At 41.3% G+C, this 71,784-nt stretch overlaps 3 protein-coding genes across 6 annotated transcripts in view; 1 reads left to right on the plus strand and 2 right to left on the minus strand.

Annotated features, from left to right (window-relative positions):
• The first annotated feature begins 9,591 nt into the window (after positions 1–9,591).
• On the plus strand, positions 9,592–46,439 carry LOC125741785 (MAGUK p55 subfamily member 3-like). Of its 4 annotated transcripts, none has more exons than XM_049013126.1 (19): positions 9,592–9,722; positions 25,789–25,841; positions 26,379–26,528; positions 27,066–27,143; positions 28,701–28,781; positions 29,142–29,279; positions 29,618–29,699; positions 31,409–31,494; positions 31,759–31,833; positions 31,991–32,187; positions 32,441–32,505; positions 35,548–35,568; positions 36,737–36,778; positions 38,317–38,469; positions 40,202–40,282; positions 41,086–41,179; positions 41,314–41,422; positions 42,710–42,838; positions 45,032–46,439. In XM_049013126.1, the coding sequence occupies exons 2-19, from the start codon at positions 25,812–25,814 to the stop codon at positions 45,206–45,208; spliced, it is 1,788 nt and encodes a 595-aa protein (XP_048869083.1). In that variant the 5' UTR covers positions 9,592–9,722; positions 25,789–25,811; the 3' UTR covers positions 45,209–46,439. The 4 variants fall into 4 exon arrangements, with proteins under 4 accessions (XP_048869083.1, XP_048869085.1, XP_048869084.1 ...); XM_049013128.1 differs by having other exon boundaries at positions 26,410–26,528; XM_049013127.1 differs by lacking the exon at positions 9,592–9,722 and adding an exon at positions 9,733–9,987.
• A 6,250-nt stretch (positions 46,440–52,689) lies between these two features.
• On the minus strand, positions 52,690–59,155 carry psmc5 (proteasome 26S subunit, ATPase 5). The gene is made up of 12 exons (XM_049013143.1): positions 59,015–59,155; positions 58,427–58,498; positions 58,284–58,353; positions 58,057–58,154; positions 57,906–57,962; positions 57,137–57,367; positions 56,266–56,392; positions 55,084–55,274; positions 54,622–54,720; positions 54,287–54,397; positions 52,959–53,045; positions 52,690–52,839 (listed from the first exon to the last, which is right to left on the minus strand). The coding sequence occupies exons 1-12, from the start codon at positions 59,036–59,038 to the stop codon at positions 52,786–52,788; spliced, it is 1,221 nt and encodes a 406-aa protein (XP_048869100.1). The 5' UTR covers positions 59,039–59,155; the 3' UTR covers positions 52,690–52,785.
• Positions 59,156–61,704: 2,549 nt separating this feature from the next.
• Positions 61,705–71,784, minus strand: part of smarcd2 (SWI/SNF related, matrix associated, actin dependent regulator of chromatin, subfamily d, member 2) — a 12,097-nt gene continuing 2,017 nt past the window's right edge. The window contains exons 3-13 of the mRNA XM_049013133.1: positions 71,049–71,091; positions 70,780–70,902; positions 69,792–69,911; positions 67,772–67,867; positions 66,565–66,666; positions 65,318–65,479; positions 65,123–65,220; positions 64,883–65,018; positions 64,361–64,483; positions 63,986–64,087; positions 61,705–63,534 (exon numbers count right to left, since the gene is read on the minus strand). Coding sequence (XP_048869090.1) covers positions 63,481–63,534; positions 63,986–64,087; positions 64,361–64,483; positions 64,883–65,018; positions 65,123–65,220; positions 65,318–65,479; positions 66,565–66,666; positions 67,772–67,867; positions 69,792–69,911; positions 70,780–70,902; positions 71,049–71,091 — 1,159 coding nt within the window. The 3' untranslated portion in view covers positions 61,705–63,480. The remainder of the gene's footprint in view (positions 63,535–63,985; positions 64,088–64,360; positions 64,484–64,882; positions 65,019–65,122; positions 65,221–65,317; positions 65,480–66,564; positions 66,667–67,771; positions 67,868–69,791; positions 69,912–70,779; positions 70,903–71,048; positions 71,092–71,784) is intronic.

Genomic DNA, 71,784 nt, shown 5'->3' on the forward strand with positions numbered 1-71,784 from the left:
CCAGGTAACGCTGGCCACATACATACTGTCCTTCTCTAGAGTAATGTGTAAAGGGGAAGTCACAGATGATTAAGGGAAGCCAGACAGGATGCTAAAGCCTAAGCAAGAACCTAAAATGTGATATTTGTGAATCCTAATCCTGACAGCCTAATTTTCAGGACAGTTATGAGGAATGTGACTGCTTTTTTTTTGATCTTCCGTCTTTGTTTCCTCTGTCTAGGCTAGGGCAGGCAATATTGGTGCGTTCGATTATCTCTCGGAACTCGGAAATTACAAGGTGAGTGACATCACGTTCGACATTCTCCCGTTCCAGCTACCACATCTCGGAACAAACATGGCTGCCTCCATGAACACGCTGCTGTGTGTTGTTGCTTTATATTTTAGCAGATCTGGAGAGAGATTATTTTTTCCGAGAGACAAACAAACAAGAAACACAAACTAATCAAACTACATTAAAAGCTTTATAAAATATTTTAAACATTCAAAGCGATATTATTTTTTCGAGAGGCAAACAAACTACAAACAAACAAAAGACACTAACAAAAAATCTGGTAAAAATCTGATTTTTTACATGATTACATGCTAGGATACTGTTTACGGTCATGATATGCTATTCTCTAAATCGAAAACGTGCAATTGCATTTATACCTATTAATACATTTAACAAAATAAACATTTTTAAAGATTTATAAAACAGAATTACTGTTGAGTGTGTAAGCCACCATGTTGAAATTACATCACAGAGGAAATTTGGACAAGAAAATTCTGTCCGACATCATCATAAAAGAGGCGTGTTTCTGATGGGAAGTGATGTTTTTTGTGATGCTTCGTGACTTTTTTTTTTACAATTTCCGACTCGGAGAGAGGTGGTCGTGCTGGGAAATTGTTACAGGAAGCACCTAGTTAAAACTGACATCAGTCAGGGCTCCGCCATTACTGTCGACCCACAGCTTGGGTGAATCTTCCAGAGACGGGAGAGATAAGCCATTTTCCATTAACTCAAGTATCATTTTCTCCCAGTCTGAAAAGGACAGTTTTGTATTATTCATTAATAATAAAAGCATTTGTGAATTAAAGCCTCCAGCACATGTCTATGTCCACTGAGGACTCTTTACTGTACTGAGCGCAGTGATGTGGCCAGAATCGAGTGCTCATCAGGCTGACATAGTTAGGAGGTCCATTAAGTAGGGCATTCAGGTTATTTTTTAGAGCCTAAAGACAAATGAGAGGGAATTAAAAATGATGGAACATCAATAATATGCTAATCAAAGTGGTAAAGTTTACTGATCGGGGAGAGGGGTATCATGCTGGCAGGTAGGTTGGTCAAATTTAGGAAGTTTAACCATTTCCTCTTCGGCCATGGCCCTAGGCCTAGGATAGCCTATGCCTTACTCTGTCCCTGAGGCTAAGGTTACTGTGGAATTTTTGCATACTTTACCTATGGTTTGGTTCCACAAAAGTATTGCATGATTCCACAGAATCTATTTCCACATCCATGAAATGAATATGTATCACTCATAACATACATTTCATCCACAAAATGACTTTCTTTCGTGAAATGCATTTTATATGCAAAATTTATTTGCTTTGTTGACAAAATGCATTTTGTGTATGGCACAGAATGTATTTTGTGTATGAGAATGGGCAGTTAACACTTAGGGCCCCATACTGGCATTTGCCTTTGAGGGAGGGGATCTCAGGAAAAGCCTGTGAGATAATGTGACTATATATAAGAGAATGAGTTTGTTTTCTTTTTTTGAATGAGCAAATGAAAGTTTGTTATGAGTACACTTACTTGGCACTGATTGATGTACTTCTTTGAGGACCATATCTACTGCAGCACGCAGAAGAAAGGCTAGGTGACATCTATACCCTGGCTCACATAGGCCAGTATCTACCAGCAGCAGAGAAACCCCTCTGTAGCTAAGGGGGGAGTGCACTTTTCATTACAGGGCTGCATGCATAGTGGACACTTTCCCCCAAACTGACTCAGCCCTTAACACAGCTGGAGAGTATAGCCTACAGCCTATAGAAAAGCGCCTACCTCCTGCTTACAGGACCAGTTTTTGCTGAAGTCTCATGATGTTTGCTCAGGTTGCAGTACAGTGAGGTGCAAGCTAAGAAAAACAAGACAAGGATAAAATAACAAATGCTGCAATACATATTTCTCTTTTTTTATTATGGAATAGGTCAGCTTTGTGTGGTGGACTTACATGGTTTACTGTGATTCCTTCAGAATGTTCTTTATGACATTAATGCAGTTATTCTTCAGTCGGTGCTGAGCTGTTCATGGCATTTTAATCCTGTGTCTCTCACAGTGAAGAGCCCCTGCAAAGGGACCTGCTGCGGCCAGCTGCATACACCAGTGCCTGCCCTGAGCAAAGCAGCACAACTGCGATGCCGGTACAGTCACCAGACTCTCTGCAGCAGCGTGTTATGCAGATTGGCTGCCACTCCCTGTCGGACGTTGACCTCATCCTATTAAACATCCGGATGACAAAATGCCAGCACATGTTACTTTGAAATGAATCAGGCCTTCTGTAAGTATACAGAATATCACATTTCCTTAATAAATAACATTCTAATAAATTTGTTCTGGCATAATATTTATCATTTGTCAAATAACAGAAAACATATTCTCCGATCTTGAAGTAAGATGTTTTGGTTCAGCTAGACTATTGAAGTGATAGACCCTGAGAACATTTTATGAATTTGGGCTGTCATGCAGATGTCCTCCAGTAGAGAGACAACTGTCCTGCAGTAACTGTATGTGGTACATGTATATTCTCACAGAGTCCTATGCCCAGTAATACATATTGTATCACCTCATTACTTGTACTGACCTCTACTACAGACAGTGCCCATGTTAAGAACATCTGACTTATCGACAACTGGTACAGTGGTTTGTAATAATGAATGCATGCAGTACTTTGTGACGCTCATGAAAACAATATGCAGCTTCAGTGGTTCGTTGGCTTGGGGTACAGTAGAGTACCGCATATAATTTCATTTATGATTATTATTATGTACTGCGGGGTGGCATGGTGGTGCAGTGGTTAGCACTGTTGCCTCAGACCTCTGGGACCCAAGTTTGAGTCTCTGCCTGGGTTACATGTGTGTGGAGTTTGCATGTTCTCCCCATGTTGTTGTGGGGTTTCCTCTGGGTACTCCGGTTTCCCCCCACAGTCCAAAAACATGCTGAGGCTAATTGGATTTGCTAAATGGCCCGTAGGTGTGCATGTGTGTGTGAATGGTGTGTGAATGTGCCCTGCGATGGGCTGGCCCCCCATCCTGGGTTGTTCCCTGCCTCGTGCCCATTGCTTCCGGGATAGGCTCCAGACCCCCTGCGACTCAGTAGGATAAGCGGTTTGGAAAATGGATGGATGGATGGATTATTTTTCCAACTTACCAACAAATTCCACTTAAAGTCAGACTTAGGGAATGGATCTCGTTTGTAGTCTGGGGCCTACCTGTGCTGCACTTTTTATACATCTGTCAACTGCATTATGAACTGGATTGTATTTGATCAGGGTGGCATGGTGGCACAGTGGTTATTGCTGCTGCCTCACAGCATTGGGATTACCTGCTTATGGTGATGGATGGATGTATTTGACCATTGTCTTGCCTTGTCTTAGTTGACTATTTATTTGCTGTATGTATGAGAGCCACTAACAACCAGAGACAAATTCCCCATGTGAATATTGTTGGCTGATAAACTTAATTCTGATATGAGACACCAAGGATCAGCTACTGGCTGCCCTGGTCTGTGTGGCACAATGGAGACTCAACATCATGGAAGTCTTCCGATGCACTAACACAGGCGCTGGCTAAAGGCTGGGAGGAGGCCGTTGGACTCCCCTTGTGTTTTTAGTCAGTAACTTTCAGTTAAATGGGGAACCACAGCCATGTAGCACGAATAGGCACAAGATAACAGGCTATAAGGGCAATGGCTTTAAAACAGCAAGCAGACACAAGCTCCAGTTGGCTTTAATAGTGTTGCTGACATGCAGAATTTTTGGCTCTCTTCTTAATTTATTAACTTAATTAGTAGTTGCTTGTGAGATTATTCCATAGAGATTGTGTTTAGTTGATGCTGTTCCCATGGCTGCTGCACTTTAGCCGCCATGTGAGGCTCTGCCAGGACATGGGGGTTCAGGTCTTTTCGCTGTCCCTTTTTAGGAGGGAGGCCGCTGTGTTCCCCCTCCCCTGGCGCCCAGATGCCCTCAGCGCTCAGTCTCTCAGCTAATCTTCCTCTCGGCTAATCCGATCACTCCTTATCACTTTGGTGCAGTAGTTTTCTTAATCTTAATAACGCTGTTTTTCATCCTGCTTTTTTTGAGATTGTGGGCAGTTTTCTTGCCTTAAATTAAAGTGCACTGATTTGCATCATAAAGGCCCATAAGGCAGCCTTTGTGGTGGATTATTATGGGGCAGATGACAGAACTCCAGAAAGGCATGTTATGCAGTACTAACCTTCCGAGATAATTCACGATGCACTGCAGCATTCAGCCCTTATTACAATAGCTGTCGCATAGGGCTCTGTGTCCTTTGTTATAAATGAATAAAATTTCTTAAAACTGCTTTCAGAAATGCTTTTATTCCTTTTCCTTTGGCTGTTGAATGCCTTGCTCCCTACTTTATGAAAGGATCGATTTTGAGCCATATTTAGGCTTAGACCATCCACTACATTATGAAATGATTGTGCTGAAAGAAGTACAGAGTAAATCAGCTTAAATGACAGGGAGGAATGTCACTCCTTGGCCCTCCGGTCGTCGGCTGTGTTCTATAGAGTGTCTCTGCCTTCACCCCCAGACCCAGGTCTCCCCTGGAGTTGTCAGGATCTGTGAGAGACTCATTCATTGTCATTTCTCTCAGAGCACCCTGTTTGCAGGAGTTAGAGGCAGCTGTAGAGGTGGACGTGACAGTGGAACATTTCAAGAACTCTATAAGGCAGAGCCCAGTGGCGACGTCAACCACAATAGGTCAGGGGTAATCACCAGCATCCCCTACTGGCCAAACAAGATAAGTATTGTGTGCTAGTATTGTGTATTGTGTAGAACGTAATAATGGTAGCTTTAGGGGCAGAATACCTACTGTTTATACTGTTACTTATGCAGTGGAGTGCAGTGCCATAGTGAACCCCAGATGCCCCCCCCAGCCAGTAGGAGTATAGGAACATAAGAAATTTACAAACGAGATGAGGTCATTTGGCCCATCAAGCTCGTTTGGGGAGAACTTAACTAATAGCTCAGAATTGTTAAAATCTTATCTAGCTCAGGAATCATTCTCGTAGCCCTACGTTGCACCTTTTCCAAGGCAGCAATGTCCTTCTTAAGGTATGGTGACCAGACCTGCAAACAATATTCTAGGTGTGGTCTTTTCAGTTAATTATATAATCGTAGCATCACTTCCCTTGACTTAAACTCCACACAGCTAGAGATGTAACCCAATATCCTATTGACCTTTTTTATTGCTACCTTTATTTCAGTGGAACCCATAAAATATCAGTACTTTATATTTATTCATCCTGCATGAATTACTTTACATTTATCTATGTTAAATTTCATCTGCCAGATATCAGCCCATTCGCTAATTAAATCCATTGTAGTTGCTAGATCAGAATCTGCTGCACCACCCACCTTGGTGTCGTTTGCAAATTTAACCAGTTTACTGTATGTATTGGTGTCAATATCCATCCATCCATCCATTTTCCAAATCGCTTATCCTACTGGTTCGCGGAGGGTACAGAGCCTATCCCGGAAGCAATGGGCACGAGGCAGGGAACAACCCAGGATGGGGGGCCAGCCCATCGCAGGGCACACTCACACACTATACACTCACACATGCACACCTACGGGCAATTTAGTAACTCCAATTAGCCTCAGCATGTTTTTGGACTGTGGGGGGAAACCGGAGTACCCAGAGGAAACCCCACGACAACATGGGGAGAACATGCAAACTCCACACACATGTAACCCAGGCGGAGACGCGAACCTGGGTCCCAGAGGTCTGAGGCAACAGTGCTAACCACTGCACCACCATGCCGCCCCTGGTGTCAGCATCATTAGCCGTTTGTGGGGGACAACATCAAAGGCCTTCTGGAAATCTAAGTAGATCACATCGTAGGCCTTTTTGTGATCAATTTCTCTTGTAGATTCGTCAAAGAACTCAAGTAAGTTAGTTAAACAGGATATACCTCTACTAAATCCATTTTATTTGCATCCAGGTAATCTACCATTTTCACTTGGATTATAGCTTCCATTATTTTTCCAGTACTGGTAGTTAAACTGATTGGCCTGTAATTTGCTGCTTTACTTATATTATATATTAGCATGCTTCCAATCAGAAGGTACCACACCGATCCAGATAACGATTTCTGGAATATTAAAGTTAAAGGTTGGCTAATAATATCCCTCATCTTTTTTAAAACTATAGGTAAAATGCCATCAAGGCCCTGCGATTTATTTATTTTGAGCTTAGCTAGGCTTAGTACCACATCAGCCTCAGTTATACATGTATTGGTCATAGACGACGCTGTATTGGTACTAAAAGGAGGTAAATTACTCATGCTCTTTACTGTGAACACCCATGTAAAATAACCATTAAACTCATTTACTAAGTCAACTTCATCTTCAATTATAAGGCCCTTACTGTGATGCCCGGCCCATCCGCTCCTCGTGTGTGCCACGCCCCCTGATTACCTACATGTGCTTCCCTGATCGTCTCCAGCTTTGTCCATTTACTTTGATTGGTCCTGTCTTATTTAAATCCACGTCTTGCCTAATGCCTTTGTCTGTCATTGATGTTTGTTCGCGTCAGATGTTACCTGCTATCTGTTCCCCCGATTCTCTTATTAAAACCCCCGTTTGCCCCGTAATTCGCCTGTCTGCCTGCTTCCTGTCTGCTCGCCTGCCTGTTCGCCTTACCGGCTTCCAGCGTCCCGTGACACTTACTATCCTGCAAATGAGTGATTTCAGCTTTTAGAGCTCTTTCGGAGTTAAAATATTGGAAGAAACTTTTAATGTCATCCTTAGCCTCCAATGCTATTTTTCTTTCTACATTCCTCTTAGAGAGTCTAATGTTGCTTTTTAACTCAACCTGTAGACTTAGTTACTCCTGCTTAGTCTTTAAATAATTAGTTAATTTCCATTTGTGGAAGAGAGCCCTTTTCCTCCTGACTTTATTCTTAATCTCTTTAGTAAACCACCTTGGACATAGTTTCCTAGATTAAGTTTTGCTGGAAACAGGTATGAAGTCCTCTTGCACTTGCAACAATGTGCTTTAAAAAAAATCCCATGCCTCTTCAACCATTTTGCTATTTAACTCCATCCAGTTTATAGTTTATAGTATACTTTTGTTTTGGACTTTGCTTTCGGATACTAAAATTAACCTCTAATTTAACCATGCTATGATCACTACCATTCAATGGTTCTAAAACCTCTAATTTTCCAAACCTATCCTGGTTATTAGAGAAAACAAGATCAATAAGGGCTTCTCCCCTGATAGGGGTATTAACAAACTGAGTAAAAAAACAATCCCGCATTAATTCCACCATCTCAAGTTCATTTACAGAAGAGCCAGAGACTGTGTCCCACTGCATCCCAGGTAAATTAAATTCACCCATAACCACCACATCATTTTTATTACTCATAATCCTGATATTGTCATATAACATTCTGCTTTCTTCTGCAGCTACATTAGCTGTAGGTATGTACCCTCCTACCGTCCCCAATGCTCTCCTACCCTCCCCTACACATTCTTACCCCCTGCCACACTACTTTTATCCCCACCTATACTTTCCTACATTCCCCTATACACTTGAAAATCTGATGAAATAATATTCACTGCCAAGCTTACTCTCACCTACATGTGTGTCATGGAGTGCAAGATAGGGCTGGCAAAAAGAGAATTTCCCTGCAGGCATCAATAAAGTATTATTTCATTTATGTAGTAGAGAGTTTTATCCAAAGCGACATTCAGTTGAGAAGGCAGGGTCAGCCAGTCCCTGGGGTTCAGGGCCTTTTTCAAGGGTCCGAGGATGACATCATTGGAGATTTGCACTATACACCCAGACAAAGTCATTATCTGCAGTTTTCTTTCTTTGCTGTGAAGGGGTTGTTACAGTGGCCCTAAGCAGGAATTAAAAGCTTTTTTTTACATTAGGCAGAAATGGAATAATAATAAGTTGATGTGATTATTATAAATGGTCACACTGTCCAGGGTGTTCTCCTGTCACATAGATCACATGTTATTATCAAGAAGCTTCTGCTGTCCCTGCAGTTACACTTGGCAGAGTACAGACCAGCAGCTCTTTGCTCACTCTGAGAGAGATGGGGGTTTGTTGCGCGTCACTGAGGCAAATGGCTCAGACAGCTGTGCGATGACATCACACAGGTAATCCTTTGTCATATGGCTGTAGGGTGATGCATATCACATTTAGAACATTATGTTCTAATGGGGCTTCCTTAAATCCTATAAAGGAAAGCCGGATAAAAATGGACAGTGCTGAGCAAATAAAGTACTTTTTTACAACAAAGCAGGTGATTTATATATTGAGTGACCATTGCTGAAGGTTTGTAGTTATATCCATCCATCCATCCTTCCACCCATTTTCCACACTGTTTACCATGTGTAGGCTCACAGTGAACTTGGATCCGACCCCAAGAAGCAGAGGATGCCAGTACAGTGTATAATTCTACTGCCATATTAAGATATATTGGCTCAGAGCATCTGTTGATATCTTACTTGTGTTGTTAGTGTCCGTTGTGAAACTGTCATCTCCATTTGCAACTCATAACTGCTGAATTTGATTTCAAGAACAGACGAGCAAATTATCTCTTATAGTAGTTCTCTTTATTTTGTCATTCATCAATGATTTCGCAGCGTTATTTTTGTGCAGAGTATAAGGTATGAATTGAATATTACAGGCAGTGCTTATGATGTACAATGGCCATTTATGAAACCCAGTGAAGCATCTGCTTGTTAATGAAGAACAAGGGTCAACATCTGTCCTTGGCAGTCCCATTCAGTCCAATTGATTTGCTATGCTGCAAGAATGGCCTCATTGCTTGCTGCATACTGAACTGGATCAGCCTCTCTTCCAAACACAAACAGAATAAAATATCCCATCTTCCCTCTTCCATGATGTCTTGCGAGATGTAATGAGGGTAGGGGGCTTTTGATAAGTGGGGCATGAAGGGGAGGGGATGCAGTTTACTTGCGTGGAGTGAAGGCCATGCAGGGATGCTTACCTGTCTATCTGCCTGCCTATTTACTTGCCTCCCTGCCTTCTTGCCTGTCTGTCTGCCTATCCGTCTGCCTGTCTGTCTGCCTGCCTGCCTGTCTGTCTGCCTACCTGCCTGTCTGTCTGTCATACTGTCTGCACGTGTGACTGGCACTCTATGGCTTGGAGCTGCTGGCTGGACCAACATTCATTTATCAGCTTGTGTGCATCACATTATCGTCTGCGCGATGCTCTGTCTGTGAGCTAAACTGCCCAGTCCCAATCAGAAGCACTGAGATGGGAGTGAGATGGGGGAGGGAGCCAGAGCATGAGGTAGAAGGGGGGAGGGAAAAAGAGAGGGAGAGAGAGAGAGAGAGAATGAGTACAGGAGCACCAATAATACTAACACACAGGCTGGCACACGAGCAAAACGGGAATCCAGCAGGAAGACGAAGGAGCTATCGCATCCAGGAACGGGAAACAGAGCGAGGGAGAGGAGGTGAGAAGAGTGAGGGGGTTTCCCTTTGTGTGCGCTGATTTATGGTGCCGGTGGCCAGCAAAGCCAGCGCAGGGGGCAGGGATTCAGCCATTCAGACACCCTGGTTGCGAGGGCTTTTCAGGGCGATGGTGCGTGTCGGAGAGTAGCTAGACTATTCAAACTGGGAGTTGCTCTCACTTTCCATTCAGCCCCATGTCCTCACTGAACTGGGCTTCTGTTAGATCTATGTGGCAGGTTTTTGGATGGATGCTCAGCATTGGGAAAGGTAAGGTAACTTAATTTACATTGTGAGAAAAAATACCAGGATGGTGTATGTGTGATGGGTGCCGTTTTTTTTTTTTTTTATTGGAGGGGGGGGCTTGAATTTTAACTCCTTTTAGATCTCAGTCTTCTCTGTAGTGTCTGACACTGTGATTTTCATGTATGTGTAATTCTGTGTGGTCGTGATCTCAGCGAGACCCTTATCCTGACCTGCGGTGCTGTGAGACGCATGTCGATTGGTCAGGTGGAGGTATGGTTCAGGTGACAGCTGAGCTATGGCGTGTGAGGCAGAAGCCAAACATTTTGGTGGAGGGAGCAGTATTAACGGGCTACAATTCATTGAATCCTTCATTTCTCACCAGGTATTGGATCCCCAACAGGCAGAAAGGGCTATAGGGGCTGGCAAGGCAGAGGGTCTCTGCATTCCTTAGCTCTCAGCTGCCCGTGCCTGACACTGCCTGAGGATACGCAGCAGTTGTTGTGGTGTAACGTAACTGCCCCCCCACACACACACACACGCCCAGCCAGCAGGGATGCCGTCCACCCACTCAACGCTCAGTTAAAAATGGATTCATCTCCGTGATTCTAAAACAGACTCATCTAGGCTGATTGCCAGGCTTTTTGGCTGTAGTCAGATTGTCTTGCCATGACCCTGTTGATATTTGCTAATAGATTCTAGGTGGAAATAGGAAAACAGTGTCTTATACTCACGTCTGTGTGATAACTATTGTATTGCTGCAAGGTCAAGTAATTTTGGTTCATCTTGGCAGTATTTTTAACCCATTTTCTACAAACCTATTACCATTTTAACCTCATAATCCCAATTTTCTATAGATTGTAATTAAGGAATTATGCTATTATAGTAATATTTTTTAAGGCTATAAATATCTATAGAGATTTTTGTTTTACTGTCTTCAGTAGGTTTAGTAAGTGATAGATATTTAAAGTATAGTTGCAGACTTAATTTATTTTACTGTTCATACAGTCTAGGTCATAGCATTTGGAGACTCTAGGAAAGAATCAAATAATGAAAAACATTAATAAGTCAAAGCTCAGTTACCATCTGAATGGGGATTAATCTTGGAGAATTGGTGGTTGGTTGAATTCGTGCAACAGACTATTCTGCCTTATTAACTGCCACAGAGAGGTAAGCTAATGTGCTGCAGATGTGTCCAGTGGTCACTGTGATCAGGTAGAGACCCCAGTGATGAAAACACCATTGGCTGTATGTTGATTGATGTGAGGAGGTTTGGGAGCCAAGTACATGAAAGTTCATTGGAAAGTGGGAAGACTCAAAGTACAAGAGCATAAGCCCACAATTTCCCTCAATCACACGGAAGTGGCAGATCAGGTCTGGATACTGGGTGGGTTATTGATCGGAAGAAAACGTTTTCTGATAGATGAGACCCACATGCTGTAAAGTGTGCAGGTTCTGTGATGCGATATCAGCGCTTTCTGGGATTAAGGATGTCTCATTGCATTTATAGGGTCATCTGTACAGTGTACATTCTTGTTTTTTGTATGATTTCACATAACCAAACTCAAAGAGTTAAATAAATATCTTCATTGTTCAGGTTCATCTCTTACAATTTCAGTGGTTGTTAGTGGAAATGGTAGTAGTAAGCTGTACATAATAATTCCTCCACTTAATAATTACAGATGTTCACGATAAATTAACATTTGGTGCATTAGGATGACTTGATAATGTTTGCTAATATATGTTGAGTCTTGACCTTTGCATTTGCATGTGGAGGGCAGTTCTGAGGCTCAGTCTAGTTCCTTCTCACTTTCACGTGTCATAAACATGCTTGTAAGGGCGACACAGTGGCTGAGCAGCTTATGATTCCACATTTTGACTTCAGATCCCAGGCCTGTGTGTGTGCAGGTTGAAGGTTGGCCTGTGTTTCCTTCAGCTGCCCTGGGTTACTCCCACAGTCCCAAAGCATGCGTTGGATAAATGGGCTTCAGTGTGCCCATGCCCAGTGGTGAACTGGCATCCCATCCAGGGTTTTAATCCCCCACCCCCACCCCCTGTAATGGGTAAGAACTCTGGAAGATAGATGGAGAAACATTCACCTGTTCTCTTTTCTAATTGAATTTTTTTTTCTGTATAGTTTAAACCAGCGTGACCATTCCCTGTGTCTATGCCTTCTATATTTTTTTTGTACAGTTTTAAATGCACAGTTGCTGGAGATATGATGTAAAATACTAGGAGACGTGACCTATTTTTCAAACTTCAGTTGGATTATTTCCTGTTCAGGGCATCTGGAGGACATCAAGTCCATTAAGACTATAAATAAAATTGAAGACAATCTGTGGATGGTGATATCTGACATGCCAATGGACACATCACACTTATGCTGTAACTTGAGTGATATCAGTCCGTCTTGAGTATTTTATGAAATGATGTGGGTTTGTATGAGCTCCTGAATACTGATCAGCCTGTTCTCGCCACTACCTGTGCTTTCATCACTTAGCACTGAGCATTGGCACGTTTGAGCTGTCTAAAGCTGTATACACAAACTGATAAATACTGGGTCGAGTCCCTTCATGCTTGTTTAGATATATTAAATTACAATCTAGGAAACCCCCAACTTATCAGAAGCTGTGCTACAAGTATTTTAATTTGTACCCCTCAATGCTAACAATCATTTTCTAACTAGCCTAGCGCCATATTTTGTACACACACACACACACACACACACACACACACACACATATATATATATATAACAGAATGTTAATAGTGGCAGTGATTGTGTTATCTGGGAAATGCATTGTGAATGGAGGTCTCATTACTCTGTACTGGAAAATGCAGTGAAAAGGGAATTTAACTTGGGTATCGGCCTCTGAGAAAAAGAGATACAGATGAATCGACTTGCTATTTGCAGCAGTAAGTAAAGGATTCTGGTAGCAGATAACATTGTTATAGGTGATGTGTGAGTGTTTGAAGTGTTTGAGGATGCATATATTGGCATGCCTGATCTCGAATTCATATATCAGGAGCCTGATGTGGGTGTTGAAATTAACAATACGTTTTAACTTCAGGCCAACTCATCTGATGTTAGCCTCCACAATCGAAGAAATACTTCTTGCATTAATGCTTGCATTAGTCCCCAGGTATGGAGGACCCACATGATTTAACTTTATGCAAATGGAAACAATGTATGACTATCTGACCAAATTACATTATGAAATTCACAGTTACTGTACAGATTAAAATCACTTAGCTGAAAAGACATGCTTCAGCATTATAAATAAATATTTGCGGAAAATAATAATAATAATACTTCTTGTTTTGCAAATACCGAGAAACTCATAACAGCCTGATAAATGAAATTCATCTGCAGTTTGAAAGCTCTTATTCCTCTCCAAAGTGTGCTAACCTACTGGAGTGCTGCTTATGGCATTCTGCAATGTTGATGGCATTTTATTATCCATCTATTCATCTTCTACCAACTGATTCTGGGTGGGGTCATAGGGGAGGGGGCGCTATCCCCCACAGCACAGCATACAGAGTGGGGAGATACTCTTAGCGGATTGCTAGTCCTTTGCAAAGTGGCATTATATTAATCACATTGACTGCAGACTAAATTTAATGGCAATATAAATGTGCCATTTTTCCAAATCAGCTCCTACAAGGAAGACCTGCTTGCTGGGTTGCTGGCAGGTTTCCTGCAGCGGTTACCAGGATGGCTAAGGGTACAGAAACAGCACCCCGTGTGCGTTCACGTCTCGTAACTGTCACATGCTTAGTCTAGCAGCAAGACTGTTTGCTGAAGCAGGGGGCTCAGTGGTGGAATCAGAGAGTAAGCAGCAGAACTGAGCCAGAGAAATGATCAAAGACCGGTCTGACTTATTAGCTTCATGCTTTAGGAAGGAGGCGTGTGTTTCCCACTGCCTTATGCTGTGGGTCATGTCCTAACCTTTAGCTTTTGGAAGAACAATGATTTGTGTCCTTCATGATTGACCAGCTATCTCAAACTCTATAATTCCACAATATAGTGATAGCCTCCTTTAAGTCATTCTGCACTAACACGGGAGTATCAATTTTTGTATGAAGTTATTGGCACAGTAGCTTGAGGTGGATCTGCTGAAGGAGAAACAGAGACATACATGATGCTATCACTCCTCTTTTATGCTGTCAGATTCATCATGGTCACACGAACACATGTTTATTGTGGATTCTGAGGAGAACAAAGTAGGAACTCCACTTAATCTGAGCTGAATATAGGGAAACGGGGAATCCTAGTGACTCTTGATTCATGTGCAGGCTGTTATCTCAGGAGGAACTGACTGCAATGGACCATCACAGTAAGCTGACAAATGCATAGCAAAACATACAGCTATTTGTGCTAAACTAATTCCAGTTTTACCAATTTAAAATGAAAACAACTCTGTGAAGCCAAACATTTGTTCCAGAATAGGATTTTGGAAAAGTCATCATCAAGGTTTCTTCAAAGGCTGCTTTTTACACAGGATTTATGATGTGGGGGGGGGATCCCCTAGAGTGCAATGCTTCTTAGGAGGTTAAATATCCATCCATCCATTTTCCAACCTGCTTATCCTACTGGGTCGCGGGTGGTCCGGACCCTATCCCAGAAGCTACGGGCACGAGGCAGGGAACAACCCAGGACAGGGGTCCAGCCCATCGCAGGGCACACTCACAGACACATTCACACCTACGGGCAATTTAGCGACTCCAATTAACCTCAGCATGTTTTTTGGACTGTGGGGGAAACCGGAGTACCCGGAGGAAACCCCACGACGACATGGGGAGAACATGCAAACTCCACACACATGTAACCCAGGCGGAGACTTGAACCTGGGTCCCAGAGGTGTGAGGCAACAGTGCTAACCACTGCACCACTATGCCGCCCCAAGGTTAAATATCAAATGAAAAATATTCAACAAGGTAGAACACTGCAGTATTCTTTGAACAAGCTTGCAGGGAGTGAACACATATTAAGGACTCTGTTTTTTATATTTTTATTTTAAAAGTTTGTAGGGAAAAACACAACTGAATATGAAGCAATCCAGTATTATATATAATACTTGTGCTGTGGCCTTAAAATTGATTTTGGCTTATGTGGGTGGAAATATATCTCTCCTTTGCGTGTGCAACATGCAGTATTTTTCAACAAAGAAAAAGTGTATCGTCTGAGTCATTTTTTATGTGCAATATGTGTGCAGCCTGGGACTAGTATCTCTTGAGCAGAAAGCAATGCTTTTTGTAGCTTAAATTTCTCTCATTGTTTTTTTTTTTGGATTTATTTTATTGATAGTTGTAAATCGGTTCGCTGGTCCTGAAGATTGCAGAGTTAAAAAATTGCTTATGGAATGACTATGTAGATTTTGGAAATGGCAGACAATATATATGTATATATAAAATGTCTTTTTACTCTATAATGCAGAGAATAGTACAGATTGGTGTGTCCAAATCTTTGACAGGTACAACTGTAAAGATGTCACCTCCAGCAATCACTGCTGTTATGCAGTTATATTAGTCTCCATGACCACACACCCCTGAGTCCTTCTCATGTGCACCATGTTCTGCAGCTTCCTGTATGGTCAATGGCCCAAAGTTCATTTTCTGTGGTGTCCAGTCCAGCTGACTCTGGGCCCGTTGGGTAGAAGACCTGGGATGGGCCAGCTTGTGGAGATTTTTGTCCTGTTTGTCTAAATTAAGATTCAGTGAGTCTTGACAAAATTTCTCTGTAGGGATTTTAGTTGCTTTGGCCCCAGAAATTTCATCGATTCAACTTTTAACCACTTATCTCATTGAGGGTCACGGGGCTCTGGAGCCTAACCCAGACCCAGGCATGGGTGTACTCCATACAGGATGCCATATATGCAGTCATATCCTATGGTCAATTCAGAGAAAGCAATTAACTGAACTGCATGGCTTTGAACTGCAGGAGGAAACTAAATGAACCCCATTTTACATGAAAAAAATAGTATTTACAGTTTTATTTGTCACAAGTTTTCAACAGTACGCAGCAGTAGACTTTAAATTGCAAAAAGTGCCACCACACCACCCTTGTCTGTTTGCTTTATTTATCCAGAATATTACATTTACATTTACATTTACAGGATTTGGCAGACGCCCTTAGCCAGAGCGACTTACATAAGTGCTTTGAGACTCTGCAATGAATTTCCAATGCTAGCTCAATAAGGACCCAAGCTATGAATACTATCTCTGAGAACTCCATTGAGTAGTGCAGAATTTTTTTTTTTTTTTTTTAAACACACACCAGAATAAGAGTCGAGAAAGAATATAGAAGTTCTACGTCAGGTATTTCTCCAGAATATCTCCTTGATGATGTGGCTGTTGTGCTGTCGATTTCTTCACCAACACTCGAAGCCCCTTCTGAATATTATCAAAACAGTAGCATGTGGCGTGACCTGTTAACTCAATTAACCTGGCTCTGCATTTTTTAGATTGTCCATTCTTGAAAGTTTACCATATGATTGGCCACGACTCACCGGTTGAGAAACCCTACTTTACGATGTATTTGTAAAGAATAATTTAATTTGTGAGATATTTCACATGAGATTTCTCAAACAACTGTTTATTCCAAATTATCTACAGTAAAAAAGGACAAACTTCAGGGTTTCATTTTTTTTATTTTAGAAAACATATTCGCAATTCAATTTATGTTGCGATTGATATAGCTATTCTGGCTGTTACAGTTACAATTATGTGCAATTACATAAAAAAGAAACCATTTTCATTTGATATTTGAAACAGATTTTGATGTGCCGATATTATCACTGTAACCAGTGTCTTTGTTCGCGAATGTCAAATACTGCAGAACAAAAAGGATTGTGTCAAAGTATTGATTTAAGTTCCTGTTACAGCCTCTCAGCCTGTGTGAGCATTTCACCAAATTATCACCTCTAATGGTGGTAATTAGATTTCCTTACAAATCCCGCTTAAGGTGTTTTGGAGGGTTTTAGGAGGTGGGGTTATCAATCATTAAGTAAACCGAGGTGGTGAGAGCAGTTTCAGTAATGAGCAATAAGACAAAAACAAGTCAGCTGGAACAACATACTGATGTTTTGGCATTAGTGAGACCATATGCACTATATGGACAAAAGTACTGGGCAGCTGGCTATTACACCTATAGGAACCTTTATGACATCCCATTCCAAATCATTAGGCATCAATGTGGAGCTGGTCCCCCCCTTTGCAGCTATAACAGCTGCCATTCTTCTGGAAAGGCTTTCCATATTTTGAAGTGTATATAGGAATTTTTGCCCTTTCAACAAGAAGAGCATTTGTGAGGTCAGGCACTCCTTAAGGCCCTTAAGGCCTGGCTCGCAGTCTATATTCATCCCAAAGGTGTTCGATGGGGTTGAGGTCAGGGCTCTGTGTGGCCAGTTAAGTTCTTCCACACCAAACTCACCCAACCATGTCTTTATGGGCCTTGCTTTTGCACTGGGGTACAGTCATGCTGGAATAGAAAAGGGCCTTACCAAAACTATTCCCAAAGAGTTGGAAGCAAAATGTCTTGGTATGGTGAAGCATTAAGAGTTACTTTCACTAGGACTAAGAGGCCAAAACCCTGAAAAACAACCACATATCATTATCCCTCCTCCACCAAACTTCACAGTTTGCAACAGAGCACTGGGGACTTTTCACACTATGTGTCCGCGTACCTTCGCTACAAATACCCGCGGGGTAATATTATCTAACATCAGTAACATTAACTCGGAAAAGGACAGTTGCTCTTGAGCTTTGCTCGGTCACTAGTCGGGGCCAGGAAGACATTTTCCACCTTTTTTCCTGCTCCAACAGTAGTCTGCTTTCAGAGGGTTTTTTTGTGGTTTTTCTGCCTCCCTAGAGCAACTTCGCTTTATTTTGTTTAAACATGATTCAGCAGGAAGTTAGTCTCGGGTAGGTAATTGTCAATTTGGTTATTTTAAATGTTTAATTTCTAAAGGTGTTATCTCTGACCCTATCAGATACTTTAAAAAGTCCCGTTTTAACGCAAGTCTTTATTTAGTGTTTTATTGTACTTGGCATTTTATTATATTAACTATACGTTTATTAAATCAAGTAAAAGTTAAATACGGTATATAAATATACTGGGCTGGGAGTAAAGGATGGGTCATAGTGAGTTAGGTAATTATGGGGCCAGCTCAGTGTTGTGTCTGCAAGATGTTTACCCTTCTGGAAGCTTGCGTCCAGTCGGATTTCGTCTGTGAGCGATGTAAGTCAGTGGACTCACTCATGGTCAAGGTTCGGGACTTCGAGGAGGAACTGTTTCTCATCCAACACAACAGTGTGTTAAAGGAGAGAGCTAATATGCCTCTTAGGGAGACTGTGTATGTCACAAGTGGGGAGGGAGGAGAATGATGAATAGGTTGGTCGAGAGAGCTGGGTGAAAATAGGTCATAGACGTAGAACAGGGTGTACACAGTTCACAGAGGCGGTATCAATTGAAGTGATGGTGTGTAATCGCTTTCAGGTGCTTTCAGCTTTAGAGCCAGAAGAGACTGGGGAGGCAGGAGGGTCCATGGGCACTGAGGAGCCCCCTGCCCCCCAGAACAGGGAGGTTGTGGTAGTAGGGGATTCAATTATTATAGGTGTAGATAGTTACGTGTGCACCCGTGATAGAGGGTCCCATACGGTGTCTTGCCTGCCTGGTGCCCAGGTAGGGGACCTTCCTAATTGTGTGCACAGGCTTTTGGCCCCAATCGGGGTGGATCCAGTGGTCATGGTGCATGTTGGCACCAATGACATAGGAAAGGGCAGGAGGTCTGTTCTGCAGGATAAATGTATAGAAGTCGCGGATAAGCTTAGAAGCATAATGTCCACGGTGCTGTTCTCTGGAATACTTCCCGTGCCACGTGCAAGCCAGGCTAAGTTAGCTGAGATAAGGAGATTAAATGCATGGCTAAAATGGTGGTGTAGGAAAGAGGGGTTTAGGTTTAGACCTTCTGGAACAGGTGGGACCTGTTCAAGCCGGACGGGTTGCATCTGAACCAGAGGGGAAGGGGAGGCGTATGTGTAGAGTAGTTGAGGAATGTTTAAACTAGGGACTGGAGGGGGCAGGGAGGTTAGCTAAGAATATAGGTGGGGAGAGATGGAAAACCCCAATACATATTTAAAGTGGGCACTGTAAACGGCCTGCCCTTTGCGGTCTGTACTTAAACGCTAGGAGTATTAGAAACATAATTCATGATTTAGAGGCTTTTGTATAATAAGACACTTACGACATTATAGGAATAACTGAAACATGGATGAGTGAGAATGATGGAGAAGAATATAATATGGATGGTTATACGTTGTTCCATAGAGACCGGACAGGCAAGAATGGAGGTGGTGTTGCAGTATACGTAAAAGAAAACTTGCAGGCAAGGGAGCTCACTGATAAAAATAAGAGTACAGAAACTGTATGGATAAAACTATATGCTAAAAACTCAAATAATCTAATTGTCGGGGTTTGTTATACAGCACCTAATGTAGCTATAGAGGAAAGCAAAAATGATGTGGCGGTTATGGATGATTTTAATTTACCTGGGATACAGTGGGACACAGTCTCTGGCTCTTCTGTAAATGAATTTGAGATGGTGGAATTAGTACAGGATTGTTTTTTTACTCAGTTTGTTAATACCCCTACCAGGGGAGAAGCCCTTCTTGATCTTGTTTTCTCTAACAACCAGGAGAGGATTGGAAAATTAGAGGTTTTAGAACCATTGGATGGTAGTGATTATAGCATGGTTAAATTTGAGGTAAATTTTTGTGTCCGAAAAGCAAAGTTCAAAACAAAAGTATACAATGCTAGGAAGGCTAACTTTAATGGTATGAGACTGAAACTAGAAACTGTAAACTGGATGGAGTTAAATAGGAAAATGGTTGACGATGCATGGGAATCTTTTAAAAGTACATTGTTACAAGTGCAAGAAGAAATTAAGCATAAAGTGAGGAGGAAAAGGGCTCTCTTCCACAAATGGAAATGAACTAATTATTTCAAGACTAAACAGGAGTATCTAAGTCAATAGGTTGAGTTAAAAAATAACATTAGACACTCCAAGAGGAATATAGAAAGAAAAATAGCATTGGAGGCTAAGGATGACATTAAAAGTTTCTTCCAATATTTTAACTCCAAAAGAACTCTAAAAGCTGAAATCACTAATTTGCAGGATAGTAAGGGCCTTATAATTGAAAATGAAGTTGATATATTAACTGACTTTAATGATTATTTTACAAAGTTGTTTACAGTAGAGAACATGAGTAACTTGCCATCATTTAGTACAAATACAGCATCGTCTATGACCAATATATGTACAACTGAGGCTGATGTGGTACTACATTTACAGTATTTGGCAGACGCCCTTAGCCAGAGCGACTTACATAAGTGCTTTAAGACGCTGCGATGAATTTTCCCAATACTAGCTCAATAAGGACCCAAGCTATGAATTCCATCTATCCGAACACTTGAGAAAGAGCAACAAATTTTTATATATTTTTTTTTGTACACATACACACACACACGGAAAAGAGCTGAGTAAGAATACAGAGTACTACTTCAGGTATTTCTGAAAAAGGAAAGTTTTGAGTTGTCGCTTGAAGATAGCCAAGATTTCTGCTGTTCGGACATCAAGGGGGAGTTCATTCAACCAACTAGGTGCCAGGACAGAGAAGAGCCGAGATGTGTGTCGTCCTTGTGCCTTGAGGGGTGGTGGGACCAGTCTAGCAGTGCTGGAGGATCGGAGAGATCGGGGCGCTGTACGGGGTGTGATGAGGTCTTTTAGATAGGATGGTGCCAGACCATTTTTGGCTTTGTATGCGAGCATCAGTGTTTTGAATTTGATGCGGGCGGCTACAGGAAGCCAGTGGAGAGAGCGTAGCAAAGAAGTGGTGTGGGAGAACTTGCGAAGGTTAAAAACCAGTCGAGCAGCTGCATTCTGAATCAGTTGGAGGGGACAGATGGCACGCAGTGGTATACCCGCTAGAAGCGAGTTGCAGTAGTCCAGACATGAGATGACGAGGGACTGCACGAGTATCTGGGTAGCCTGAGTGGAAAGAAATGGACATATCCTCCTGATGTTAAAGAGGAGAAACCGACAAGAGTGAGAAAGACTGGTGATATGTCAGGAAAAGGACAACCGATCATCCATGGTAACTCCAAGGTTGCGAGCAGAACCCGAAGGACGGATCAGGGAGTTGTCACAAGGAGATCGCAAGGTCCTGGAGGGGGATGAGTCAGCCGGGATGTAAAGCAGTTCGGTTTTACTAGTGTTGAGTTTTACCTGGTGAGCGGTCATCCAAGGTGAGATGTCTGCCAAGCATGCAGAGATATTAGTGGAAACATGAGTGTCTGAGGGAGGGAAGGAGAGGATGAGTTGAGTGTCATCGGCATAGCAGTGGTAGGAGAAGGTATGTGAGGATATAACCTCTCCAAGAGATTTAGTGTAGAAGGAGAATAAGAGAGGGCCAAGAACTGAGCCCTGAGGGACACCGGTGAAAAGACAACATGGGGTAGATGTGGATCCATTCCATGTCACTTGGTATTTTCGGCCTTCTAGGTAGGAAGCAAGCCAGTGCCATGCCAAGCCACCAATGCCAAGACTCTTAAGGATGGACAGAAGAGTCTTGTGGTTGAGCGTGTCAAATGCTGCTGATAGGTCAAGAAGGATGAGGACAGATGACAGTTTGGCTGATCTGGCAGCATGTAGCTTCTCAGTGACTGCTAAGAGGGCAGTCTCTGTAGAGTGAGCTGCTTTGAAGCCAGACTGATTAGGATCCTGGAGGTTGCTCTGAGAGAGATAGAGAGAAAGCTGGTTGTAGACTGTTATGGAGTTTGCGAGGATCTCGTGAGGATAATTCTAGTTTTTCTTTGTAAAAGGTAGTTTTAACTGCAGTCACGTCTGAAGAGAATTTGGATAGCAGAGTACGGTAGGAAGACAGATTTGCATCAAGCTTAGATTTCTTCCACATCCTCTCTGCTACCCACAATTCTCTTCGGTTGGTGCATAATGCAGCTGAAAGTCAAGGAGCAGGGCGAGTTTCCTGGGTTTGGAAGACAGCGGGCAGAGTTTGTCCAAGGATGTGGAAAGTGAGGAGATGAGAGTATCAGTTGCAGACTCCAAGGCCAGGGAGGAAAAGGAGTCAAGGTCAGGAAGGTAAGACAGGGTGCAGGAAGCAAAAGAAGAAGGGGAGACAGAGTGGAGGTTTGGTCGAGTGGGCAAGAAATGTTGAAAACCGGGATTGGGCAAGACGGGTAGGGTAATGGTAAAGGATACAAAGTGGTGATCAGAAATATGTAGAGGAGTAGAAGTGATGTCAGTAACTGGAGAGGGACGGCTGAAAACCAGGTCGAGGACGTTACCTCCTTTGTGTGTGGGAGAGCAGTTGTTGGATGTTAGAGAGAAGGAGTCGAGAAAAGGGAGAAGACCAGAAGAGAGGAGCTTGTCATGGGGGAGGTTGAAGTCACCAAGGAGAATGAGAGAGGTGTCGTCAGTGGGGAAGAGACTGAGGAGAGTATCGAGTTCCTCTAGAAAGTAGCCTAGGGGGCCAGGAGGGCGGTAGACAACAATGACCAGAATATTGAATGGAGAGGAAACAGCAACTCCATGGAATTCAAAGGATGAAATGTTGAGATGGGGCAGAGAGAGGGGTGAGTAGCACCAGTTCCGAGATAGCAACAGACCTGTGCCACCACCCCTGCCAGTCTGGCAAGGAGAGTGAGAGAAAGCATAAGCAGAGGAGAGAGCTGCCGGGGTAGCCGAGTTGTCAGGGGATATCCAGGTCTCGGTCAGAGCCAGAAAGTCAAGTGAGTGGTGTGAAGCAAGGGCGGAAATGAAATCAGCCTTCTTTACAGCAAACTGGCAATTCCAGAGACCACCCAACACGCCTCGCTGGGACTGGGGTGTTATGGGAGGGTGGACAAGATTACTGGGTGTGCAGCGCCTGGATGTTGGGTGAGATCTTCTAGATCTAAAAGATAAGTGGACTGGGATAGGTCTAAGGCACATGTCTAAAGTGACGGTGTGAGAGAAAGAGGATTGGATAGAGTAGGAAAGAAAGGATTAGAAGTAGTAGAAACAACTAGACTGTTTGCCTTTACCCGTGTCTGTGGCAGAGTCACCTTCAATTTAACTCAGTAAGCCCTGCCCCCTAATTAACACCTTCAGGGAGACCGAAACTACACTTGATTGCCAGAAACTACACACAACAACAACAGTTTCAACCGAGTCCGAGACAGAAAGTAAACAGAGTTCTACCTTACTAGCAGAGAAGAAATCCAAAAACAGAGCTTGAAGCACACTTAGTATTGAGCTGGAGTCACCTTCAATTTAACTAAGCCTAGCTAAACTCAAAATAAATAAATGTCGGGGCCCTGATGGCATCTTACCTATAGTTTTAAAAGATGAGGGATATTCTTAACCAACCTTTAACTTTAATATTCCATAAATCGTTATCTGCGGGTGTGGTACCTTCTGATTGGAAGCATGCTAATATATAATAGAAGTAAAGCAGCAAATTATAGGCCAATCAGTTTAACTACCATTACTGGAAAAATAATGGAAGCTATAATCCAAGTGAAAATGGTAGATTACCTGGATGCAGATAACATTCTGAGGGATAGCTAACATAGATTTAGGAGAGGTAGATCCTGTTTAAGTAATTTACTTGAGTTCTTTGAGGAAGCTACAAGAGAAATCACAAAAACACAAAAAGGCCTACGATATAATCTACTTAGATTTCCAGAAGGCCTTTGATGTTGTCCCCCACAAACGGCTCTTGCTTAAGCTCAAGGCTGCAGGGATTTTAGGAACTGTAGCAGCTTGGATCGTGAATTGGTTAACAGACAGGAAGCAGCGAGTAGTTATTAGAGGCACAATGTCACTGTGGGCCTGTGTTCATAGTGGGGTACCGCAGGGTTCAATTTTAGGACCGCTATTGTTCATAATTTACATTAATGATACTGACACCAATACATACAGTAAACTGGTTAAATTTGCCGATGACCCCAAGGTGGGTGGTGTAGCAGATACTTATATAGCAGCAGATAGGCTACAATGGGATCTGGATTTAATTAGCGACTGGGCTGATACCTGGCAGATGAAATTTAACATATCCAGAACATAAATAAATGTAATGTAATCCATGCAGGATGCAGAAATATAAAATATAGATATTTTATGGGTTCCACTGAAATAAAGGTAGCTGATTACGAAAAAGACCTCGGTGTGTATGTTGATGCTTCCATTTCCCACTCTTACCAGTGTGGGAAAGCAATAAAAAAGGACAATAGGATGTTGGGTTACATCTCTAGGTGTGTGGAGTTTAAGTCAAGGGAGGTGATGCTACGATTATATAATTCCTTGGTAAGACCCCACCTAGAATATTGTGTGCAGGTTTAGTTACCATACCTTAAGAAGGACACTGCTGCCTTGGAAAAGGTGCAACGTAGGGCTACGAGAATGATTCCTGGTCTTAGAGGAATGTCTTATAGCTGAGCTGAATCTGTTTAGCCTCGAGCAAAGGAGACTATGGGGGGACTTGATCCAGGTATATAAGATTCTAACAGGTCTGGATGCTGTTCAGCCAAATAGTTACTTCAATATTAGTTTAAATACAAGAACTCGTGGCCATAAGTGGAAATTAGCGGGAGAACATTGTAAAACAAATTTGAGGAAGCACTTCTTTACACAGCGTGTAGTTAGAGTATGGAATAGTCTTCCTGCTAGTGTAGCGCAAGCTAAAACCTTGGGTTTCTTTAAATAAGAGCTAGATAAGATTTTAACAACTCTGAGCTATTAGTTAAGTTCTTCCCAAATGAGCTTGAAGGACCGAATGGCCTCCTCTCATTCGTAAATTTTAAAAGAAAAAAACTCCATTGCTGGCGTGTTCTTCTCATTACTGGGCTCTTGAGCAAGACTCTTAACTTCAAAAAACGAGCTCCAGGGGCTCTGGAAAGCTGACTCACCCTGTGTGTTGACCCCAAGTATCATGCCCTGTATGAATAGATGGATAATATAATGCCCCGTACATGTGTCTCATTAAGATCAATGATGGCTAAATAAGAGTTATTATAAACTTATGGTTATATAAAAAATGCAAATAAAGTATCATTAAATGCAGTAGGCCTAGCTCTCAATTTCAGTAGAAAAAAATTGTTTATTGCTATAACAAGCCTGCTGCAGTCTTTGGAGAAAGAGTGGTACAGTATGTATGAAATACATGTTATATCAGATAAAACATTTAAAGTGATATAATAAGGAGAAGCAGAGAAGAGGAATTTCAGAACTTATGATGGCAATCAGAGCAGGCTGTGCACTGAGCAGCCCCGGTCAGTAACTCTCTAAGAGTAATACTAGTAATACTGCTATGACATTGTTAAAACAACAACTGACAGACTCATTGGGGAAACAAATGACAAGTTGACTTGTAACAACCATGACCAGCACAACTAACATGAAGCCTGTTTTTATATAGTACATTCTCATTTTACTTTGCACAAACATGACGACACGCCTATCACACAAACTTGGTGGTTGCTTAAAAGAACATATAAGGCCTATGTTTTAATCGTAACACAGGGGAAGTTCTTCGCACAGACTGTGATGGGGCAGCAAAGTGACCCACTGCTTTGATGTTTAACAGTGACAAAGAGAGATCAGACGTTAGATTAATATAATGATTAGTGTGAATGAGTTTGAGGACTGGTCTGACATTCGTTAAGATTGACTATACTCAAGAGAACAAAGCAAAAGCAATGACACAATAATCAATCAAAACATTTCATTATGAATCCTGATGTAGCTGTCTTATCTGCCCCATACTCAGGTACTGTGCCTGATCGATGATCGATGCCATGCCGGTGCTTTCCGCAGGCGCAGGTAAGACTTCCTGTAATACAGAGTACATGCCACTCTGCTCACCACGCAAATCATTGCCTAATACATAGTATTGTTTAATGTTTTAATGTATATGTTAATCATTGTTTTTGTGGCTAATGACCTGTGTGAGATTAAATATACTTAAATGGAAAATTGTTTTCAAGGCGATATACCTTGCATTGATTTCTCAAAAGTGTTTTCAGTGTCTTTTACCTACAGAAGAGCATCTAAAAGCAAAATATGTGAAACAGTCGATATATGTAAAAAAGTTAAAGGTTATATAAATGTCTTTTAGGTGGCTCTAATGTTCTTCCGTATTTTGCAGTGTATTTCTTGTGTATAGATTTAAATGGGGAGAAGTGCATATGGTAGCTTATCTATTTCCTCCAAAACTGTAAGATCTCACTTAGCTGATATTAAATAATACCGGTGAAGTTAATCATTTTAAAATGTTGAAAAAATCTGTATTTTGTTTTGGAGGTGAATGACGTGTAATTAATGTGTAATTAATGTGCAATTAATCAAAAACATTACGAGGACATGGTGAATTCCGTGCACTCAAACCCAGGACTGCATGAGACGCTGGCCCTGCTTACTGCCCAGCTCCGCCCAGATGCCAACCACACGGAGGACATGGTCTTTCTGAGGGATGTCTTCAGTGAGAAGAGCCTCGCTTACCTCATGAAGGCAGGACATTTTGCATCATGCATTTCTCCTCACTGCATTTTTCCAGACCAGAGACTCTGGCTTCCATATATTTACACATTAGTTCATTTAAAAATCTTTTTTTTTACAATTTCTGTAATGAACAGTTAACAAAATTGAGCTTAAAATGAATGATGGTAAATCCTTTTAATCCTGTGCAGTAGCATGTGGCTCAGTGGGCTAAGCCTCTGTGGTTGTGATCAGAAAGTCTCCAGTTTGAGGCCAGCCTCAGGATATCTGCAGGTCCTTGAGCAAGACCCTTAACCCCAGCTCCCTGGGTGCTGAACTGAGTGGCAGTTTGATGTCATCTATAGAGAGTAAAATGGGAGAGGAGTAAAGCGAATTTCCCCATGGGGATCAATAACGATCAGTTACGATTGAAAATATCCTTCATAAATGGTGCTTTCTGATTATATATGCTGCTTTGTTTTCTCATTTTGCTAAATATAGCGAAATACCAATAGATTAAACGAAGATACCGGGAGACATGCTTACAGACAAAATGACTGTGTCTTTCAGATACATGAGAAGCTGAGACAGTATGAGCACCTCAGTCCCACTCCTGTTCTCCACAGTGCCTCCTCTCTGGCAGAAGATGTAAGTTCAGTCAAATCAAAATTTTGTACATCCATCCATCTTCTATCTACTTATCCTGCTCAGTGGCATGGGGAACCTGTAGACTGTAGACCAGTTGAACACTCTGTGACTGTGACTCTTTATACTCAACTGGTAGGTTGAAGCAAAATCTTGGTCTGGATTTTTAATTTCTGGACCTTAAATGCCCACCTCTGACTTTCAGACAGCACAGGGCTCAACGCATAACTGTGGAGTCTGCTTGAGTAACACTCACACTTAATCCTGCTTTCACTTCTGGCATTGTTCTCCCCATGCACTGTGGTTCTCATGAGGCTGCCTCTATTAGGCGACCGGGCACCTTGAACTTACCTATAGAAGGTGTACATATGTGTTGAATAAAGACTTGCATCTCATCCAGGGTGTGCCCCAGCCCTGTGTCCTATTCTGCCTGCTATAGGTTCCAAGCCGCCCTGTCCTCAGTAAGCCTTGAAACCTTAATGATGTACTGTATGTTATAATGTGCTACTCTGCATGTTACTTTGCCAGCAGAACTCATGTGAAATAAATTCAATAAATCCAAAACCATGAACCCAAATTCGAACATATTCTTATCATCATGTCTGTGAATTTCTCAGCCATCTCAGCTATTTCACACCTTACTGTCTAATTCGTAGAGGCATTTACTGCAGTGGTAAAGTGGCCATTGGAAAGGTGGTTTAAAGCTGGCAGGCAATGTAAGTTCACTGGGAGCAGCCAATGATGAGAATACTCATCCAGAAAGGCCTCCCTGATCTGCATGTGACAGAAGGAAATGTGCTTGGCTCCGGGCCAAGTCAGCGTGCAGGCAGCTGAAAGGCTCTTCATCTGTTGGCATATATGTGCATACAAAAGGGCTACAGTATATGAATTTATATCAGCTTACTCTGGGCACTACATAATGACCACTGACGCCAGTTATGGGTCATTGTTGTAAAGAATTTCAAGTCCTTACTCAATAAATACTCAATAAATACTCAACAATACATTACATTTCCATTCTTAAAACACAGAGAAATATTTTTATATACTGTGTTTGACCTCTATCAGTACCAAATATATACATATAGTACTGCTATAAACTACCATATACTGATTTATGGTAACAGAGTGAAAACAGTGGGAAAATTGTGTATTGTGTCTGTGAAGTATCATAATTCCATCAAAGTTTGGTCAGTTTAGATATTGTTCTTTAGGTTCACCATAATGTGTAAAGTATATACACAATTATAATATAATAATAACAATAATAATAATGATAATAATAATAATTTTGCAAATAGATGAATGAGTTTTTTATTTCTGATGTGTAAATGATAAAACAGTCCAGCTCCATAAAGTAAAGTTTTCCTACACAGATATTTTTGAGACCTTTTAAACTTGTTAGTAGTAATAATAACAGGCTCAAATCACACACAACCACACATCCCAAATCCTTGGGCTTATAAACGAAAGATAAGTGGTATTAATGTTTGGTAAAACATTTGCTGGATTCCGAGTGGGTGCGGTCAGAGATTCTCAGCAGAGATGATTGGTTGACAGGTGGCCGAGGAGTTGCAGAGCGGGCCAATGAGCAACGACGAGAAGGAACTCCTGCAGCTGCTGACAGCGCCACACCTTAAGGTGCCTGCTAACATGCAGACCGTCACCATCAGCTCTGCTGCTCATAATGCTAATGATGATGAGCAGATAATGGGCTCATACAGGTTTTCAGTGAGACTAAAAGTTTAAATTAATGTCTCTGACAAACACATTTTTAGCTTTTTTTGTCTGTCTGTAAATGTCTTTGATTCTTTTCAGCAGAGTTCTGTAATTAGGAAAGGGTTTCCCACTCAATTTTACTGATTTATTTCATTTTCATGGACATATATAACAGCATATTAAATGTACTAACCACACCACTCACTTCCCAATTTACTGAAATGTCTTTGCCCTGACATTTGCCTCTGTTGCATCCTCCTATTTGTCCGTCATGTCCATTAGGCTGTCCTCACAGTGCACGACACAGTTGCCCAGAAGAGTTTCGACCCTGTGCTGCCGCCATTGCCCGACGACCTGGATGATGGACTGGAGGAGGAGTCAGTAAAGATTGTGCGCCTGGTTAAGAACAAGGAGCCGCTGGTTGGTGTTTCATTCATTCTTGCCAGCAGGGCTTGCAAACTGCCCACATCCCCAGAACAACCCCTTTGCATTTTAACAGCACAGCTCTGTCCTGTGTGTTACATCATGTAACTTATATAACTAATCCAGGTTTAAATATCTGTCCATCTTCTAACCTAATCCTGCTTAGGGTCACATAGGGGCCTATCCCGGGAATAGCAGGGCGCAAGGCTGGAGTCTAACCTGGATGGGAGGCCAATCCTTATCAGGGCACAAACAAGCACACATCATACAGTAGTAGCAGATAGAGATAGTCAACATAATGTAACATTACAGAAACACAATCTCTCTTTTCCTAGGGGGCAACCATCCGTCGAGATGAGGCCACTGGTGCTATCGTAGTGGCCCGAATTATGAGGGGTGGGGCTGCAGATCGTAGTGGTAAGTAATCGGTTTCATACCAGCTCCTGGAGTGTGTGACTATAAAGCTTCTTTACAAATTATGACAAACTAACAGAAATCAAACTACTAAAGGTGAAATGGCAAACTGTCCATGCGTGTAAAAATATAATATTATTAATAATAATTCTATATAATATATAATAATATTAATAATAATAATTCTACAGCCAACACTAATGCCTCGTTTCCACCAATGCAGTGCCGGTGCTGGTGCCAGACTTTGTCTCAGTCTGGCACTGGTTCCATGCATTTCCATGGCAAAAAAATGACCCTGGGACAGAAAAAAATGACTCCAGCACGGCACCACAGAACCTTCCGTATACCTGGAAAATTCAATCCATAAATGATATGGTCAGTCTAATAACGCCGGTGCCGCAGTGAAGCAATTTTCCAGCTTATTAGTTACATTATTTTTTTATTCTGAGAAAAATGAAAGATTGAAAGAAAGATTTAATAATGAAGCAGAAATATTTCGTAGGTCGAATGAATAAAATATTTTGGCGTTTGAGTGTCGAAGAGACCATGAGGCGGGCAGAAAGTTCAGTTTTTAGCAAACGGGGAGCCTTTATAGAGAAAAAGTGGATACAGGCAATAGAGACAGCGAGATATACTTTGGAAACTTGTTTTTGGTTCTACAAAATCTATCCAAAAAATTAAATACAGATCAACCTTCACTTTGCTTTCACTACCGCCTTCGTAACGTTTATGTTCCATTCTTTTTTGAACTGGTGGAAACGCAGGCTGGTTCTCAAAAGGCACCAAGGGAAAACCAGCACCAGCTCTGTGTTGGTGGAAACGAGGCATAAGAGATGCAGTAGTAAAATGTGACTCCCATTGGAATGAACCATTCAAATGACATGATATCCCTCAGTCATTGTGTCATGAACGTTGACCGGGGAAACAGGAGCAGGGATACGAGGAAGCGGGGAATGAGGGATTTATTATAGGAACACACGAGGCAAAGCACAAGACAGACGTAAGACTTCACTGACCGGACTGGGGAAAACAAACCTAATGCAGACTTAACTACATAGGGCTAATGACTATAACAGGAAAGAGCTGGTAAACATGGGGAATCCACAAAGAGTAGATGAGGGGGCATTGCACACGTGAGAATCAGACGAGTGGGGCATGACAGGAGAGCTGTTTAGTCCCTGTGGTTACGATGGAAATGGTATCTGTTTAGAGGGGATTTTAATTTATGTGTGCATGTTTGAGATTATCCATGAGGGTATTCCTTTAAAGTACTCATAAAAATGCATTCACAGTCATTGAGCTACACCACATGCCTGTAGTCATATGCTTCGTTTTGTGTTTATTTACATGCAGATTTGTCTCAGCCGTGAGATACACTCTATTTGCTGTCCCAGATCTTGAGATCTTCCTACTAGCGCAATGTTATGAACATAGATTAAAGTGCGTGCCCTGATGTTTGATAAGACTCTCCAATAGATTTTTTGTGTTATATTTGAATTGATTACAGCAAGGAAACAACAGGTTTCATATTGCAAAGTCATAAGATCCCTAGTCTAGGGAAATTGGTGTCGTGGTCTGATTGATGGCTTTAATTTAACTTCCCGAACATACCCAGTAATCCTGTAAGTGGCTGGTTATTTGCTGCAGCCAGAAAGCAGGCCCACCCTCCTCTAAACCTTTGCTTTGGAAAATGAGCATATATTTCTCGACAGGCCTCGTGCACGTAGGAGATGAACTGCGAGAAGTAAACGGCATCCTCGTCATCCACAAGAGACCCGATGAAATCAGTCAAATTCTGGTATCGCCTTCCTACCTTTTCATTCCTTCTCATTTTGTGTGGCCAACACCAACCCCCAGACATAGTCCTTAAAAATGAATACAAACATGTGCAAGTGTCTGACATCATGGATTACAATGATTACAATTAATCCGTAATTGAATATGTTTGTCATTATAGTTTAAAGCCAATGCAATTAAGATTCAAATTATTAATTAACTAGTTATAAATTCAGAGAATTATAGGTAATTAACAGCAGTGTCATTTCTCATCCTGCTGCTGCAGTCACAGTCTCAAGGCTCTATCTCTCTCAAAATAATTCCGGCAATAAAGGAGGAGGACAGGCTGAAGGAAAGCAAGGTCTGTGATAATATGGGAGACACATGGCTGCCTGCTATCAGCTTATGCTTTATGTGCCTTTCATGTCTTAACTAGGTGTCATAAATGTATATTATGCATTTCTCTGAAGGTGGTTGCCCTCGCTATGCCATCATTATCTCTGTGTGTTATTTCTCAGGTATACATGAGGGCCCTGTTTGACTATGTGCCCTCTGAGGACAGGGCCACGCCCTGTCAGGAGGCGGGACTTCCTTTCCAGCGTGGCGACATTCTGCACGTGGTGAGCCAGGATGATGCCACGTGGTGGCAGGCCAAGCGGATGGGTGACAGCAATCTGCGTGCAGGCCTTATCCCCTCCAGACAGTTCCAGGAGAGGTAGGAATGTCTTCCTGGCCTGCTCTGCCTCTGTAAGGTACCATTTGGCATGTGTATATTTCTGTGCATTATGATGTCAATTGACCATGCAATTTGAGTGTTTCTGTAAGAAAATTAAGTTTGGTGTTCTGCATTACTGTGCCAGGAGCTTCTCTCTGTAGTCACTGATATTTCTTTGCCGTTATGAAACTGTATTTTCACTTCATGAAGTGGCTGCACTTTAATATTTGCACATTGGATGCTGCCTTCTCAGGCGATTAGCTTACAGGATGAAAATGGGGACCCTACAGAATCCCAAAGCATCCAAACCACCAGTTTGTAAGTCTTTCTCCTTAATATTTTCTTCCAATATTTAAGTTCTGAATGCATGTATGTATTTATATATGAATGCACACTATATTTCCAAAAGTATTGGGACACCTGCCTTTACTCACATATGAACTTTAATGACATCCCATTCTTAATACATAGGTTGTGGAGTTGGCCCAACCTTTGCAACTATAACAGCTTCAACTCTTCTGGGAAGGCTGTCCACAAGGTTTAGGAGTGTGTTTATGGTCATTTTTGACCATTCATCCAGGAGAGCATTTGTGAGGTCAGAGACTGACGAGAAGGCTTGGTTCGCAGTCTCCACTCTAATTCATCCCAAAGGTGTTCTATTGGGTTGAAACCAGGGCTCTGTGCAATCCAGTCAAGTTCCTCCACACCAGACTCAGTCATCCGCGTCTTTATGGGCCTTGATTTTGCACTGGGGTGCAGTTATCCTGGAACAGAAAAGGGCCTTCCCAAGACTGTTCCCACAAATTTAGAAGCAAAATCTCTTGGTATGCTGAAGCATTAAGAGTTCCTTTCGCTAAGGTGCCAACACAACCTCTGAAAAACAACCCCACACCATAATCCCCTCTCCACCAAACTTTACACTTGGCACAATGCTGTCAGGAGAGTACTGTTCTCCTGGCAACAACCAAAACCAGACTCGTCCATCGGATTGCCAGACAGATAAGCGTGATTTGTCACTCCAGAGGAAACGTCTCCACTGCTCTAGAGTCCAGTGGCTGCGTGCTATATACCACTGCATCAACGCTTTGCATTGTGCTTGGTGAGGTAAGGCTTTGATGCAGTTGCTCTTCCATGGAAACCCATTCCATGAAGTTCTCTATGTACTGCTTTTGAGCTAATCTGAAGGCCACATGAAGTTTGGAGGTCTGTAGCTATTGACTCTGCAGACAGTTGACGACTCTGCACACTGTGCGCCTCAGCATGCGTTGTCTCCGGTCTGTGATTTTACGTGGCCCACCACTTCATGGCTGAGTTACTGTTGTTCCCAATTGCTTCCACTTTGAAATAACACCACTAACAGTTGACCGTGGAATATTTAGTAGTAGGGGTGTAACCATATGGTACTGGGTCCACAAGAATGAGACGAGACACGATATTGAGTCCACGAGAACGAGACGATATTCTAACAGTATTTTAAGGAAAAATATTACTGGAAAGCAGCCTTTGATTAATTTGAAAGACAAAAAATGCCAAATAATGCAGATGTATGGTGAAATGTGTTAAATAATCACCATCACCATATGCAGTAAAGAACAGAAAAAATATCTAGCACCATAAAATGTTTCACCACAAACTCAAATGACAGGTGTCTCTAGTATTTGACTACTCAATTGAACATAAAATACAATATAAATAAAACAATGTAAATAACAAACATAAAACTTTTTTTTTTCTTCACTGGTGCAGTGGATTTAAGTAAAGAGCTATGATGATGCTGCAAATGGCTTTGCACAGTAGTAGCGTTAGCCGCGGTGTACGGCATTATTTTTCAGCAGTGCTTACAGATGGTTCATATTTTGTCTGTCACCATGTTAGAGAAATATGTACTTTTTTTATTGTCATTTTGCTAGATGCCATTTAGAAATAACACCCAGCAGCAGCTTTATCTTACTTTGGCAATAGCACTTCTTAAGAACTGTCGCTTGAATATTTGAATATTTTGAATATACATGGTGATAAACAATGTTGAATGTTATTTGCATATCCTGTTTGTGTACCTCAATAAAAGATACTGCGAGGGGAGTTCCTCCTTCGAAGTTGGCTGAGTTCGACTGAGAGGCTGACACCTCGAAGTCAGGACCGGACTTCCCTTGCAGCAAGTAAAAAGTCATCACAGCTGTCTGTGTTGTTCTGTGTTCAGAGACTGGTTGGTTTCCAGCGTATCTTTAGAAGAAGATAACCCTAACACACCCTTTCACCGTTTATATTTCTACCGGTTACCCAAAATGCTGCCACACAAAAGATTTAAAAGTGTCTGGGGCATCTACTATGGTAATTTCGTCAGACGCCAACATGCTTAGAGCAGCTGATTTGCAGCGTCTTCGCAGGACCGCTTTTCACTCCGACGAGAAATATCGTCATGTTGTATTATCGCGAGATCTCGTGACACCCCTATTTAATAGATTGGAAATTTCACAAATGGACTTTTTGCACCAGTGGCATCCTATCACAGTAGCACGCTTGAATTTACTGAGCATCTGAGAGCAACCCATTCTTTTGCAAATGTTTGCAGAAGCAGTCTGCATGTCTAGGTGCTTCATGTTATACACCTGTGGCTATGAAAGTGATTAGAACACCTGAATTCAATGATTTGGAGGGGTATCCCAATACTTTTGCCAATATAGTGTATGTGTGTATGTACATATGTGTATTTAATCTATAGAAGCGTTCATAGAAACCTGCTCACACACAGTAGGTGTGTTACAGATAAGAAACAGAGACATAAACTGAACAGTATACTGGAGGTGTGATGCGCAGGTGTAAAGGGGGCGAAAGGGTATAACAGCCAAGCAGACCAGACTGTCACTGGCCAATGAAAAGGACAGACTAATGGAATGTAAGCAGAGAGGCTAGTTGTGTGCTTGGGGTCACAGTGACCATAGTAAATCATTTAATCTCGTATTAATCTGATAAAGCAAGTGTTTGACAATCTGCTGGATTTATCCCAAAGCTGGGTCTCCAGAATAATTCTTCTTCCCCATTCTGGCCTTTTTTGTGAGGCAGAGAAACTGACATGTGACTTAAACCTAAACTTAAATCTAAATCATAGAAGGACAGATTCCCTGAGTAATCTTCTGTTGATTACTCAGAGCAATGATACTGATACTGACTTGGTAGTGACTGACCTCGTGAGAGTGGCCAGATGAGGCATGCATCATGAGCGGTCTGCACCTGCGACTTGGCAGGCCAGCACTGGGGAAAGCGATAGGGCGCTTGTGGACAGGCCTTGTCTATTAGATGTGAGTGTGAGTGACGTGTTTCTCCTCACTCTTTGTACTGCTCCCTTACTGCCAACCTCAGACGACCAAGCTTGTGACAAAGGTAGGTGTGTCATCCACCAGTCATGCCATTGTTTCTCATTCATGTTCAGTGTTAAAATGCATAGCACAGGCATAATTCTTCTGGATTTCACAATGCAATATCTGGCTCATTAACATGATTCTAACGAAGAAGGTAATTGATCACTAAGTGTGACATCATTTTTTCCGCTCCTCTCTCTTGTTTGGCACTGAGTTTGCTAGCTTTGCAAGCCTCTCTCAGCCAGGCCCACATTGGCCCCTGGGGGATTCAGCACAGCCGTGGTTTATAATCCCTCCGGCTGTCTGGCAACCAGACTGGAATAGATATGCCCGTCCCTCCTGCACGTTCCAGATGGGGAAGTGAATGTCAGAAAACCTGACAGTTAAGGTCTCAGGTCACTGTCCCTAGACACCTCCCCTTACTACCATACAGTCTTTCTATTCTTCATGCTTTATGGAATTTTACATATTTTATCCTTCTCCTCTATAATCTGTATCACTATGTCCTTGGCTGCCTTTTTTCCTTCCCATCTTCTTCTTATTCCTTCATTTTGTCTGGCTTTTCTTTTTGTCAAGTTATTGTGAAACTTGCTTTCGGTAAATTGTTTACAGTGATTTAATTTGCCTTAAAATAGCATTTACAGTAGTTATCAATGAAAAATGAAGTTAAACTACTAGCTAATGTGTTAGTAATTAATTTGCTGAGTGCATCTGGCTTTATCCATATTGAAAAATGCTATAAATGCATAGAAGTGCAAAACTAGAACAAGTGAGAATATATCTGAAAACTGCAGTGGCACTGAGATTTGGTGAAGTGGGCAGTCGTCACACCCTGAATCGTCACACCTGTCGCAGGCTCCTTGACATTCTCCAGGCGACTGACACGCACACTCTCCCTCCTGATGCTGAGGCTGTATTTCCTCAGATTGCAGCTGGAGTTAGTCTGCTGTAAGAGTCCCACCTCTGTTGATTCAGACTGCAGCAGATCCCATTGTACTGGCCTCCCGGTCCTTGAGCCCCCCTCCATGCCCCCAGATGTGTCTCTTGTCCCTGCTCTTCTCCTGCTCCTCTTCCCATAGCATTCCTGGAGTCGGCGGCCCCCCCACTCTCGTCTCCCAATGCATTGGCATGTCCTTGTGGTTTCTTACCCTCTGCTCTCCCCCTGTCCCCCCTCCCTCGCCTTCCTGCAGAGGACTGTGACTGTGAGGGCTATTTCAATGGACAGTACATAGGTGAGAGCATGCATCATGTGTATCGTCTCAGTTCACATGCAGATCACAGCTGGGGTTATGCAATGCAACAAACGGGCTACTTTAGGGGGGGATTGTAAATAGTTGAGGGGGGGGGTGTCTGCAACTGGGGGGAATTGGCATGTTCAGTATGCAGTATATCAGTACAACATACCCCAGCACTAACTATATGAGGTAATTTGACTCAGACTAAAAGTCAAAGGCAGAATTCGCTGTCTGTAACAGCGTTTTTTCCTGGCTCATGTTTTATGCCGAAAAGAAATAATTGCATAGTTACTGTCATTTATTTTTAATTAGAGAAGCAGAAATGATTAGACAGTGGAGTGAGTGTGTCACTTATTGTCATTTCATTAACATTTGGCAGTATTGCACCTTAATTTCCAAACTCAAATTCTGTTTTATCAAAAAAATGGTCTTTTTCGCTGCCATTCAAAACAGGAGCATAATGTCCACTTTGCTCCTTCTTTCTGACCAATCAAAATCCTTTTTATGCCACCAAGATGTCTGAGACATAGCCCTGGGGACTGTTCACATGATGTAACCCTAAAATGAGCTGAGTACCGCTGGGATTCTTGCTGACGCTTGCCTGCTTTTGGCCACAATTCAGACATCTAACAGGCACTACTCTGATGCTTACAGCACATTTGCAACATTGCACTTGGAAATCCAGTCATGGTGGGGAGTAAATTTATCAGCATCAGCATAACATATGTAATTGTGGATTTATAAGGTGAACCCACATTAAATCCACTGAGCTCTGTGTCAATGGGAGGCTTCATATTAAGCTCATTTTGATAGAGGAATGCTGCAAATCTCCCTAAAAAGGTATTAAAAAAAGACACCAGCAGGGTTGCAACTGTGTCCCTAAATCACTTGTAAGAGAGGTGAGCTTTGACAATATGTCTCCAGCTTAAAGAACCTCGCCCACGCCTGCACCACTGCCAGCTCTCTGACCATCCATGACTACTCTGCTGGTGTCTCTGGGAGCTTCTGCCTCTGCCAAGAGTCCCCAGGGGCCTCTGCCACAGGCCCGTCGCACGGTCCATCCAGCATGCCTGCCCCTTTTCCATTTAGAGGCGTACTCCTAGCTGTGTCATGCTCTAATGACAGTTACAGTTTCTCCAAAGTGTAAAAGAGTCCCACGATCCTGTAGAGAAGCTCTTTCCTGGGAGTTTTACACAGGTACCGTCACTCACCTTCTCCAGCACCACCAGAGCCTTTTCCAGACTCTCCTGGCTATAGAAAATGTCCTAGGTTCTGCTCACGTTTCAATGCGTTTCATATGAAAATTTATCAAATTGTTCATTTTTATTAATCAGTTACACAACATATCACTGTTTTTATTCATAAATTTTTAAGTTCTGCTTCAGCATATAACTATTTTAAAAAACAAAAGGAAATGGCAGACCAGTACATATTTGTCTAGTTACAAATCACAATGATCTTTGTAAACCTCTGTATATCATATATCTTGTAGCCTTCAGTTCATCATGTGTCAGCATCTGTTTTCTGTCCTTAAGCTGGCCTCAGGAGAAGCTTCCGTCTGAGCCGCAAGGATCGACATGGAGAATCCCGCCCCCCAGAGTCTGCCGAGCCGGAGCTGCTGACCTATGAAGAGGTGATGCGGGACCAGCGGCGCCATGGCGACAGACCATGTCTGGTGGTGCTCATTGGTAAGATGGGCACATGGGCATCTGTTAATTATCTCCGCCTTGACATTTAATATTATGTAATGTATTACATTACAGTTACAATAACAATTTTTTCCAGGGTGGGAGTGAGTTTGGGTGCCAGCCCTTTCCCCTTTCACCCCCCCTATGAGCAGTCCTGTCCAGTAGTAGTTCTGCTCCCTGTAATAAAGTGAAAATTTAAATTGCCAGGTAAAAACTGTTACCTTTACATTAGAGTCGATTTTCAAAGTGATTCTGTTTGGATGAAAAAAATCATTGATTGTTTCTCAATATGCATACTTGACTATATTTGCGTTCTCATGTACCTGTTTTATGTCACCGTCCATTGCCAAAGACCATTTCCAATATTAAGAACAGAAGTACAGTGAATAGTAAAAATCCCCAAATGTTGTTCTTACCCTGTCCGAAATTTCAAAAATACATCAGTTGCAACCTCGCCGAGCAAGACCAATCCCATGATTCATTGCACCCCAAGTTCGGTCTTGGGAGCCAAGTTAGCAAGACTGGTCTTGCCAACACCACAAGTACGATCTTTGTTCTTGGTATTGAGAAACACCCCAAATTTCAGCATTGATTCTCTTATTATTATTATTGGTATTGTATGCTCTCATTAAAAATCAGAACACGTTCATTTTGAAGAGTAGGAAATTCCCTCCATTCTGCACACTTTGCTTATCTAATGTGGATATAAGCAGCAATAGAAAGGGTTCAGATATCACTAGCAGGAATGATTGCACAAATGCTATTTAGTTTTATGTTTATAAACAATTTCACCTTAAACTGATCTCATGTCTGTCACATTGTTTATTATTTTTATATAAAAAATGTTTTATGGCTATTTGAGTTGCTGTTGCCTTTCTACAGTATCTGCTTAAACCAGGCTGGCCATTCTTCACTGATCTCTGCCATCAACAAAGCATTTTCACCCAGAGAACTGCTACTCATTGGATATTTTTTCATTTTCAGCTTATTCTCTATAAATCCTAAAGCTGGTTGTGTGGCAAAATGTCAGTAGAGCAGCAGTTTCTGAAATTCTCATATAAGCCCATCTGAAACCAATAGCTATGCCCAGGGATGTCAGAAGCATTTTGAATGTGGGGGGGGGGGGACACTGACATAAAACTAATATTTTATGTTAAATGTGGGGGGTCCAAACTAATAATTATGAAGATTTAATGGCGGTAACGCCCATGACTATGCCACATTCAAAGTCAGTTAAATCAGCTTTATTTCCCATTCTGGAGTTTAATGTGAACATTAACTAATGCTTCTAAGCTGTACCTGCATGATTTTATACATTATGCTACTAACATATGATTGCCTATATTTGCTTCAATGAGCAGTTGAATGGGTGTACCTAATAAAGTGGCCTCTGAGTGCATATTATGAACTATGCAAACAAGAACTACTTGCCTTTGAATATTAAAAATTTATGCTTTCCTATTCTGTTACTACTCATGACTCTGCAAGTTCTCTGTCTGGAATCCAGCCATGCAGAGCTGATACACAAGGCTCTTCCTACCTGCTGCAATGTGGTATTTTGGGCCAAGATTTGAGTGGGTCTGCTACTGAAAGATGGCATTAAAGCTAAGGTTAAAGCACTGGCTGCTTGGTACCAGAGGATAGTAAATTCCCTTTGACAACAGCGTAATGCTCGGGCACCGGGTCGGTTTGAGAGCAGATGGTCTGCAGCAGACTCTGTGAACCCCTGCAGGTTCCCTGGGCGCACGGATCAATGAGCTGAAGCAGAAGGTGGTTGCAGAGAACCCCCAGCGCTATGGAGTGGCCGTGCCGCGTGAGTGTCCGCCTGCACTGCGGGATCCACACCGCAGGGCCTGCATCGTGGGATCTGTACCAAAGCCCATATGTACCAATCAGTGAAGGCAGTGACAGTTAGACAGAGGCTGTTCACTCTGTGTGTCCTTCGCTTTACATCATTTGTTCACTCTCGAGTTGGCAGGAGAATGGCAATTTAAAAAAAATAAAATCTGGAAATCGCTGCATCACCGTCAAAATGTACCCACACTGTTCCCTAGAAAATCCTCAATTTGAGGGCAGAAGCAGGAGGTGCAAATGCTCTACTTTGCTAGTCTTTATGAGAAAATAAATGACAGCTTTTGAGTACGGCCCCATTTAACAAGAAGATTTATGACTTTCAAATTTAAAAAGTAAAAAAAAATGTTTATTTACCAGTCTAGATTGTTTTTCCACATTTAAATTATGCAAGTAAAGGTTGATTACTGGAGGTTGATTCACATATCCATTTACAAAGAAGGTTGGTCGATACTGGAAAAGTTACATTTGGTTTTGACTGTGCATTTCATTATGCTAATATTTATGTTAGTTTGCTATCAAAAGAGTATTGTTAAATTATATGTATGGATCTATCTATGCAGCTATTAAAAAGGTTGTGGTGTGGTTCGTACACACACACACATGCACAGCCTAAAATAGTTACCATTTGAGTACCATGCATATTCCACCATAGCACTTAATTTTGATCCTTTGCCTTTTGTTGTGGCTTTGGTTAAAATCCCCACTTGTAAAACACTGTGAAGAAATCCTCTAATCCTGCTTTTGCTTTTATATCCTCCACAGACACAACCAGGCCTAAGAAAAGCCATGAGAAGGAAGGGGTGGAATATCACTTTGTATCTAAACAAGCCTTCGAGGCAGATGTACAGAGCAATAAGTGAGTTGGCTTTACTAATCCTTGAATTCTCTGACTTTTGATGACATTACATTGTATGTTAATGGATCCAGTTCTGTTGTGCTGTAAAACATCTGTCCTGCATCACAGTTCTGGGGCTACATTGTTCTGCCTAGATTTATTGAGCATGGAGAATACAAGGAAAACCTATATGGTACAAGTCTGGAGGCGATTCGCAGCGTACTGGCCAGGAATAAGCTCTGTTTGGTGGACGTACAGCCAGACGTAAGTGTAACTCACCTATAAACTTTAATGTCATTAATTTTATTTGGTTGATCTCCTCCATTGACTAGTGACATTTTTTTCTGTTAATCCATGTTTTCGTAAAACGTACCATATCCCACTGAACAGCCAAAGCAGCTTGGCGTTATGACTTTTTGATTCTGTTTCATATCCTTCCTCATGACCTAGATGAGTCACCACCATGACACAAATGGCCTGTCTGATGACTGGTCCCGTGCTGCTCTGCTAAAGAGACTTAACACATGCTACTTCCCTTTGCCCCCTTTTGAGTGTTGGTGACATTGAAACATTTAGCATTATCATTGGTTTTTCCCTCGCATTCAGTAGTACTCAGTAGTGAAATAAGTGTGTGCAGACTGAGATAGAGAACTGCAACCTTGAGTATTATTTTTTCCTGCAGCATAAATCCACCCATGTTGGTGGTCTGAGTCATCCAGGTACTCACAGTGGAGGGCTTGGGCCATGTTGGCGTGTCTGATTTCTTTCTTTCTAGGTGGGAGGTGCTTGTGCTGAGTACATGGGTATAATTTTTGGAGGGAGGGAGTGGTTATGCTCACATCCATATCGGGAGAAAAATTGTCCTCATCAAATAATACAGATTAAGTCTGTGCAGATGGCTGTGGCAGTCACAAAGGCAATGGGCCTCTGAGGCTAATCCATTCATTTTCCACCCATCTATCCATTTTATATACTGCTTGTCCTATGCAGAGTCACTGCAGTCTGGAACCTATCCTGGAAGCTATAGGTACAAGGCAGGGAATAACAAAGGCCAGGGCACCAGCCCGTCACAGGACACACACCATAGGCAATTTAGAAACTCCCAGCTACATTTGCCAAAGTACATGGCTTTGGACTGGGGGAGGATACCAGAGGAAGCTTGCTATCTCTGCAGACATATAGACATACAGACGGGGTGTGGTACTCAAACCCTGGAGCTATGAGGCTACAGTTACACACTCAGCCACCAGGGGCACTAAGACTAAGACTAATGATAATATAAATCAGGGGTCTCCAACGCCGGTCCTGGAGAGCTACTCTCCAGTAGGTTTTCTATACTACCCTTCTGATGAGCCACACCTGTTTCTTCTATTTGCTTGAGAGCAGGTGTGGCTCATCAGAAGCCAGGTATAATAGAAAACCTACTGGATAGTAGCTCCCCAGGACTGGAGTTAGAGACCCCTGATATAAATAATACATTTCAATAGCAAACTGTGAAAACCCTGGCATCTCCACAACCCCAATAACGCAGTCTTGGTTTCTGTCTCTCAGGCTTTGAAGATTCTGCGCATGCCAGAGTTTAGGCCCTATGTGATCTTCGTGAGGCCCCGGATCCCAGAGGGCCGGCGTCGTCGCAGTGCTGCCACATCGCCGGGGCCAGGAGAGCCTGGCCGTATCACGGTGAGACTGGCATGGAAGCCACAAGGTTGCACAGTTCAGGGCTCTACTGCCGTATGTTTGAGCAAACGATTCGATCAAAACAGATTGAGCAGAGGTGGGCAAACTTTTTGGCCTAAGGGCCAAGAAAATTAATTTAATAGTAAGGTGGGCCACATCTGTAACAGAAAGTGTTATATAAATGGATTTGGCAAAAAATCCAGTTCTTCAAGAAGAGATAATTAAAAATCGATTTTTAAATATCAGTTTACACATAGCTTACTCAAATTACGTTGGTCACATTTGTTACTTCTAATATATTTAACCAGCTGCACATACATTTTGCTAAGGGATTGACATGTGCGAGTCTAGCATAGTGTAGCTATGGACGATATCCCTGATTTTCATTTCAATCCCATTCGATCCAATATGAAGGCTGGTATTGCTATCTTGTGTGCAGTATATGTAAATATACTGGATATATCAGAAAAAAAAATCACAATGTAATATTTAGATTTTTTGCAATGAATATTGTGATATTTATAAAACAAAAAAATCTGAGAAATTTACCCAAAATAAGTTGGTAGGGATGCTGTGAGCTGTGCCAATCAACGCAAAGTGGCGACAAAAAACTAACTTTGTTGAATATCCTCTCTGTGAAGCTCAATATATTTCCATGCAGTGAAAGACGAATGTCTTTCTGTTACCAGTTCTTGTTCGTTTTCTTCTCCACTCAAATTTGTCAAATTTCTGACAAACGCATCCAGACTGTGTATGAGTGTCTCCAACAGCAAGGAAGAAAATGACTGTCAAGGGCTTGGAGAGCGCATGCAAAAACAGAAGCAGTAAACTCTAGGCTGATTTTTTTTACATATACTACATAAAAATTAAAACTGCAGAGCTTGTGAAGTTTTGTTTCCTAAAACAATAAAAAATGTTTTAACATAACTTATTGATGGTCTCAACCCAGCTGACTATTGTGGTTCATGTAATATACATAAAAATTGGTACGTCGTTATGTTTTATATAGTGGCCTGTAACCCAGCATTGTAGCGTACAGCCCATATATATGCTTACATTCATTATCAAGTAGACCACCTCTTTATGCTAACAGCAAAGAAGTCGAATCATGCAACTTCATGCCCTAATAGATGGTAAAGTAACCGCTGCAGTATACTCAGGAAGGTACTGTAGCTAGCAATACAAAGTTGTGCAGTAGCTTAAATAATCAGATCTGCTACAGATGCTTAGTAATATTTCACCTTTAAATTTGTCAGCTAGCTAAGAATATAAAATTAGTAGTTAATGAGAATTGTCTAATTTAAAAACACACTTTAATAGGCTTTGGCGGTACTAGCCGTGTAAATCAATATATCTGAACTCTTGAAATAAAATAAATGAATATAAATATCTTTCTAAGCAGGATAAATCACTCAAAATCGTTGAGTTGTCTTTTGTGCTGCTTTATATTTTGTCTCATGGTAAGAATTTGATTATGCTGTATATTACATTATATATATTTAGGAGACACATTTACCCATAGCGGGGGTGGCATGGTGGTGCAGCTGTTGCCTCACACCTCTGGGACCTGGGTTCGAGTCTCCGCCTGGGTTACATGTGTGAGGAGTTTGCATGTTCTCCCCATGTCGTCGTGGGGTTTCCTCCGGGTGCTCTGGTTTCCCCCCACAGTCCAAAGACATGCTGAGGCTAATTGGAGTTGCTAAATTGCCCATAGGCGTGCATGTGTGAGTGAAAGGTATGTGAGTGTGCCCTGCAATGGGCTGGCCCCCATCCTGCGTTGTTCCCTGCCTCGTGCTCATTGCTTCCGGATAGGCTCCGGACCCCCCGCGACCCAGTAGGATAAGTGGTTTGGAAAATGGATGGATGGATGGATGGATGGATTTACCCATAGCCATGTACATTTGAGAAAGCAGCGTCAGAAAGGTCCTGGAGCAATTAACAGTGAAATTACTGTCCCAGCCACAGGATTTCAACTGGCGTCCTTCAAGTCATGGGCACAGAGCCCACTCACAGAACCACATACCCTGTGTTCTATATGTGACTTTGGGTGAGTTTGCTGAAGCCTTCTTAACGCTACGTCATTCGTGATTTCTATCTTTTAACACAGAACTTAATAATGACGTAGCATTAAGAAGGCTTTGGGAAACTCACCCTTTACTTAAGGCTTTTAGACTAACCTCTCTCTTTCCTGCTAAGGATGACCTTCAGGAGATGCGTCAGTCAGCACAGCTAATTGACCAGCAGTATGGCCACCTGGTGGACCAGATCCTGGTCAAGGAAGACTCAGCCAGTGCCTGCGCAGAGTTACGGATTATTCTCGAGCGGCTGGAGCGTGAGCCACAGTGGGTGCCTGTCAGCTGGGTGAAAACCTAGTTGCTAAATGCGGGCCCAGGTATGCCATTGCACCACATCCCCTGATCCCTTTGCCAGTCACATTTCCATCGTACCCAGTGACTCTAATGAAACCTGGCTGAAAGAAGTAGCCACTGACAACTCAATCTATCATCGGGCCATGAGGGTTCAAGCACAGTGAAAACAGCCCAGCTCTAAAGATCTAACAGCAGCAATTCTTCGGCTGTGTGACATCTAACTGCACCTAACTGTCTGTTTTGTGACAAAGATGTACAGCTCTGTGGTGATTTGACAATATTCCCTGGTTGTGTGTACTCTATTGGTGATGTCATGCCTGACAGAACAGTTCTGTCAGTCACTCTTGTGCTTAGTTTTTTAGGGCTCCATTATTTCCATTTCTTATCGCACATTCACTGTTCTGATTTGCTGCCATTTGTTAATCCATTTGTATTGTGCTATTTGTTCTCTCAGTGATGCTGCTGGAATGAGTCGTGTTTTTATGTAATCTTCAGTGTTCGATGGGTTACGAAGAACATTAAACAGACCTGTCCTGTCCCAGTAACTCAGTAGCAGAATTAAGAAACTGAGGTGATGGAAATCCAGCTACTGCAGTCTTTACATCTCCATTGTAGTCATCGTGAAGGTGATGTTGTTTTGCTACCATCAGACCGGAAAGGCGGGAGGTGGTTCATAACCCATTTCTGTGGATTCATTTGAAGTTATCTGAGATTTACTTTCACTCCTGAGCCTCTGAGGAGAAACTGAATTCTGACACGGACCACATGGTGCTTCGCAATCTGTCCGCCTTCCTGGAGGCCTGGCCGAGAAGAGAGTTCATGTGCTGTGTTCTTTAACGTGAAAGCAAACAAGCTGTATTCATGTAGATCTGGCAGGGAGGTTCTCCACCAACAGTGTGTTAGAGTTAGATTGTTACTTGAACATAAATGCATAACTGTAAAATGAAACAAACAGCAATACTGACTTGTAATGTGAATTCCAGTATTACTTGTTTTAAATGTGATCTGAACAAATATTTGAATTTATTTTTTTGAGGCGCATGACATCTGATAAAGGGATTGTGATGGTTTCATTTTGAAGAAGACAGATATGTAATATTTCTAATTAATACTTAATTTTGTATTAAAAGGTCTTTGGTCAATAATATGCTCATGGTGATCAGAATCTGAGTGATGATGTATATGGAAAGCTTTATGGATATTTATAATATATTATAAATATAACCATAACCAAGTCAACACCTCTGTGATATTTGTTAAGACTTCTTGATAATTCCAAAAAAGAAAAAAAAATCATCATATGTTTTGCAAGTTGGCGGTGCAGTGGTTAGCACTGTTGCGTCACACCTCTGGGACCCAGGTTCGAGTCTCCGCCTGGGTCACATGTGTGTGGAGTTTGCATGTTCTCCCCATGTCGTCGTGGGGTTTCTTCTGGGTACTCCGGCTTCCCCCCACAGTCCAAAGACATGCTGAGGTTAATTGGAGTTACTAAATTGCCCATAGGTGTGCATGTAGGAGTGAATGGTGTGTGAGTGTGCCCTGCAATGGGCTGGCCCCCCATCCTGGGTTGTTCCCTGCCTCATGCCCATTGCCTCTGGGATAGGCTCCGGACCCCCGCGACCCAGTACGATAAGCGGTTTGGAAAATGGATGGATGGATAGATGTTTTGCAAGTACTTGACCAAATCAAAAAACACTGTCACGCTCGGCCGGAACCGCTGGGCGAGTGAGTGGTCGCTCGGGCAGGCAGACAGGAAAGCAGGCAAGTAGGCAGGATTCAGGGTAAACGGGGGTTTAATGGGGAGACTCAGGACAGGAGACATCCAACGCCAACTGACAACAGCTAACATCAATGACAGACACCAAACTCCGGTAAGACATGGACTCAGACAGGTCTGGTTGAAAATAATCGGACACAGCTGGGTATGATCGGGGAAGCACACGTGGATAATCAGGGAGGCGTGGCACACATGAGGATCGTACGAGCCGGGTATGACATACACAGTCTTGGATCCTAAAATTTGTATGCATAATATTTCAGTATGATTTGATTCATTTGCATTAATTAAGGTACAAACACTGACCATCTGAGCAGCTTCTATCAGCACTTACGCAGAGCAGGGTCATGCAGAGCCGGTCCCAGGAAACCACACATCAGCTTCTCTCAAGTCAAGTCAAGTTATTTTTATTTATATACCATATTAAAAAACAACATATGTTGTGTCAAAGTGCTGTACGCATAAAAAACACATAAAAAATAAATAATAAAAAGAGACATTGGAGAACATTACAAATAACAATAATATCTAATTAAGATAAAATAGAAGCTAAGACTAGAGAGTAAAAGTTGGTTTTTAAACAAAAATGTAATGTATCAATAGTGGGGGATAATCTCATGTGCAATGGTAAGGCATTCCACTACCTGGGTGTATCAGTGGCAAAGGCCCAGTCACCTTTAGATCTCAAGCATGCCTCTGGAAAGCAGAGCAATTGATAATTGGCTGATCTAAAATGCTGAGAAGTAGGATAAAGCTCAATAAGCTCTGAGATTTACTCGGGACCTATGCCTTAAGAACAAAAAATAAAACTTTAAACTCACTTAACAGAACAGATAGTCAAAATAGTGCAGGCAACACAGGGAATATTCAGTCCCTTTTCTTAAGTTAAAAGCATTTTGAACAAGCCGCGGCTGTGATGAAGATGCTTCTGGCTTGTGGTTTGAGATAAAAGTGTAAGTAACTGTCTCCAGGTCTTTAGCTGAAATCAAACCAAATCAAGAAATTTTATTTGTCCCCAAGGGGCAATTTTAGGCACGTGGAGCAGTGTTGCACAGAGACAGAACCAGACATTAAGGAAATAGAACAAATAGGAAAAAAAAGTTATTATAATAATATTAGTAAAGAAATAAAGTGGTTCTCAGTATATACATCCATCCATCCATTTTCCAAACCTCTAATCCTACTGGGTCGTGGAGGGTCCGGAGCCTATCCTGGAAGCAATGGGCACGGGGCTGGGAACAACCCAGGACTGGGGGCCAGCCGATTGCAGGACACACTCACACACCAGTCACTCATACATGCACACCTACGGGCAATTTAACAAGTTCAATTAGCCTCTGCATGTTTTTTGACTGTGGGGGGAAACCAGAGTACCCGGAGGAAACCCCATGACAACATGGGGAGAACATGCACACATGTGACCCAGGCGGAGACTCGAACCTGGGTCCCAGAGGTGTGAGGCAACAGTGCTAACCACTGCACCACCATGCCACCCCCTCAGTATATACATAAAGTGCAAAATTGCAGTTGCAAGAAAGTAAATTAACAGACTAACAAAGATGCAAAATTAAGGAGGTCAATAGGTAATGAGGAATGAGAATAAAGATATGGTTTAAGCCTGGCTATTGTCCTTAATTGAAAAAAAAAACTGCCCCTCATAACAGCATTTATTTGTTTAACAAGCTTCATGATAGAAGCCTAGAGGAAGCTTTTATAGAGTAATGTAGTGAGAGCCTGAAATAGGTCCTTGTGGCACACTGAAAAGGAACTGTGGGTGAAATGTCTTTACCTAAACTGACTGAAGAAGACCTCCCTTCCAAATAAGATCAAAACCATTTTAAGGCTGTTCCCTGGATACCTACAACATAACTAACACTATCAAGACGAATCATCAGTATCCAAAGCCACACTCAGATCCAGTAAAGTTAAAACAACAGATGATCCGTTGACAATAGAGAGCAGTAAATCATTTGTCGCTATGTGTAAGGCTGATTCAGTACTAGGCTATGAAACCAGATTCAAATTTATCAGTAACGAAATATTGTTCAAGATAACTGCAAACCTGTGATTTTTTTTTTCCAAAACGAAGTTTCCAAATGGGTCAATGATTATTTGGAAGTATGTGGTCTAGGTTAAGTTTTGTAGCAACGGTTGGACCACTTTATGTTAAAATAAGAAGTCTCAGAGTCATTCGCTAGAGAGGTATTTATAATGGTCCATACACTGGGGGCAATGGGAGGCAGTATTTCCTTAAAGAAGAACACAGGTAGAATATCTATGGGGCCCGAAGACAGTTTCATTTATAAAACAGTGTCCTGCAGCTGGGAATAGGAAACTAGTTCAAACTGGACAAAGGAAGTAAATGGCAGCTGTGCCGGATAAAGATTATGTGACAAAGGAAGAATTATAGATCATATTCTATTCATATTTTCATTAAAGACATCTGAAAAATGCTTGCAAGTTTCATTAGTCTCTGAGAGCCGTAGCATAATGGGGATTAAGAAATGTATTGAGAGCACTGAAAAGAATTTCTTAGTTTTTACTGATTACGTCAGAAAAAATATTTTATTTCAGCCGTCTTAACAGAATGTTGTTATTCAGTCAAGCAGCCTTTAAAAATGTCAAAGGAAATCTGAAGACTATCTACAGTATTTTCACCTTCCCTCAGCTTTCCTTTTTGACTGAGAGCGCGTGTGACATTATTTAATTTCACTTGGGTTGTCCCTGGTCGTACACAAGAATATGGCCATACTTTGGACTTGGTTTTAAGAATAGCTTTACCAATCATTAAATTGATAAATTGATGACTGTCCGATGATAATACTATCATGTTTGTTCCCTCACATCCTTGTACATCCAGTTATAATCCCCAGTCTCAGTACTGTGCACAGTCTAATTAACCCATCTCCTACTAAACTTTTTTTCAGATGCTTATCACTCTGCATCCATGGTTCATTACAACAATGTCAAAGATTACAACTTCTTGTGCTTGTATTTGGGTCAGTCCATTCAATTCCATCTACAATTACATATTAAACATATTAAAAGTTTAAAAAGAATACAAGCAATGCCACCCCTGGTTAAGAGACAAGGATCTCTTTTACAAGCCATGCACAGAAACTATGAATGTTAAAATCATCGAAAGTCATAAGTTTATCACTGCATGGAACGATAGGCACTAAGAAACGTGAGCAATCCTGAATAAATAATTTTGTTGAATTTTAGGGGTCTAGTGCACATAAAATGGGTGCAGAGCAGTCACATCTTGAACATCTGCAACAGAAAACTTGAAAATTCCCCAGCAGCCAACAAATGACATTAAAACTGGTTTTGAAAAACCATAACCAAGTCAACACCTCTGCCAGAAGTCCTGGTAATTTTTTTTTTAATAGTTACTTGGAGCAACCTCACCTAGATGGCTTAAGTTACCTGATGTAAGACATGTCTCATTCATACAGGAAGCCCTATCCATTTGAAATGGAAAAAAAAATGTAAAGTAGAAGTAGATTTATTCACAGAAGCTACACATTTATTAGGGCCATCTTAAAAAAAGTCTTGGAGACTTGTAGAGGTATGAACCAGAAACTACAGTGATTATGGTCTTCTCTGCCAAAGCGGTGACATGATCTTTGAGAAGGTCAGCAAATGGACGTCTATATGACAGGGTACGTAACCATTGATAGTGTATAATCTGTCTCTTTTGTGAGCATCAATGTAAATAGCAGGAATGATGAGCAATTCTCAGAGTAACACAATGCTTAAAAATCTCACGAGGCTCGAGTCCAGTTGTTCAATCACAGAAGATTGGACGTAGAATATGGAACATGAAAAAAAGATAATTTTTAAATCCTCATAAAGACTACACTCAGCCAGGTTAACGAACCAGGTTAGCCCAACAAAACCACCCAGAAACCAATTTTAAGCAAGAAAAACTGTGAAAAACGACTTCATCCAACATGCTAAGCAGATGACTTACTGAGAAAGTGGAAAAAAGCGCACACAGCACAAATTAGATTCGCTGGTGCTTTTATCAGAAACCTGACACAGGTAAACTTCCTTTTGCTGAGAACTCAGAGACACACCCTGGGATGACATAATGTTCATATTATTCACTAATTCTTATGCTAGCAATGCTCTCTGTCCTTTGATTTGTAGTATGCACACATCTTTTTAAAGCCAACAAACTACCATTATACCTCTGGAATACAAAAAAAATATATGCATCTTTTTATTGTTTTATGCCTCCTTTCTCACTCCGAAGGAGTTATTGTTTGGTCTGGCACTATTATCATGGTGTTTCCTCCTACTTTTTATTTACAAACATTTGTATAGCACTTTGGCATACTTTGACTGTTTTAAATGAGCTTTATAAATAAAAATGTACTTATTTACTAAAAAGTAAGTGTTAAGATTAAACTCCCATGGTATCTGTCCATCATGCCTTTCATATTGAAGAAAAATCATGCAAAGGACTTCTCATATACAGATGATGTTTCAACTTTACGATGGAGTGATAGTTCTGCACATTTGGTAGTCTTAAGGCTTTGAATTTTGATCTGTCACCAGGCTATCAGTTTGCCATATGATGCTTTCTAATGCAGAGCGATGGCAGCAGCCGCATAGTCACACTTCCAGTCTCTGTAGCCATCACAAGCGTAAACATCCCATACAGTGTTTAACACTTTTTTCCTGTATGATTTATCATAGGGGTGGCATGGTGGTGCAGTGGTTTGCACTGTTGCCTCACACCTTAGGGACCCGGGGTCAAGTCTCCACCTGGGACACATGTGTGTGGAGTTTGCATGTTCTCCCCATGTTGTTGTGGGGTTTCCTCCGGGTACTCCGGTTTCCCCCCACAGTCCAAAAACATGCCGAGGCTAATTGGAGTTGCTAAATTGCCCATAGATGTACATGTGTGTGTGAATGGTGTGTGAGTGTGCCCTGCGATGGGCTGGCCCCCCATCCTGGGTTGTTCCCTGCCTCGTGCCCATTGCTTCTAGGATAGGCTCCGGACCCCCCGCGACCCAGTAGGATAAGTGGTTAGGAAAATGGATGGATGGATTTATCATAATCAACTTGAGATTTTTTCAATTTATGATGGGTTTATCGGAACGTAACCCCATTGCAAGCTTAAAAGGGGCAGTAATAACTATAAACAAGGGTTTTCATTTATCAGCTGAGTTGGAGGATATAAACCCCAAAAATTTATGTTCAGAAAATGCAGGGATGAGATTATAAATCATGGACCTATAAATGAAGGGGGAATCAAATATAGCTTCTGTTACCTCAGGAAGTAAAATGTCTAAAAACACTAATGCAAGTTAAGTCATCAAAGTACTTAGAAAAAAATGTCTTTTAATCTATGTGGACATACAATGAATATTTTTTAAAAGTAATCATGATGATAAAAAAATGGACAAGATATACTGATTAGATTATTGTTCAATTGTTCAAGTATACTTTTAATAACTGCATTAAGTCGACTGAAAACAAAGACCAAACAGGTCTTATAAATTTTTAACTAGCACAATTCCCAATAACCACACATTTAAAATAGGCAATTTGCATTAATAAAGCAATATAGATTAAAAGACTTAAAAATCCAAGCCCGCAGAGGTGGAGTTATGTGCATCCTCAAGTACACAAGTGGGATGCCACCTCAGTCTTTTGTTCAAATGTTTATATCGTTAAAGATTGTACGGACAGTCTTAGGGATTTACACCATTTATTTATAGAGCAGAACAATTACAGTCAAATCCTAAAGAATACTAAAAAATAATATACAGTTGTTGGTTTCTCAGAGTTTACTTCCAGAGCTTCTTAATAGACATGTTCTTCTCACTGTCCTTCTGCATCACCTGTTGGAAGACAAAATATGACTTTGCTCTTTGACTGGTAACACAGTTTAAAATGGGGACAAAAAGACCCCAAAGGTGTATATGACCACGTCAACAGAAATGTAATCAAGACAGCTTGCCTTTGCGACGGCCATCTCAAAATCCTCCTGGGTGACATGCACTCTTCTTTCTCTCAGAGCGTACATGCCGGCCTCCGTACAGACACCCTGCGTGCAGTAGGAAAACAGAATTAGCTCCATTGAATCAAGAACGCATCGATCTTGCACATCCAGCTGCATTTCTAAATGAATAATCTTCTACATATTAATGAAGGGGCACAGCATGAACAGATGTTAACCTGACCTCTGTCCTATAAGCCGACAATCTACAAACAGGTCCATGAGCCAGGGAGTTTATCACGGGGTCAACAGCTCAGTCTGTCTCTGTAACCTGCCAAGTATGTCTGAATGCAGAGCACTAAGACAATGGAGCTAAAGAGTGTCCTCAACAAGAAGAAATGCTGCTGGAGTACCAGGGATTAAAAAAACAGCCACAGACATCACACAGGGGCTGTGTAGAAATTCTACTGTATGAACCTTTTCAGCACTATGAACTAGCTCTATTGGCATAGTGCATTGTGTCGCTTGTGCCTGGGAAAGTAGACAAGGTGCCCAACATATTAGTAACCTAATAAGAAAGGACAGACTTTTCCTACAGAACTTCAGTCCTGAACAGCCTCATTCTTTGGCTCTAATGCCCATCCAGAGCATCATCAGGCCATGATCTTGAGATGACTTCCCATTCCACTAAACACTGGGCTGAAGGCATCCTTTGATGTTCATGCTTGTTTGAAGAAAGCCAGACCATATTACTCTTCCTCTGCTTTTCAGAGGTCCCGGTCTTGTTCTCTTTACAGCAGGTCACGCCTCTCTATGCATTAGACAGGAGCCCTGGATGCTGTGAACTTCACAAAGCTGTTTTTGCTAAGACTGGGTAACATGATTTGGTTCTTCAGTAACTTAGGCCATATCTGTGTGTCCTATCGCAGTACTCCATGCATCCCTGGCAGTGAGCTTTGGTCTTCATTACCAGTGCAGTTTTCCCATGTTTGGCAAATGCTGTCATCATTTTTGAGGCAAAACGCAAACCTGAAATTTGGGCACTGACACTCTGTAGCTGCCTCAGGTCACTGAAAGCTCACATATCAGGTTCCCTCCGTCAGACCTCTCTTATAGGTGACACACACTGCTAACTGGCATTCAACTGAATCAGTTCCCTTTGTAGCTACATTTGTAATCTGTGATTTAATTTTAGGTAACTGTAATTTTATCTGGAATATCTAATCTGGAAACTGCAATATCACAGTAGGCACATGCCCATCTGCTTTTGTATTGTGAGAGTACAAATATCACATCTTGGGGGGGACAGACAATAAGTGGCTAACCCACACTGCCGCACGGCTGCTCACCTTGACCTCTGCTCCAGAGGCTCCAGGCATCAGCTCGGCGATCTTACGCAGATTGATTCCACGGGTCAGATTCATCTTGCGGGAATGGATCTTCAGGATGTCCAAACGGGCCTGCAGGGGAGAACCATAGGGCATGTTGCTCAGAAGCTTACGAAGACAAATCCAATTACCATTCACACATCAATACTATTAATCTTTGTCTACACCTATAGTCAATGAGGAATATTGTATCTCCAGAGTTACTGTTAACAGCTTCTACCAACTACTGTATCAATTAGCACAACAACTGCATCAATTAGCAGAGAACAGCTGCAAACTTAAAAATCAAATGTCACCTCTTCATTGGGGGGAGGGAATTCTATCTTCCTGTCGATGCGACCAGGTCTGAGAAGGGCAGAGTCCAGGATGTCGATACGGTTCGTGGCCATGATGACCTTAGGAATACAAAAAAAAATGTACTCAGAGGTCAAATATGCTTCTGTAAAAACAGACAAACCTGGGAAGTATTAAAGTGCAAAATAATGCTGATGTGAATTCAAATAAACAGATCAGTTCATGGAATAAACTCTGATGCCAGGTCCAAAACCATGAACAAACAGAGCATTAATGACTTCCCCCATTCACCAACCTTAAAGGTATTTGATCTGCCAACCCAGGGCTGGAAAAAACTTTTTCAGGGCCCTAAGCAAAATCTGATTTGCTTAGTTACCATTTTGGGGGGTGGGGGGACTAGGGGGGCTTTTTAGCTTTGCTCACACCCCCACTGGGCACGGCAGACACAAAACCCACATAAGTACCTTGATGTTCTTGGTGGCCTCAAAGCCGTCCAGCTGGTTGAGCAGCTCCAGCATAGTCCTCTGCACCTCGCTGTCTCCACCAGAGCCTCCCTCAAGGCGTGAGGAGCCGATGGAATCGATCTCGTCCATGAAGATTATGGAGGGTGCGTGCTCCCGGGCCATGACAAAGAGCTCCCGCACCATCCGGGCCCCTGCGCTCACACAACAGCAGCACGTGCACCATAAGCACCAGGGGTCGCCACAAGTAATAGAGATTACTGCATACTGCATGAGTATTATGCTGTGTGGATAATCATACTTTACTGATGTCAGCTACTAATTAGGGATGCACCGATACCAGGGTGAAGTTCCTGTGCTTGTTCTGTGGTACTTATAATATCAATTCGGGCTGGGCAATGTCAAAAAAAATTTGCAATATTTTCATTTTAACACACGGCACCAAGAGGGGCAATAAATTGAAGGTATTTTCAAAAACACACAAAAAAATGGCAGGGATACAACTTATCGCGATGTTGAGCTACCCTAAATCACACCAAGAGAAATCCCTTCACCATGACAGCCCTAGTTTATCCTGTCTTGTTACGACGTCCCCCAAACACCATGCAGAGTAGCCTGGCTCACAGGCTGGTATAAATATCTGGCTGCAAGTCTCTGTCCAATCAACATTCCCTAAGGAAAAACAATGTATGAAGCTCTCAAACTTCCAGTGAAGCACGGTGTCCAGGCGGGTTGCAAAAACACATCACCGAAGCACATTGACCAATACACTTTCATCTGTTCTCCATTTAGACAAACTGCACTTGAATCTTAAATAGTGTTTCAGTGATACAAGGCGTCAGAGGGCATCTATTGGCTGTATATATCCTAACTGCAAAAGGAAAATTGATGTTTATGTTGAAAGCAACTACCATGAAAAGATCAGAGCTGTGGTTCCATTAGCAATAGATTACATTTTTAAATGCTACTAAAATTAATTTACACTGACTGCATTCTTTTGACATTTTATAGGAAAATGCGTACTTCCTGTGTAGTATTAGAGCAATTGCTTGTGGTATAACCAGCAAACCTGCATTGTTACAAAGATGAGTATGAGTATGAAGATGAGAACTCAGACCCAATACCAGTATAAGTATATTCTTACTAGTAAGACTGCAAAAGCACAGGGAATGTGCTCAAACTCACCCTCTCCAATGAACTTCTGCACCAGCTCTGAGCCAGATACCCTGATGAAGGTGCAATCAGTGTGATGGGCTACTGCTCGAGCCAGCAGGGTCTTCCCAGTCCCTGGAGGACCATAGAGAAGCACTCCCTAGGATGGGTGAATAAAGAAAATCAACTTTTATAGAATATGACCTACGAATATTCTCTTCCAGTGTATTGGTGCGTTCGATTATTTCTCTGAGTCGGAACTCGTATGAAAACATCACGAAAAATGTCACTTCCCGTCTCAAACATGCCTTTTATGACGTTGATGTCGGACAGAATTTTCTTGACCGAGTTTCCCCTGTGACGTCATTTCAACATGGTGGCTTACACACTCAACAGTAATTCTATTTTATAAATCTTTAAAAATATTTACTTTGTTAAATGTATTAATAGTTAAAAATTACTCGTGTTCGATTTAAAGGATAACATATCATGACTGCAAACAATATCCTAGCATGCAATATCAGATTTTTACCAGACTTGTTAGTGTCTTTGGATTGTTTGTAGTTTGTTTGCCTCTCGAAAAAACAATAATCGCTATAAATGTACTAAAATATTTTATAAAGCTTTTAATGTGGTTTGTGTTTCTTGTTTGTCTCTCTGAAAAAAATAATCTCACTCCAAATCTGCTAAAACACACAGCACCGTAATTATGGAGGCAGCCATGTTTGTTCCGAGATGTGGTAGCTCGAACGGGAGATTGTCGAATGTGATATCACTGAACACAAAATTTCAGAGTTCCGAGAGAAAAATGAGCACACCATATACTTATAGAGGCTGCGTATACACAACACTGCCTAATGTGAACTGAAGTTCAAGGCGACCCCTACACTCGATTGTCACAAACCTTGGGCTGTGCAATTCCAAGGGCCTCAAAGAGCTCTGGATGCTTGACTGGCAGCTCGATCACCTCCTTGATCTCCTTGATCTGCTTGTCCAGGCCTCCGATCATCTCATATGTGGAGTCTGGCACTTTCTCCACCATCATCAGAGATACCAGGGGGTCCACTTTGTTAGGAAGGATCTTGTGTAGGGTGTAACTGTCATTGCGGAGGGCCACACGGCAGTTCGGAGTGACCTGCGCAACAGGCGTAATCAATTATCCCATCTCTTTTTCTTGCTTACTAGCATTCAGAGACGTAAATACATTTTCAAAAGTTCTGACCAACTTTATCAAAATATTTTTTTAAAGTGCTACATTAATTTTGAGAAATGCATTGTCAAAGATGGTTAGAGCATTTAAAAGTAATAATGGAACAATATTATGGCTGAATAGTATTTCATGATTTTTCGTAGAGTAACTTGTCCGTGAATGCCAGTCACCCAAAGTGGCACCCAGGGAGTTGGGGGTTAAGGGTCTTGCTCAAGGACCCGCAGATGTGCTGAGGCTGGGTTTGAACGAGCAACCTTCTGATTACAGGCACACAGGCTTAGCCCACTGAGCCACAAGCTGCCCCTATCTTGCCTAAACTGCACATAAACGCTGAAATCATAAGTAAATTTCCACTTATTCTTACACCAGATGTTTTTCTGAATGTAAAAATCAAATAAAAATAAAAAAAGAACATAAATTAAATATTTGGAGGAAAAAAAATGAGTGGTGAAACAACACTCACATCATTGATATCAATGTTCTTATCTACATCCACGACAAACTTCCCCTCCGGATGTACCTGGAGACAGAGCAAGACAGGCAGTCAAAATGAGCTCAACACCATCACTTTCCCAAAGAAGTAAAGGTGGAGCTGGGCTATATGGGCTTATTACCTTAACTAGCACCTTCTTCTTGTCCATGGCCCTCACCACCTCCCCTACATAGGAACCCTGCTCCTGCAGCAGCTGCAGCTCCTCACGCAAGAGACGCACTGAAAGCCATTGAGACCGGTGACTATTACACACAAGCATTTTCCCACTGAGGACCCACAGTGGGAATATATGCATAAATCACCATGTATAAAATAAACACTATACATGGCAGCAGAGAGCAGTTCTACCTTTGGCATTGAGCTCATTCCTCTGTGCCTGCAGACGCCGAAGGTTCTGGCTCTTATCATTCACCGTCAACTACAAACAAACAGGAGTTAGTCACGGGCACTTCGCTACAATCGGATCGTTATTCTCCTTGTGGATTTCTCACCTGAAGCTCCTCTATTTTGGACAGATAATACTGCCTAAGACCAGAGCCCCCTTTGATATCTTCGGTCTCCATCTGAAAATAGAATGTAAATTAAGTAAATAAGACTCGAATGCAACATTGACATATTAAGCTGAATGGAAACATGCAATATTACCAGCTTTAACGGAAATATACTGCTGAGCTTAATTTTACTAGGTCTAGCGTAATGTTAGCTAGCCAGATAACAAGTTGACGTTAAATAAGCTTCCAAACCGCTAGCAAAATTCGACAAAACACGTAGAAAGAGTGGAACAGGATGCTCATGTCCTGTCGCTTTTAATTATATTCTGTTCCCATTAACTGTCAAGCACGTTTTATGTTAGCAGGCCATATAACTGGAGATGCTGCTCCTCAATGGCAGCTGTAGTTAACAAGTCCGGTACAATGAGACAGCAAACCGGTACAATAACCGCTTAAACATAGCAAAAAATGAGTGCATATAATCAAAGTATAATCAAAATATTAAGATAAACATCGATAATGTACCCGCAGGAACATGTACGTCAGAAAGTATAATATAAACGTTAAACTCAGATTTTTAACACTTACATGATCCAACCCATCCAACGCCATTTCGGCTGCCTGCTTCGGAATTTGACGTCACTTCCGGAATGCGATCAAATCTCCTGCAAGCCATATAGAAAGAGCGGAAAAAAATAGCGCCCTCTAGCGACACTATTGACTGAACCGCCGAATAAATGAATGAGTGATAGAGCACACGCAGGCGTTTAGAAGCTCCTAGAACTAAAAAAAGTTTACGCGATTATGAGAAGTCATGCAATATCCGGAGTCGTCGATGAACAGTTGCTTATTTCAGTTACATGATAAGATTATATATGTAAATATATCTTAGGTATCTGTCCCGGGCTAGTTATGGAAATAAAAAAAGCCTGGACACATACTCTTGATAGAAATTTATAGCTAAGTTGTAAAATGAAATTGGAAAAGGTAAATGCTGGACTGCACGGGTTTGATGCGAGTAGGCTCTCTATGGCATTATATAGTTGAGGACAAAATTATTAGCCCCTCTATGAAAATTGAAGTTTCTTCAAGATTTTCCACTTTTAACAGAGCAAGGAATTTTCAACATAGCATTTCTGAACATATTAGTTTTCTTTAGAAGGAATAAATTATTTATATTTGCACACAATAGCAGAATTTTTTTCAGAAAAAACTAAAATGACCAGGGACAATATTATTAGCCCCCTTTAAAAAATGATGATTTATTGAGCCATTGTACAAGAAACGTATATATGACGATGTGATTTAACTTCACAGGTGATTCAACTTAACAATTAAGTTAAACCTGAAGGTATAAAACTGAGTGTAAAATCCTCAGTAAGGGTCATTCAGCTGTCATTTGAGAAAGTACCTTGCCAAAAACAAAAGAAATCAGCTTGGACATGAGAAAAAGAATTGTTGATGCACAGAAAACAGAAGGATATACAAAGTTATCACAGCGTTTCCAAGTGTCAAGAACTGGAGTGAGAAGTATAATCCAGTAATTCAAAGAGAGCCACACAGTACAGAACAAGCCTGGCAGAGGTAGGAAGCGAAAGATTTCAAAGATCCTAGAAAGGAAACTAGGGAGAGATGTGTCTAAAGACCCCAGAACAACTGCCAAGACACTAAAGAATGACTAGGCGAAGTCGGGTATTGTGGTCTCAAAGAACACAATCACTAGAGCTCTGCACAGGAATGGACTTCGAGGTTGCAGACCAAGAAGGACTCCACTTTTGCAGATGAGACACCTTCAAGCCAGACTAAAGTATTCTTCGGACAACCTTGAGAAAGATGATGCATATTGTAAGCATGTCCTATGGTTAGATGAGACTGAACTAGAGCTCTTTGGTCATAGAGGCACTGCTTATGTTTGGAGAAGGAAGGGAGGCGTATAATAATTTTGACCATGGTAGTTTTTGGTTTCTGTGGAATATTTTCATTTCTGTGTGAAAAGTAAAATAATGTGAGCATCCAAAATAAAACTGAGTTGTCTAAAAAAAGCCATGTTGAATATTATTTGCTCTATTTAACAGCACTTGGGGAAATACTTTTAAAACAATGAGATTTTCATAGGGGGGGGGGTAATAATTTTGTCCTCACCTGGCAAACGGGCAGGGGTGGGGGTAGTTTGGTCCAGTTGTATTTAATAAACAGAAATAAATTTTGGAGAGTTCAACCCCATTATTACAGTTTTTGAGTCTTTCTCAAAATATTTTCTGACTTGTAAAATGTTAAGATTTTTTTTCATTCATTGAAAGAAATTCATTTTCATAACTGGTAGAAAAAAGTTCCATAGGCATCTTGGCATTATCAACAATTATAAAGGACATCTTAACTTTCGTTCTTTGCTTCATTATCTGATTTTATTTCATTGGTTTACAAAAGTTTAGATGAGAATTCTGCTCTCAAAAGAATATAATACGATGAATTCTACGGGACAGATCACAACATCTAATAATTATTAGCCATTCTATAAAGGCAAGTTTTTTTTAATTTACATGTAGCTTGTTTGCGTGTGACTTTTCCATCTCATTATATCTGAATTTAGTATTAAACGAAAAATTGTTGAGATTCAATGTACCAGTGGGAAAATCTACCAGAAATACTTCACTGTATGTTGTACGATTAGGACTGCATGTGATGGATTTAAAAAAAACCTTCATCATCCCGTTGCACGTCCTTATATCGCCACCTAGTGTTCAAGGCTGTTTCCAGTTGGTAGTAAATAATTACTTCTCATGCCATTATGGAATCAAGTGCAGTTTAGAGTTACGGGTAGTACTGGTTTATCCTGTTTTATGACATTTTTTTTCATCAGCCCTAACACGAATTTACAGGTGCCATTTCATCAACATAAGTTTAATAGTTCTCTTAGCACACAGGTAAATTATGGTTTAGTCACAGAAGTATGCATGCATCTCTTTAGCATGGTCTTAATTAATTTCAGTATCTAACTTAGGCGGAGGAGGATTTTACATCCCATTATTATTAATAGTATTATTATTTATAATCATAATTTTAATAAACATGCACTTTATATGAATCCTACAGTTTTCTGTGTGCGTGTGTGGGGAGATTATATTTATATTGCATCCTGAGGACTAAATGGGGTAGGGATAAGGTCGTCATGTAGGAATTATAGTTTTCCCCATAGAAATGAAGAGTCTCCACAAAGATATAATTACAAACCTGTGTGTGTGTGTGTGGGAGGGAATCCATTATACAAGAGAGAAAAATCTGGATTGCAGAACGCACCTTTATTTTATAAATGTACCAAAAGTAATCCAAAAATATATATATATGTATAAAAGGTAACAACATTGTCTTTTTTTTACTGAAAAGAAAGCAGATGGCACAAAGGTCTGAGAGAATTACACACCATGACAGGTCTGTACGGTGTAAATGAAACGTATCCACAGAAAAAGAGAATGGTTTTCCCAGGCATGGAACATGGCTAATGAACTAGGGAAGGTTGGCATTATCCCTGTGCACAGCCTTTGTGGAAAACATCCCCTCTACACTGCAGAGTTCAAATTCTCTTTTTTCATTTAGCCCAAAGGTTGCTGCAGTGCTGGTCAGCCAAAGTTTTCTACTATGATAAGAGTTGTTTGTTTATTAGCATGAGTCCCACGGAGGGGAGAGCAAAAAAACATCCTATTCCGATACTTTCCCTAAAATGCTACTCCCACTAATACGCTAAGAAAAAAAAAACATTGATATACAATTACAAGTATCTTGCCGAGTGGTTATCATCAGTCATATTTTAGTCACCTTACAAAATCATGGAAGACAAAAAAAGAACAATTAAGCCTTGAAAGGAAACCAGTCAAAAAAAAAAAAAAAAAACCTAATATTTCTTTCATTAAAAAGCAATACTACCTTGTAATAAAGTTAACTTTGCAGTAACAAGCATATGTAAGCAGAACAACATAATACATTTTTGGAATGATTGTGATTTATCAAAATTTGTAACCTGAAAATTAAACCTGATTCAGCTTCAATCAGCAAAGTCCAAGTGGTAGAAAAGGTTTACACATGAAGAATCTAGAATTTGTGTGTGTTCTGGAAAGACAAAATGTATGGCTTGGATTCCTACTTAAAATCAATATCACATTTCACATTTTTAAGTCTCTGGAGAACACCAAACCCAGTTAATATTCCTCTCTTGGCTTACCCTGCAGTGCAACACCCTGACAACATGACAAAATACACCATGAACATTCCAACAAAGTTAAACTACTGACCAAGAACAGCTGGCCTTGTGAATACAAGCCCCCCACCCCTTACACCATGAAGGCAACATCCTCAGCTCTACGCCACTGCGCAAAGATTTCCTGAGAATACCAAAGACAAGACATTTTTGCATACTTGAGGATGAACCTCAAAATTTTGCCAAATATTGTAAATTTCAGGCTTTTGCAAAGATACTTACAAAAAAAAAGAATGCAAATGAAGCTTCCTGAAACAGGGAAGAATATCCCTTCACATAAACTGTGCAATAAGACACACCTCTTAACCAAAAGCTATATTTTAAAACTTTACAAAACTAAATTGCATATATGGTAATACCTGTCAAACTTCACAAGTAAAGTACGTTTAAAAAAATAAGAAAAAAATTAAGTACTACTGCAGAAAAACAAGATTTTCAAAAGTGTATTTTATCACTTCTGTCCATAGGGAAAAACAAGAGTGCAAAAGGTAAAAACTCAAAATAATTCTGTTTGTTTCTCTTTCACAATATACTTACTAAAACAAACACTAAAAGGTAAAATAAGTTTAAATGGCCAAATCTGCCCAAGTAACACTTCTGTCGAAACCGTTTGTAAATTTATCTACAAACTTCACAGAAGGAAAAAAAATGGAAAGATGAAACTGCAGGTTTTAACTGGTTCCAGTTTTACAGTTTGTGGGGTTTCCAGCTTTGATTTCACAACACACTTGGGTGAGATTCCTGGCTTGACCATTTGGTGGCGCTTGCCGGGGGGTGGGGGTGAGGAGGAAGGCCTCGGGTTTCAGGTCAGGCGAATGCCCAGCACCTGCTCCAGCTCTTGCCTCCTCTGCTGCACCTGAAAACAAAAACACTAAGTTGTAAGAATGGAAATCTCATCCTTTTCAAATTTAATGACACCAGAGGACTCAAAAGGAACACAAGAACCTTAATTTAACTATGAGACTATTATATTACACTTGCTACATTTTCTCAGCCAATGTTTCAGGAAAGATTACTAAACTTTAAAAAAAAAAAAAAACATTTTTGTTGCACGAGTAATTAACTACATTGCCCCAGTGTCAAACAACAAAAAGGCCACTCTTGGGAACTAAACTGGTTTAAGTTACAATTCTTTGTGCTTAACTGTGGTTTTTCTTACACTAAATCACCAAAACTGAATACATGTTCCATTTCCCCTTTTTTTAGGTTTTTAGTAATAATCCTCAGGAACAACAGACAAGCTGAACAGGATATTCAACAAAATAAGAGAGTAACAGAGCACCAGACTGGCAAAGACATCTGCCCACCTTAGAATAGACATAGCGGCCCACAGCCTCCGGGACCCAGGGCGCCTGGTAGAACTCGGATCTCCTCTCCTCTTCTGGGTTACCAGCGATGTCGGTCATCAGCTGACGCACAAGTGTAGAAAAGTTAATGAAGTGATTGCTTTCAAACTTTAGCATGTTAGCATGTGAGTGTTTTACAGAAGAATTTCCAGCAGAATTAAGCAAACCCAATATAACAAAATGAGGAGAACTGTACATTTCAAATAAAGTTTGTATTTAAATAACCCCTTAAAGTACATTGAAACTATTTTTATACATGCATCAGTTGCTACCTGGTTACTACACACTACGGTGCATCATAGATAAATGTAGAGATGTACATTATCACAATAATACCTTGAGATCACGGCACTGTGATTTGAGCCAATCCTGGATAAACTCCTGCGGATTAGTACTGAAGCTCAGCATGAAGTCTCTCTGTGTCTTCAGTTGATTAATGGATTCAATTGTCTCATGGATCTAAAAGAAATGCAATGAAGCTGTTTAGATTGCTCTTTTTAAAAAGCCACTTTCATTATGCCTTTTAACTGGAAAAGTGATTTTTTTATAATTATATGTTTACTTCCTAATTAGTTTTAAATTGGTCTACAATTCTAAAGCATTCACTAGGGAAATACATCGTGATGGAGGAAATGAATAGCACTGGCTGTATTCATTCTTCAAGACAGAAAAAAAATCTACTGTGCATCACTTCCTGCCTTCCTAGTCATGAAGTAGGGGGTACACTTCTCCACTTCATTATTAAAGTGGGCTGTCTTGCATTTTTAGTACTACATTAAGTCTCTGGTTGAGGGTGGGGCTCTAAGCAGGGTTTTATGATCTTAGCACCTTCAGAGGGCAAAGCAAATTGGATGCTACCTTCATCTCTAATGCGGCAATCTCCTGTTGGTTGGTGGTGGAAGACAGGAAGCTGGTCATCTGTCCCTTCAAAGGGTCGTCCACCTCCACATCAATGTCATAGCAGGCTGTCTTCTTCTGGTCGTTGGGGTCCACACTGAAATGACATGAACCCCTCTCCATGTTCACTTATTTTCATTCCTATTAAGGCATCACTGCTCCAATGAACTTGCCTCTAAGGCTCTGAGACCTTCAGTTCACCTGATTATGTGATTGATGACAATGGGGTCAGGGTGCTGTAGAAGGCTTGCCAGCTTCATGGGGATCTCGGAGAACCTCATGCGGGCGCAGCCAAAGATCTGCAAAAGGACAGGCAGATTCACATCGGAGTTGCATCCCAGTGGCTCACTCTTGCTCTGCTAGCCACTGGCCAGTTGGTCTGACACAGCCTCCCACCTGGCGGAAGTAGCGGTTGCAGTTGATGTACTCCTTCTCATGGCAGTCCTGCAGCTTGTTGTTCTTAATGTACAGCCACAGTGCCTGCATGATGCTCGCCCGGGTCTGTGTGTGCACCCCCAACAGCCGGGCCAGACGTGGGTCCAGCTTGTACTGGGGCGGCTGTGAAGAAACCAAGAGACATTGGTCACTCCAAGCAACATACAGTGCAGCCAAAAGAGTTCATGGTTTATCAACAGATTAATGGCAAAAGTTCTGCAGTTTGGCTGAAGACATGGAATTTATTTAAAATTCACTTTATCTAATATATCTCCAATTATCCCTAAACATAGCCATAACTATTTTATTCTACTGCATACTTAAAGTACATTCCCATACTCGGGCTGAATACTTCTTAGGTGAAGGTTGAAATAACACAATACAGTCGAACCTCGTTACTATGTACAAGACGGGATATCAAAAACATGTATGTTATAAGCATAGAACGTTGTAACCACTTAGTGCAAGATGGATGAAAGAATTCACGAAATATCCATGTAAATGATAAAACTTTAATAGAACAGACCCTTAAATTGACTACAAAACAAACGAACACATTATTACTTGGTAAATAATTCGACAAAGCTCATTTGGATCCTTGAAATTTTCCTTAAATTACTCACGGTTACTTAGTGCTTAGTAAATAAATGATTTAATTTGACCAATATTTCATTAATATTTTCAATGAAATATTGGTCAAATTAAATCATAAAATCCTTTATTTCCATTATTATTCTGAATTCACAATTACCAGCATGACCGGTATTTCACAAGGTTTAATAAACAAAGAATACGCACATAACACTTAACAAGCCATTACTACACAGTCCAGTAACGGTCGGTCAAGGCAACTCATTTAACGTGGGAAGTTACAACACAATAGACAAATGTGCATTGTCGGGCGAAGATCAGGTAGATACAGGTAGATGTAGTGACACAAGTTGTGGTGGGCGGGGAGAGCGCTGTACGTTGTAACGATGGTTAGTTTTCGTGTTTTCTCTAGAAATTTGGATGTTGTATCGAAGTTTACGCTGTAAGGGTGTACGCTGTAAACAATGGCTGCTATTGGAATACTACATAGGCTAAAAACGGGAATTAGAAACCTGTACGTTGAAAAGATGAAAACGTTGTATCCGGGGTACGTAGTAACGAGGTTCGACTGTAACAGCCTGGTAATGAACTCGGTTTTGGGAGGCAGCGTGGAGTACCTGATGATCCAGCATGAGGAGCAGGGTACACTTAACGCTCACGTCGCCTGGCCGCTTCACCTGGAAGCCGTCAGTCTCCTGTGTGGTGGGCATTCTGTGCCACTGTGGGGGGCATTCGGGAATGCAGAATTCTAATTCAGGCATGTGCTAATAAAACTAACTGATAAAAAGGATATCAGGACGTGTAAGTTTAATGCTCTATACCAGGGCTAAACACACTGTTTCAGCTACTTATAAATGACCAAATCAAAATGATCTACTAAAATGATTCATACTATAAAAATGCAAAACATAAAATATTGAGTATTCTTTATTATTATTATTATTATTATTATTATTATTATTAATAACTTCCCTTTGGGATAAATAAAGCATTTTTTAACAGAACTGGGATTTTACTTCCTTCACCTTTCTCTTTCTCAGCTCACTTTCATGTTCATGTCATAGTTTTTATGAACAGTCCGAAAATGCCGCTCCTCCACATTTCCCTTCTTTGGAATAACAATAGTAGATTGTCAGGCAAACGCACTTCAAATATGACATTGTGGGGGGGGGAACGTCCTGCTCCCATTCCGTGTGGAAGTGCCAGGTTCTTACTTGGTCCAGCTCCCCCATTCATTTTTATACCCTTTCTTAAGTTTAGTAGAAATAAATTGGAGGCTGACTAGGTGACTCGGTAGCTTGGTAGAGTTTCGCAGCGGCTGGCGCAGATGAACGCGTCATCTATCCTCTGTTTTTTGCCATGCGATCTACCCACTCTACCTTTGCGACCGACGGATTCGGCACCCCTGCCCTATACAGTACTGCCATCAGTAACATTGATGTGACTGGCTTATTTTACCTATTTGTATCCAAACTTTCAAGACCACAAACAAAAACAATCAAAACCAGGACATGATATAGTATTAGTGTGGCTCTTCGGAAAAGGTTTGTATATTACTGGACAAGCATCATCAGGTTGGAGTATTCTGGCCATTTTAGAGGGACTCAAATTATCTGCTAAGAGAAGATCGATGGCATGTTGTGGATGAGCTTTAGATTAGAAAAATCACATTGATGCATAACTATAGAATGCAAAGAAGCTGCACCTTTTGTAAATGCAAGTTATCAATTTGTAATCTGTCTGGATTTACCAAACTCAGGGATATTTTTTCTGGAGATTGAACAGCATGTACAAGATGGTGCCGTGGTCCTGCAGTTCTCATACCTCTACAAGGTGGTTGTCTGGTCCATATAGCTCTTTGTCCAGCTCGATGACCAAGCTTTTGAAGAAGGAGGAAAACTTCCTCTTATACTTCCCTGGCTTTTAAGGACAGAGTAATGGAGGGGAAACAAAGAGAAACAGGCACATGAGAGCAGTGTTCTTAGTGCAGAATGCAGCTGTATTGTTTGGCTCTGACCACACGAGGGGCTCGATCTGGGGCATTCTGGGGGACTGGCGAGCCCCACTGCCTGTATCTTCTTGCACAACTTTACCTCCCCCACTTCACTCCACTCCGCTCCAATCTGCTCCCCACAACCTCCTTCACGAGGTCTAACCACCAAAGCGAAACAATTTCTTCTTTTTCTAAGTGCCGCCACCGGGGCCCACGTCTCACGGCCGTCGCGCCTCACGGCTATTGCGCCTGTGTCAGGACATGCCCCTCTGCATTCTGCGAGCTAAATATCTGCCTGCATGTCTCAGTTGCCCATAGGCCGGCTCCTGGTGGGAATGCGGGACGGAGTGCGCACATCTGGCAACATGGTGTGAGCCAAGGACACAAACCAGCACAGTCAAAAAGCTGGAACGTCGGCACCAAATCAGGAAATGTACTTTTACAAAAAAAAAAAAAAAAAAAAAAAAAAACATAAAAATCTATCACGAAGATACTCTTACAAACATAATAACCATATCTTTAAGCGGTCTAACTCATACGAGAAGGGGCCTTAAATGGTGAACATTTCAGTCACTCAAGATGGGACAGCAGGAAATCTGCATATGGGTTGAGCCACCAACAGTAATTTTCCATTAAGGCCAATTCATACTTCACTTTTCCACATGTGCTTTCGGTTGCAGATGAGAGGATGTGACGTAAATTTTGTATTCAGGGCATGGCTGCGGACTACTGTGTGTAGCCCAGATTTTTATGTCTAGTGGAAGCTTTGCACATCTGTGCGCATCGACCACATGTGCAAGATAATTGATTAGGTATTTCCAGTAGGTGGCAGAGTGGAAGTTCAGAGATAAGCATTTTTGCTGTAAGGATTTCAAAATGCTACAGTACGCCTTATTGCCATAATACCCAAGACATTACTAATAACTTTAAAACTGTTCATAAAAGTTTACTTGTTTCACTACACTGCTTGTATTTGTGTTTATTGCAATAATCTGCCCTCTCCTGGGTTGGTGGAGTATCACTGCTGTATACAGGCACTGACCGCAACAATCCGTGCACATGGAAAAGTGAAGTATGAACTAGGCTTTAGTCTGCCAGTGACTTATACTTCCATTATTGAGATTTTAAGTTTTGAGTCTTACTGTTGCCTAACTGCATATGGTCGGTTTTCACAATCCTCGCCCTGTGGAATTCATACAAATGTATATTTGGAACACTCAATTAGCCTGGTTTAGAGCGCAATTACATACAGCACTAGTTACAATCTTACACCTACTAATAGTTATGAAATACATTTTAGTTCCCTTTGTTCAAATTTGTTACCGTTCCCCTATAAAAAAGTCAGCAAACCATTGTAATAATTCACTGACAGCCAACCACACAGCTAGTTATGCACTGCATCTCATGGTTTTCAGGGCATCTGAGTCATTCATTAGGCTGGATAAAGATTAAATAAAAAGCTTAAAATATTTTTTAAAATACTGCATCCCAAATATACAGCAATAAATTGCTAGTTTGATTAGGAAACTAAAGAAAGCAAAACTGAAGGAAAAAAAAATGACTAGATATTCCAAAAGATCTCACTACGATATAGCACTATGCATATACTTAAACCTGGTGGAGAAAGGGTACACAGCACTCAGGGGACCCAGACTGGATAAACCAGCAGCACTGATACACTGAGAGATCAGGGATTAGATCAGCACAAGCGAGGCTAAAAAAGGTTTAAAAGCAGGCTGTAAGCAGGTTTCATGACTGCAGGCACACCGTGTGGAGCAGAATGGGATACAACATGCTGCTGCATATGCAATGACTGAAGAAGCTAATCCCCACAAAGCCATTGACACTTACATCCTCCAGCAACTTGCCCTCAACCCTCAGCTCCCAGGACGCCACCTTCTCAGTCTCTTCACCCTCGGGTTTTCCAGGTGTGCAGGTGTTGGAAATGTATATTCGCAGCTTGCGCTTTTGCTAGCAGACAAGGGAATAACTCAACTTACTGTGTGAACCATGGTCTAGAATACATTTACCAATAGACTTTAAGGGGGGAAGAATTCATCTAGTGAGAATTCTTTGTTCATCACAAACATGGAGGGTCCTAAGCTATTTAACAGAGGTATCGCACCCACCAAAACTCAAACAGCATAATGTAACTGAAACAAAAAATATATATTTCTTTTCCAAACAATTTTAATCTAATATCATGAAAATTCATTCTAATTTCTACTGGAGTGCTGTGGAAAGCAAACTTACCTGAAAGGCAAAATTTTTAATTCCATTACTTTTAAATATTTCTGATTTCTTTCTATCGGTTTCTGCATTTTTCTTTGTCAAGACTGAAATTTGGATTAAAACGAGGAGAGTCATTTTGTAACGTCTAATCCACTGTGCTTTGAAAGCACTGTAGATGACAAGAAAAAACCACAAGAACACTACTCTACAAGCCCTGACTGATCTGTCAAGATAAAAGATTCATTAATGCACAATAAGATGTCCATTTTATAACCAATCTGAATTATAAAAAATATTATTGGCCACTGATCTCACTAAACATGAGTTAAGTCTTAAATGCAGCTGTGTACATTTCAAACAAAGAATATAGAAGATGCATACAGTATTCTTTTTACAATAGAAAATTAATTTAATCTAAGATGGATTAATCCAAGCAAACACTATTTAGACAGAAGGGATTGCAAGAACATACTGCTTATTCAAAAATAGACAGACAGATCCCAGAGTATCAGTACACTTACGTTAAATATTATAACTTTGTGTTTCATGGCACTAAAAAGCTAGGACTTTCCCCAGATGTGGAGTTGGTGGGCAAAGGTAAACCTACCGTAATTGGCTTTTTGATGGCCTCCTGGATCTCCATGCGCTTGCGGGCGATTGTCTGATCCAGCTTCCTCTCAAAGGCTAGCAGGTCCATGTAAGCCTGCGACTCTGGGACCAGGTCCCGGATCTGAAGAGGAATCCATGTGGTTCATTAAAAATCGTTTGGCAGGCAAAATAGAATCGTGCTTGTTCAGCAGCCACATGTTCGGTAACATTTCCACCGCATTTCTGGTGCAACAGATCTTCATTAGATGAAGTAGCTTTGAAACTCACCCTCTGTGGAAGTACCTTGTCAGCCATTTTGCGCCTTTTTACGCTGCAACACAATGACACAAATGTGAGTGGAATCATTATGCAAAATAACACACAAAAAACAGAACAAGCTTACTGTTAATTTACTACATTTGAAGTTTATGAAAAGACCTGTAATCAACAATTATGTATCATAATTGTGCTCTTCAGTATCAGCACTTTGACTCCTTGTGGTTCAATCAAGCTTGTCAAAGTTACCAGGCTTCTGATCCCTGGATAATTCTTTGTTCTTGGGACACTCATGGGGATACTCTTAGGACACTTATGTCCATGGCTCTCCCCAGCAGCCCTGACCCTGAGACAGGCCATTATATCACAGACAAAAGGAGCTTTTCGGAAACCTAAAACACTCGAGGCTAGGCTAAGCAATCAACAAGCAAATAGTCTATTTTCTGGTATAGGATTCTGCAGAAAACTAATTTATATGCAAGATGCATAAAATGAAAAGATCTCCAGAATGTGAGGGTGCACCATGTTTCACAAGGACTCCTAATCAACATGAATGAATCAATGATGCTTCATTTGCCATTTGCACAAGTATAGGCACACAATGTTTTTTTTCAAGCTTTGGAATGCTTCATTTTGCATATGCCATCATGCCCTCCTTTGAGATATACATGCTTATATACAGTTTATCCTGTGGTCCTGGTGCATTTTTTTTTGGGGGGGGGGGGGTTAAGGGCTTTGCTCAATGGCC

Source organism: Brienomyrus brachyistius, chromosome 5 (assembly GCF_023856365.1).
Source record: "Brienomyrus brachyistius isolate T26 chromosome 5, BBRACH_0.4, whole genome shotgun sequence".
NCBI lineage: Eukaryota > Metazoa > Chordata > Actinopteri > Osteoglossiformes > Mormyridae > Brienomyrus > Brienomyrus brachyistius.

Coding starts and splice junctions, on each gene's coding strand:
- LOC125741785 (XM_049013126.1), top strand. CDS start 25,812: ATGCCATGCCGGTGCTTTCCGCAGGCGCAG. Junction 35,569..36,736: donor CGACCAAGCTTGTGACAAAG/GTAGGTGTGTCA, acceptor GCCTTCCTGCAG/AGGACTGTGACTGTGAGGGC. Junction 38,470..40,201: donor ATGTCTGGTGGTGCTCATTG/GTAAGATGGGCA, acceptor GAACCCCTGCAG/GTTCCCTGGGCGCACGGATC.
- psmc5 (XM_049013143.1), bottom strand. CDS start 59,038: ATGGCGTTGGATGGGTTGGATCAT. Junction 57,963..58,056: donor AGAAGAAGGTGCTAGTTAAG/GTAATAAGCCCA, acceptor CTCTGTCTCCAG/GTACATCCGGAGGGGAAGTT. Junction 53,046..54,286: donor CCTCTGGAGCAGAGGTCAAG/GTGAGCAGCCGT, acceptor TACTGCACGCAG/GGTGTCTGTACGGAGGCCGG.